Source organism: Saccostrea cucullata, unplaced genomic scaffold, assembly GCF_032062105.1.
Source record: "Saccostrea cucullata isolate Sc308-1 unplaced genomic scaffold, CSIRO_AGI_Scuc_v1 ctg469, whole genome shotgun sequence".
Lineage (NCBI taxonomy): Eukaryota > Metazoa > Mollusca > Bivalvia > Ostreida > Ostreidae > Saccostrea > Saccostrea cuccullata.
In genome coordinates this window covers 17,422-79,866 of record NW_026927600.1, presented here as the reverse complement: position 1 = coordinate 79,866, position 62,445 = coordinate 17,422, and the positions used below count along the sequence as shown (strand labels likewise).

Here is a 62,445-nt window from a genome sequence, read left to right as displayed (position 1 = left end):
GAGGGGACCAGCCACCCCTTTTTGTGTCCAAAACATGCTAATCTATCATTTACGTATATATTCATAATTATCAACTTCCTGGTATAAAATTGTGATTACAGAAAAAATTTCACAATTAGTGAAAAATTTCAAATAATATTTATTTTAAAACATTACATCTAGAAATAAAAAAAAAAATTACATACATATTGAGAAATTCTTCGTTGATGATCCACTATAACAGCTTACCTTCGGTGCTGACATCTAATTAAAATTACAGAATCTTCACTGAGGTGTGATAAAAAGGCTATAGATGTGTATTTAAAAAAAACAAAACCTTACAGAAAATATTCCAATCGTGTTAGAAAGTGTTAGAAATTTAAATAATTGTTTTTAGCTTGTTAAAATACAATGGGTTGTAAACAATTCTTTTCCTATTTCAAGGGGGGTCAGAAGTTTCGATTCATTAATCGTCAAAAGATCATAGCTTTTATTATGGGTTTCCTTATTGTTTTAGATATCGTTCAAGATATTCAAGCACAAGTGCTTAATTTATTCGGTTGATAATTTCACCCTTTTGTTTAAACTTTCTTAATTAAGCTTGACTGGCTATGGTTCATACCTGGTATCTAAATTTGATATTCGAGATCCTTAACAACAGAGACATATAAAGCAATTTGATCCTAAAAGGTATAACCTGTATCCATATGCAAATTGTCGATTTGAACGCTTTTGAAAATATCGAATCTACTCTGAGAATAAATTAATATTACTACATTTATCTATTTACAAATACATTTTTTAAAATAATCAGAGAAGAGTAGTCTTTTGAATTATTGTCTGGCATGCATGTAAATACACAGAATTACAGAATGTGGAAACATCCAAAATACATGAAACAGCTGTGTCCTTTTTTCATGTCACCCTAGTCACTATGGTGGCCTATGATAAAAGTGCTACTTTATACATATGGACATTTTAGTCAACGTTTAAGTTTCGAAATCGTTTTTTTCGCCCGAAATATAAGTGCACCCATGGGCGAAATCAAAGAAAACAGTATATTTTTCAAAAAAAATCACAATCCCTGCCCCGGGCCCCGACTACCCACACGTAACATGCAGGGTATCACTTTGAAATCAGAGGAAGATTCCAGCGAATTTTATCTATATCTATATGCCATTTTTAAACCATCTTTAAAGTCATGAAAGGGAGTATATGCCTGCAGATGAGAATATTTTCCCCCTTATTTCATGGATATATTTTAATAAGTAAAGACTGAGAAATTTGTTAAATAGTATGTTGGGGAAGGGGACTCACTTTTTTTTCTGAGAATAATCTTTTGCTGTAGTTTTGATACGTAAGTTTTGATTTGGATTGAGTTCTCCGCTCCCAAACACTTTTTTATTGTTGGGAGGTCAAAAAAGCCAAATGCAAGCATTCGAAAGAAAAATGTTCCGCCAGGTTAGACCCCCCCCCCCAATAGAATATGAGAATTTTAGCATAGAATTTATTAAAGTGTGGTGCACAGGTTGCTTGTTTGTGTGTTTGTTTTGTTTGTTTGCTTTGGGGGGGGGGGGGTCGTGCTCTTTTTGGAGGGTTGTCCCCTTTGAATACCGTTGCAAGTCTTGCAAAGGGTTTGATGTGCCTGTGTGTGATTCTATGCATGAGTATTGGGTGCTAGCAACGGAGAACGTCCCAACGCTCCTTATATACCACAGACGCGGCGCCAAGTCAAAAGTATCTCTATCTTGAGTAGAGTATTTGGGGCACCGAAACTGGAAACCCCCACCACCTTTCAAAAATTGCTGGATCCGCCCCTGCAGAGTGACGCTATTTCGTTTATCCCAAAGTTCCCTTTTCTCTAGTTTTTTGAGCAACATATCTTTTATTTATCTGTTTAAAGTCATTATTTTAATCTTAATATAACATGGCAAATGAAAATTATTATTTGAATGATACTTTATATTACCTATATTAGTTTTAGGCAACTTTCTTTTTTTTTTTTCCTTAGAATTTCCTTCCAAATGGTTTTTTTTTTGGTTCCGTTTTCGTTATTATTAATTTTTTTTAAATTTTGAATCAAATTTTGATAAAATTAAAAATAAATACTTGCAAAGACAATAATGGTTTTTTTTTCTCTTAAAAGCCAAAAGGTTATCAAAGCGAGATAACTCTATTGTTTTGTGTGTCGTGTGCAAAAAGGTGACAGCCGATTTGGCGGAAGTATTTAATTATACGCGGTAAAGTGATTTAAACAACACAGAGAAGGCATAAACAGCAAATAAAAGGTATGTAATAAAAACAACTACTGTCGGAGGGTGTACTTTCGGTTTTAAGAGCACGTGTATACATTTTCTTAACATAAGGACGCTGATTATGGGATTATTATTGTATACAAGTTTGGAATGTTTTGGAAATTCCTAAATCAGGACGATATCAATACCGCTGATAAACGATTCATGTCAACATTTAAACAGCTGTTTCACGGTAGCTTAACATATTTCTACCTTATACGGCAAAATCCTAAGGCGGAATGTAAAGAATGAAAGGAATGTCATATTCCAGCATGAAAACAAGACACGATGTCGTCATTTTCATGAAATAAACAAGGGAATAAACAAGGATTTAAACGCACACCCGTGTTCTATTAATAATAACACTATACATGGTCTTTATAAATTGAAATAACTTCGATTCAGTAGCTTTAAATTTTGAATTCGATCTGATCAATACCTATTGATCTTGTAAACACGGTGCATAAATAGCAAGGTGGTTGTATTGTACATTGCAAGATACACTTGATAGATAAATTCAGGTAAGAGATATTTTGCATGTCTTTAGCGTCATCAAGGTAAAAATACAATAACAGGCTTGCAGGTATATTTTTTTTCAAGGTGATTCCATTCAGCATTGGGTGTTGTCTATAAATTATTATAATTCTGTACTCTGTAGACCAGAGGAACTGTTAGTTTATAATTCAGGAAAGAGAGCTTGTTTTCGTGTCATTTTGTACAGGTAATTATTTATAGATAACAGGTTTTAAGATGTGTAACTGTGTTTTAAGATTACTTTATAACAAGTAGACACCGTTCATGTTCATTTAGGTGAGAGTGTAAAACAGTTGGACAAAAATAGAGATTTTCAGAGGAAGTGAAATTTTACGTAAGGTATATGTTATCAAAATTGTTTTGTTTTAATATTAAGTTTTATATGTAAATGATAATTGTAAAATCAACAATTGTTCCTGACAATGTCACATATTGATCATACAATATATTTTACACCGTAAATAATAAGATGGATGACAAGAAAAAAAAAATCATGTCGATCTTTATGTGCATATATTACATCGCAGTAGTGGTAATCTTAAATAAGCCATAGTTACTAAAGTCAGTGAGTTATCATATGATTGTCCCACTTTAGTACATGTATCAGGCACTTCAGTTATTATGAGATGTTTTTTAAATTCATTCTGTGATGTATAATTTCACTGTAGGTATAAAATGGAAATTAAAAAATTAGATGACACATTATGTGACTTGACTTACTTATTCCTGTTCGCTCCTTGGGGAGCATTAAGGGTCGCAAGATGATACATAATGTGTATAGTTGTAAGCTGAATACATTCATGTCAGAAACTACTTGGGTTACTTAAAAAAAAAAGTAGCATTCACATGCAGTTATATGCAAATTTAAATTCAAGAAATGCAAGAAATTTGAGTCAAAGAATGTGGAAGTACTTTGTCATTCTACAGTAGATTAGTTTTCAGGTCAGGTACCCTTGGTTAGTGAAGATGAATGTCAGAGAACTCAATAATATCATTAAACATGTTATATGTATAGAAAGTAATAATAATAGACACACAAATAAGAAATTCTGAAACTTTGAATCTGGAATTAAAAATTGAGTCCATTTATACCATGTTATATAATGCATTTAAAGAAATATAAAAGCAACCTAATTAAAATACTAAAAATAGGACTTTGCAAATACAAATGTACTACAAAATCATTGTGAAGTGCATGTCTATCATTTATCACAAAACCATGGCATATAGAGCAGATATAATATATTCTGATCATGCCAAAAATCCCATTAATGACTTTCCTGCTATTGATACAAAATTCAGTGATTTATATTGTGTGCAATTTTCCATTCCAATGAAGAATGACCCTACATCCAGGATGGAAGGTGATAAGAATTTTCTAAATAATCTGAAAGTTTTCTCTTCTCTGCTGATAGAAGTCAGAATGTGCAAGCCATGCAGTTTTCCATTTCATTGGTTATAGCATTGCAAAAGATAAAGCATTTTCAAATTTATTCACTGATTTTTTTATCATTGACAGTTTATAAATAGGCCTATTCTTAATTTAACCCAAAATATGAAGTCATGTTTATTCCTGACTCAAAAGTATTGCCAAAAATTAATCTTTTGCATTAATCCAATTTTCCTGCATGCAGAAGGTGTTAAAATCAATGTAACCATTTTCATATAAAATAACTTGCTGTCAATAATTAATGAATGGTAAAAATCTGACACTGTAATTAAAAACCCAAATTAAAGTTAATTAGCACTCCTGGGAATATTTTTCTTACATCTAATTACCAGGAGTCTTTTTTCTAAAATAAGCAGCAACAGTAAAATCAACAAAGTTTGGGAAATGTTGAACCATTTCTGACTCATGCCACAACGTAAAACCAGACACCTTGAGTAATGCAGAAGAGGGTTGGATGAAACATCCTCTTTGTGCCGTTTTTACTTTGAAGACTTGATAGGGATAAAATTTGACAGTTTATAGGAGTGAGCGAACTCCTTCGAGAGAGGCTGAACAAAGAAGGAGGGATTACCGATTTTTCCCCATTTCTTCATCTTTCCATTTAGTTCCAGTGTCTCTTTGGGTATTAGTGGAAGAAAAAATTAAGTTTTTAACAAGATGTTGACCGATTGGTATTATTATCCTAGGCGGCCTTCGTTTGACAACAGGACCATGGCAGAACGATGTCCACGATGCCAGAACATGGTGTACTTCGCTGAGGAAGTGAAAGCCCTGGGAAAGAAATGGCACAAGCTCTGTTTTAAGTGTGGTGAGTATATCCAGGAATTTTAATTTAGAATTACATTTATCTGATTTAAATTGGCTGAAGTAATGTGATTAAGAGAGAAAAAGAAAATTAATTCTCTCAGAAGGAAATTGAAGTGAGCTTGAGGAATTTTCTGAAATTAAGCTCTGTAAGTGTTATAGGGTACATACATGTATCTAATAATTTTTTAGATTTACCTGTAAATCATTTTCTTTTGATCTTAATCATAATTCTTTTTATAAGAATTTACTATTGGAAAACATTAATATCTTTCAAAGTGATAAATGCTATCAATTCATATTATGTAACACGAGAGAAAGAGAAACCAGATGTCAAAGAGAAAAAAAAATTATCTTATGAAACAAGAAGCTGTTTTAAAAATCTGGAGTGCAGTATCGTAAAAATCATTGTCTCTTGTAAGATCTTTGGAACCACAGGCAGTATCCATTAGAAAGTCTCTGGCAATGGGGAGTAAACATTTACTAACAAAGGCCTGTGGGCAATATGCAATGCAAATGAAGATAAGCGATGGGAGATCTTGTGAATTATACTCTGTTAAATATAAGATTTCTCTATCCCTGACAGGTGCAATCATACATAGCGGCAAAAATATAACATGTCTGTTTAACCACAGAACAAGGAACTAAAATATCGTAATTCACATTGGTACTATTTTTGAATATATATGTTGAAATTTTCATTCTTAATTACATCTTTATACATTAAAGTGAAAAATATTTTTTAAAGAGTAGTTTAAAGTTCTTTCCATGCAGAGATCACTTTCAAGATAAATAATTTATGTTCATGACTGACTGATTTTACAACCAAGTTATAGCCTCATTATCACTTTATTTATCATCTCTTTGTGCCCTTGTTTTCTGAAAAACCTGATAGCTATTTAACAAGGAGCCTCTTGACTTTTTTTTTTTTAAAATCCTTGACATAAGTTTATCTAATTTCTTGATACCTCTAATGACTCGGAATAAAATGAGCTTGCCTTTATTATTTTATCAGGAAACTGCAACAAACTGTTGGACAGCACAACATGCACAGAACACAATGGCGATGCGTTTTGTAAATCTTGCTATGGAAAACTTTATGGACCCAAGGGGTACGGATTTGCAGGGGGATCTTCAGGCTTATCTATGGACACTGGAAACCCTCATCAGCAAACTCGAAGGTGATGAATCACTTCCTGATAAAAATCTTACACCTGTGCATCATTTTATATCATCATTGATTCATATCTCAATATATCGGCTCTCCTCATCTTAGCCTGCAATTTAAATTTTTCAATTTTTGTAAGGAGGGGGTTAAAATATTTCTGATTGTGTAACATGTGTATGGAGGAAGTGGTCTTTTTTTTTAAAATTTAAATTGAACTGTTTCTAGATGTAGATGCCATGTTCGATATGCTGGCATTGAGCCAATGTACAAAACATGGGCTAATCTTTAGCTTTGATTGACAGGTCATCTGATCTTAAAAATGATTAGTGTATATCACATCTTCAAAGAAATTCCTTTAATGTCAGTCATTCTTTACAACTGCAACAGCTAGCAGATTCATAGATACCTGTCCAGGTACAGTGTACCTGTAATTTAATGTCTCTACTTTATCTTGATGAAGGGCCCTCATACATTAATTTGTAGCTTCATCCTGCAGGAAATTTTTTTTGTATATATTAACTAGGTAAAAACTTAACATCACATAAACATGATAAATAGAAATTTATGTGTCAGTCTTAACATGTAAAAAAAAAAAAATTAAATCACACAAAAAGATATTTATGTGTCAGTCTTTACATTTAAAAACTTTTTATCACATTAAAAAAAATTTATGCATCAGTTTTTACATAAGATGACAGCTACTCTTGGTTTATACATCTACTCTTGATTACATAAGTAGTTATAGCTTGACCTCTTCATATAACACACTTTTATAGAGAATCAAATGAAATTATAAAGAAATAATCCTGATCTTTTACACAGCTAAGAAAAACAAAGTTCTTCAAATCATCTTCAAGGAAAAAATAAATCTTCTAAATTTTCAGACTTCTGTTGGCATAAGTTCCAATTAAACAAAATTGAGCTTATCTTTAATGTCAGAGTTGTCTAAAAATAAATCTGTGGGCTAATAGACAAAGTGATGACAGCAAAGCAGCTCACGAAATGCCTCTCTGTATTACACATTTCAAGGCCTCCGTGCTGCACATTTTTAAGATAAGAAATCTTCATTTCAAACCATGTTTACCTAACACAACTTTTTTTAATCCCTCAGAATAACATTAACTTTGTGGATGCTGCTGGTATATATCCTATTTATATTAGAAGACATTTCTTTTGATTTTTTTTACAGCAATGTTTCTCATTACTCTGAGGCACAAGGTGCCCCTTTGGTGAATCAAGGGAAGCCGAAGTGGGGAGGGACGGATGGATGCCCCAGGTGTGGAAAGCCGGTGTATTTTGCTGAAGAGATGAGAGCTTTAGGGAAGAAATTTCACAAATTGTGTTTAGCTTGTGGTAAGAGTTCATTCACAAGCTCAGTTTGGTTTTATCATGTTAATAATAAAGTTAAATTTGGAATTTTAATGTAGCAGTCAATCATTTATATAGGGTACATGATAAAAGACAGGAAATAATCAGTGAGGAAAGATTAAGCTAATTAATTTCCTGTTTTAGAAATGTGCCTTTGTTTCTGATAATAATTCAAATCTCAGAACTCATGGACTCTCAAGTTAGATAACTCTGAACATGTATATAAATGTGAGTAAACTTTCTGTAAACAATTGACTGTTTACCACCATACAGATAAATGATTTTCTCTGATTGAACATGTTGTACAACAGATATTCAGTATGCATAGGTGGTCTGATTCTACTTAATGCTTTAATTTCTGTATCAGATAGAGTTTGAAGCTCTAGTTTGATTATAATAAGATTTGGACATACCTAATACACAATAAAAACAAGATTATCATCTGATCTACCATGGTACTTTTTCATCCAAACAAAACATTGGCTGTAAAATTATATTTTCAATATTTATATTCATTTTTGTGCCTTTCATAATGTGGATATTGCAATAATTCATAGCTATTCCCAAAAATTAATTTACAGTATACGTGTGCGAACAGTATTACTTAAGTACTGCATCTTGTAGAAGTTATCTCCCTTTGTAGTAAAAGAGTGAATAATATATAACGTAAGAAAAAGAAAGAAGCTGCAAATATTTTCAAGATTTTTTTTGTGAGAAAATATTGACAAATTTGATGTTAACTGACATATATCAATCCTCAGAACATCTACATGATCTAGTATGTCATTGCTCCACTTTGTTTTTGACAGCGAAGTGCAACAAACTGCTAGATAGTACAACCTGTAATGACCACGATGGAGAAATCTTCTGTAAAGCGTGCTATAGCAAGAGTTTTGGACCCAAAGGGTACGGGTTTGCTGGGGGAGCTTCAGGGCTATCTATGGATACAGGGCGCCGAAATGAAATCACCACTGGGTACGTGTGCAACTTTGGAACTTTAATTTATTTTTTTCTGAATTATGATAGATAAATGTATAATAATGTATTGTTAAATCATAATCTTTTTTCTTTGGGTCAAATTTTCATGATTTGAGGAAAAATATTGGTCCAATTCGATGTGATTTTGTGGTTGCAGAGAATTTTTTTTTCTAGTTTGACAATTTAAAGCACCATAGAAAAATTATTTCAGTAAAAATTGGTGATTTCACAGTATTAAATGAAAAACATCAACGAAATGAATGAAAATAGCTATCTTATCATCAATTGTAAAAAAAAAAATGAGACAATTTTCCAGTTCAACATAACTTCAAATACACAAATTTTAAATGTAACATCAGCAGATTTAATAGGTTTTTGACTAGTCAACACAGGTTATACAAAATAAACTTATTATTTTTCTATCCAATCAAAAGGTTTGTTAAGACCAAAATCAAATTAAACCACTGATCATAACTTGTTGGTATTGTGGTTATTTAGGTGGAAGCAATTGAAAAATATATCGATATTCAGTAAGAAACTGAGGTGAAGATATAACAATTTATTGACTCGTCTGTATATGAACAGTTTCATATAAATATACAAGGGCAGTTGGACTTATATATGGACACTCATATACCTTTTCTTATAGAAGTGTAATATGTCATAAGAATTTTTTTTTCATGACTAGACATAGAAATAAATGCACACTTCAGATATATACTGAGTGATATTGAATTTGTATTCAGAAATAGAAATATTCATAACATATTTTACTTGAGTATCAAAACGGAATAGAAGTAACAAAAATAAATTAATAATCATAATTTATTTTTAATTACATGATTTGTCATAACTACTTCCATTTTATGTTGTTATGTTACATAATTAAAGTAATAATAAGTCTTTTTAATCATATGTATGTATGTGGAATTTCATTAAAAAAAAAATCATTTCAAAATTTTTACAAATAATATTTATATTCAGCAGCGTATTTAATTATGCATACATGTACATGTTACCTATTTACTTTTCTTTATAATCTGTAATATACTTTAATTGTTGAAACTTAAGTGATCGATGAGTAAATGCATATTTTCCTTGTAAAAAAAAATGTTACAAAATAAATTTTTGGAATGTACTGAATTCAAACTTAAGTTGGTTTTTAAAGTAAAAATTCAAATTGTCCCCTTAATTTTTTTTCCTGAAGTATAATGCTTGGAGTATAATAAATATAGTAATTGAATGTATACATTACATATAAACATTTCTATGCATTTAAACTACCAATAGAATATTAAATCTGCATTAAATTGTTACTTACAGAAATGTCTCTCACCTGGCCCAAGCCCAAGCAGCCCCATTAATGAATGGTGGTGGATCTGGTCGTTTCGGTGGCGGAGACTGCTGCCCTAGGTGTGGGAAGCAGGTTTATTTTGCTGAGGAGGTCCGAGCCATGGGCAAGAAGTACCACAAACTGTGTCTAAGATGTGGTAAGAAAATATACCATGTTCTTAAGAGAACTTTTCATTTTGATAAATAAATGCTTTTAATAGGTTAAATGTTTAATTTCGTCAGAAAAGGCCAATATCAAAATAAGTCATTATTGTCTGTTAATCTTTTTAAGAGTCATTCTCTGTAAGAATTAAAGAATTTAGAAAAAAGTTGGAAATGGTACATCACAGATTTTGCTGATTTTTTGCATGCAATGTAGAAACACCATGTATAGAACATTTTTGGGGTTAATTTTTTATTTTGTTTGCCATGGTAACCAAAACCACCATTTTGAGGCCAAAAATACAGAGCAACCTACTGAAAGTATACCATCTTCGTCATAAATTTCTATTTTCTGTATATTATTTACAGATTTAATTGTTGTCTACTCTGGTAGACTATTTGTGGAAACTACCACAACTGATGAAATTATTCTGTAGTATAAAAGAGTTGTGTTCCAGTGAAAAGTGTGAATTTTTCAAAATTTTACAAATTTGAAAAAAATGCCAATATTTGGCATTTTCTAAGCATTGTAGCAAGAAAACGCGGGCAATCCATAACAAACAACTATCATCACTGAAAAGGTCATTCCTAACTCAACAAAATATAAAATTTCTAGAGAGGTATTATTTCTTAAAATAAAATAAAACGAAAATGAAAATGGTTGCTATGGAGATTTTGGATTAATTTGTATATACATCATTACATTAAAAAAGGTCAAAAGTAAACCAAATCACACTACTAAACATCATAATTTTAAAATATTATGATAAATAAGTAAGTTTATAAATTAAACAAAAAAAAATCTGTTACTATAGCAACCAAAAAGTCAGGAAAAATCATGTAGCTATTGACGTTATCATTATGCAAATCTGTGGCCTTGGTGCATGATTTAATTTCTTCAAATAATAGACAACACTTATTATATTTGTTATTTCACTTAATGTACATTTTAAAGAAAAATAAATAAAAATTCAAGCATCTAAAATCACGTTGCTATGGTAACCAGATAGTTTTTGAACACTTCCTTATATTGGTTGCTTTCACAAATTTTGTTATACTGACAAGTTTAATATCATAGTTCATTCATTATTTTTTTCTCCTTTTCAGTAAAATGAATTGAATTTAATTGTTTTTCACTAAATATCAAAATAGTTATTCATAATTTATTTTTTAAAATGGTTGCTATGGCAGCCAATAGTTCAGGAAAATCCCTTTTCATTGATATGTTTATATACAAAATCTACTGCTTTATTGCACGATTATGTGTCTTCTTCAATAAAATAAATTCCATAAACCTTGTCATTTCACTTACATGAAAAAAGATTATAAATTCATAATTTAATAAAAAAAACAACAGTTTCTATGGTAACCAAATATTCAGGAATGATCCAAATAAGTATTGATGTACCAGTACACAAAACTCATAGCGCTGCCACCAATGTTTGTTTCTACTTCTAATTAATTTATTTACGGGGACAAAAAACAGATGAACTCAAACTTAAACTGACATATATCTGAATTACTGCAGCGGTATTTTTTTCCATGGAAACAATAAATAATGAAATAAAATCATGACCGATCTTTTGGAAGCAACTTGCTTTATTGATTGAAACATATATAATAAGTTTTAACGTGTACATGCACTTCTTAGTTTAAGTAGGACAAGCACATAGTCATAAAAAATATGATCTTTCACTGTTCCTTTTGTAAGGATTATTATACCACCACTATGAATATACTTACCTTTGTGTGTCAGTCTGTTCGTCTGTCTGTCTGGCTGCCTGTATGTCTGAACGTAGCAAATATTTAATTGCAGTTTTCTCCGCAATTACACAAGTATCACTATTCATTGAAAATGCTTGAAATTTTAGTACCGTATTTGCTAAGGCATGTATCATGTGTATTGTGGCATAGTTGGGTAACATTTGAGTTTCTTAAATCTGATGTCCATTTCCTCTTTATTCGTGTGTCTGTCCTACCGTACATAAACAAAGATTTGTTGAAGATTCCCCAAGGGGGGGGGTAATTTATTTGTATTAGTTTTTTTTTCAAGTTAAAATATTAACTTATTTTTATCAAACACTTTTTGGAAAGCTTATTAGAAATATTTTTCAAAACATAAAGTCTGTAATAAATGGAATACTGAGATGTCCTTATAAAATATGACAAAATCAAATATTATTTTTTTTTCTGGTATAATTTGGGCACATAAATCCATTATTTCAACAACAACCACCTTACATATCCCAAATTTCTGCATGCACGTAAAATGAACGCCTTTCCACTGAAAAATCCGTATTTCCCTAAAAACTTAAATGTATAAATGAAACTAATTTTTTAAAAAATTGATGAAATACCTTACATGCATGGCAATAACTTCCCCCCCCCCTTTTTTTCAAGCACAGAATTCAAAAGCTGTTATGAGGTATTTAGCTTTTATCATATATACAGAATTAATTTAGTCTAATTAGGTTTACATATATGATTTTTATCAACAGATGGTTTATATAATTTTTATCAACATCTGATTTTAATAAGATTGAGAAGAATGTCTAATTGTCTATACTATAAATTATTGATATAATTAGAATCATGTCATTATTTATGCTTCGGTTACTTTAATGTTTTTTTTAAGTAAATAGGCCTACCCTATTATCCATAAACTCTTACAAAATATGTGCAACTTTCAATGTACGAGGTAAATATTTCATTGGTACTTGCCTAGTGATCTTCTGAATGCCATTTCTTCATCACAACCTTATTATCCCACCTTAATAGGTCTGAAGTCTATTTAACTGATGTTACTTTGTTTTCAATTAATTTTTTTCCATGAAGCACTTGTTGTCACAGACTGACAGAGGCAAGAATTTCATAAGATGCTTATCGCATCTTAAGTTAAACACAAACATGTATCTCTCAGTCACAGTAAAGCCTAAACAATCATTTAAAAGTTTAACTATGGGTAATGTTAAATACTTCACAACTTTGATTAAAACCCCTAAAAATATTCAAAACAGACAGTATTTACTCCTCAAAGTCGTTTTCTGCTGTTTACTTTCACTTTCATTTTCATTGATTTAAGCAAAAGATTTCCGAAAGGGGAAATAACTCTTGTCAAAAATATGTGTAAATTTAGAGATTTTTACAAACTTTACAATCAATTTATTTTCTTAAATTGAATAATACCTCTCCAGTTTTTTCATATGTTCTTCATAAATGTATAAGGTGTAATTCAGAGTATAAAAATATTCCACCAGTGCCTGCGTTTTTTGTACACATTGTTATGGTTAACCCCCCTTTTTTAAAGCAATTTTTTATGTTATTTGGCATATAACAGCAAGTCCAAAAAATTTTTTTTCATTTTTTTAAAATAGAAAATACAAATAACAAATTATCTCAAAGGAAAAAATAAGAATAATCACCTTTATTTAATTAAATGTACATGAATGGGAAGAAATATCAATTTAGGTATTTACCACTATGTGAAAAAACAGGTAACCTGGTTGCCATGGAAACAAGACCAAATGATCCCTTTTAATAATATTTTTGTAAATTGGGCCTATAATGTAACTATTTCACAAAGTTTCAGCAAAATCCGTGATTTTCAATTTCCAGCCCATTTTGATGCTTACAGAGAATGACTCTTAATCTTTGTAATCATGTAAGTAGCAGAGAGCCATGCTTGTTGTTCAGTTTATGAAATATAAACATTCAAAGAAACAGTCATAATTTTATATGTGTTTAGGACTTTAGGTTAGGTTTTAAATTCTTTGGATTGTTTGGTTTATTTCCGTTTTGAGCTTTACTGGAACATAAACCTGAAGGTGCTATTTTATTTAATTTTATTAGCTAATTGTAACAAGGGACTAGACAGTACGAATTGTACGGACCATAACGATGAGGTATTTTGTAAGACCTGCCACGGAAAACTTTTTGGACCAAAAGGATACGGATTTGCTGCTGGGGCTTCAGGACTTTCTATGGATACTGGGAACCCGCACCAAGTGACCAAAGAGTGAGTCCATTTCCACATGAAAATACTGTATACAGGGTTATTTTCGCCCCGTGTTATTTTCGCCCTTTTGCACTTGCGAACATTTTCCCCCGTTACAAATTCGCCCAGTCATATTTTTGTTTAAGAAATTATGCTGTGTAATTTGAATTTGCACCATTTTAAATTCGCCCAATCAGGATAAGGGCGAAAGAGGCGAAAATAAAGTGGGGGCAAAAATTTCCATGTATACAGTACTCAGACATACTTGTAAATTGACTTCATCTCTGATTTATGTGTACTTTTTTTTAATCTATTCAGGAAATCGGTGGCAAATTTTTTCTCTTGCATCTAGAAAATAAATATTCCCTTGTTAAAATGTTACAATGAATGTTCAAAATTCCAAGATAAAATTTTTTCCCCCGAAATTGATTGAATTTTATTGTCAAATATTTGTTTTTAAATTAATTTTTTAGTGTTCATTAATGCAGTATTGTTCTTTGTCACTAGGAATGTCTCGTCTTATGCTGTGGCCCAGGCAGCGCCATTACTGGAGAATGAGAACAGGAAGTCAGGGGGTTATGGGTCATCAGACATTTGTGGAAGGTGCAACCAGGCCGTGTATTTTGCTGAGAAAATCATGGCAGGGGGTGGCGTAAGTATTCTGTAAAATTACCCTGGTAGTTGAATAAGGGATATGTTTGGATGTTAGTCTATAGCTGATAATAAGCTGTGTATTACTTATCAATTTTGTCAATTTTTTTTAAGTGTGTATTTTACTTGATAAATTATGTTATCAACAGAACAATGCCATGTCAGTATGTTTTGTAGATGTTGTGTATGTTCTTTTTATTTTAGATCTATCACAAAGCCTGTTTTAATTGCACAGCCTGCAGTAAGAAACTAGACTCCACCACAGTAACTCAGGCAGAGGGAGACATTTTCTGTAAATGTGAGTATCCACTCATCTGATTGTACTTTAAAATAAAAAAAAGTATTTATTAAACCTGAAGGTATGGTCACAAAACTTAATTGTCTATGATTGGGTCATTGAAAAGGCCCTGTCCAAATAAAAAAAAAAGTTTTTTTGGGGGGAGGGGGATGTATAAACATTTCTACCAAAAATGAAAGAACATTATGTTGAATATACAGAATGTATAATATTCCCATGTAATTAATATTCCTTTCTATTTGATAATAGATATCTAGCAACCAACAAATGCCAAGTATTCAAATTGTTTAAGCATAAAATGATTATTTCCCCAAATTAACCCCATAGGTCACTATTTTCCCCAATTCTTATCGTCCTGGCCTCAGTCATCTACAGAATATTTATCTTTATAATGTTATCTTGTAGCTTGTTATGGAAAACATTTTGGACCAAAAGGTTTTGGATTTGGACAAACTTTACAACACACAGGCTGAGTGATGTACAGAGATGGATCTAAGTGTTACACAGGTGGATCCAGGTTTTTAGTCAGACTGACCTTTATCGGAGAATGCCTAGCGACTTTAGGCATTATTTTCTGTGTTAAGGTTAATATGTTGTTGGTTACTGGTGTTGACGTCAACATTTCCAATTACATACATGTATATGTATTGTAACATCAAAAAGGTGATCATTCTTTGTTAGTTATTTGTTTACTGTATACAGGGTTATTTTCGCCCCGTGTTATTTTCGCCCTTTTGCACTTGCAAACACTTGCCCCGTTTTAAATTCGCCCTGCCAAAGTTCTGTTAAAGAAATTATGCTGTATAATTTATGGCATGAATGAGGACCTTTCTGAGTATAGTTGACGCCATTAATTAGGTTTTCTAAGTTTAATGCAGAAAAGTCTCAGAATGTCTCATTTCTGTGCTAGTTCTCCTTTAGAAAATAGTGTCTGTCACCGTCGCCCAGTTCAATTTTTGGATATATTATGTAAACTTTTTTGAAAAATCACATATTTCAAAATCTTTCCCGGGACGGTGGCAAATGTTTTCTTGAAGAAAATTCCACTGAAAATTGATGTCTTCTGCAACTTTTTAAGAAAGTACGAAAATTTAATGACGTCACAATTAGCATTAAGGAGGTCATATGAGAAAAACTTTTTGTATATTCTTGTATTTCTAATTAAGAAAATATGAATTTTGAACATTTGGTTTTGCTGTATAATTTGAATTCTTTTTTCTTTTTTATACTGTATCTTTATTTGGTTTTGAATTTTTATTTTTATTATTTTTTAATTTTAATCAAATTAAGCAGAAAAAAACTAATTATTTAAATATTTGCAATATTGTTATTTTAAAGAACATTTTTTTCTTTTAAAATCTTTTATTTACTTTAAAAACACTTCTTCATTTACTTTTCCCAATTTACACTCCAATTTGACTTCCACATAACAACCATGGCTGAAGGCAAGAGGGGCATAAGTTAAATTTTTATTACATGCTTATTTATAATCTAATAAAAAAATGTTTCTTTTTAAGTTTTACTCCATATGTTTTTAATCTTTTTTAAAAATCACTAGTATGAAGTTTTACATAAACAAATGTAATTCAAAGTTTGTAAATGTCTGTTATCTTTTAGTTTATGTTTTAAGTATGTTGAGAGTGACTCTTTTTACTGAAACCAGAAATTTACAAGTTCCTTATTTTAATCAGTTTGTAATAGATTTAGAGATTTTAAGAAATAAATAGAGCAAAAAGATGATGTTATATCTAGACAATTTTTCATAGGAATGAATATTATTTTATGATTCCAAAAAACCCAAGTCTATCACCACTGCATTGTTTTTTGTTGTTAATTGAGATATGTACATAATGGCTGTAGTTATATTGACATTAACTCCTAGGTTGTGATGTCATTTACGAGTACCTCTTGTTAACCATTGTGCAGTATCAAACGCCATATGTGTTGTCAATTTATCATGTTTATACTGTTTATTGCATGATTATGTATACATCGAAATTGGACCATGTTAAGATTTAATTTTTTAGATGTTGGAATGGAAGACCGAAATGAATTCATTGTTGAACTAGGTTTGCAATATTCTTCAAAACGTGAATTTACTTCTTTCACAAAAACCTTTTTTCAAAAAAGTGCAACATAAAAAATTAAAAGAATTTTGGAAGGTTGAAGATAATTTCATAACACCAGTTTATTTTACAGTTTAATGCGCTTATTAAGAGATTGTTCCTTCTAGACAGAACTTAATTTTTTATTTAATCAATAGAACTGCTTTTTGCTTTGTTCATATTGATAAGTTATTGATTTATTTTACTCTGGTATGGAAATGTGTTAACTTTAAAGCAATTGTTGTTTCCATGTGCATGGAAAATATTTTTATACACTTTGTAAATGCATCTTATTTTATCAGATTTAGTTTATATGTTGTAAATCTCGAGAACCTCATAGATATCTTTTATCATTTAATTTGTATCTAGACATATATAAATATTGTCCATTTTTGTCAAACATTTAAGCATTTAAAAGATTATTTTATATTTAAGATGGTTTTCTTCTATAAAAAAAAACAAATTGTTTATTGAATCTCATTTATTAATTTTCCAGTCCTGTTGCATTTTTGCCCTCTCAGTTTTGAAAAGGGACCATAAGTTTTTAAGGAAATTTGTTTCAATCTCTTGTTTTGAAAAAAGAAATTACAAGGGACCATGAATGAAATATTTCTCATATTGTCCAACTTTTGTAGACTTAGGAGAGCATAGTACAAAGAATAACATTATCAGTGTTGTCACAAATAAACTGGAATTAAAACAAGTTAAATGTTATTCTTTATTGTGTAAATCCAGGAATTAAATGAGAACAAGAATAGTTTTCAAATATTTCCTTTTTGTGGATGTATTGTAAAGCATCCAATTTAAAGGTCCCCTGTTGACCAGTCTGACTTGCTTTGAGCCCAATGTATTTATCAGGTACAGGCTGTAGACAGAATTAAAAAAAATAAATGGTAGACAGAGCATCCAAAATAAGTATTAAAAAAGAATAAGGCCTGACAATTAGAACAAAACAGGTCAAAATGCAACCCAGTGATAAGCTGTATTTGCTAACAATGAAAACAACTTAAGAAGATACATTTTTTTACTCTCAACTATGTTGTTGAAAATGTAACGTCAACAAGCTGTCATTAGTCTGAATTGGTGTAATAAATAATGTAGTGCTTGAAGCATGTTCTTAAGTATTGAATAATGTGAAATGGGATCAGGTGCATAGGAGGAGTAAACATTCCCTGTCCACCAGACACACCTGTCATTAGCCCTATGTATTGATCAGGTAGATGGAACATTCCGCGGTCAAATTCAGTATAAAATCGTAAATATAACAATTGGCAAGTTAGTCACAATACGACCCTATGATATGTTATATTTATCAGTAAAGTCATTTTAACGACAATAAAATTTAAGAAATGTCGACTTCAAGCTAGGTTTGAAATTCCTGTAATATCAAATTATCTGTTAGAAGCTCATCTTGGTCCATACTTGCAGCATGCTCGATTTTGGAATGATTTGGGAGACAATCACTAATTTCAGATGATTAGCAAAATATTGCTACGGAAATATTAAAGTTGATGCTGGAAAAGCTTAACTCATCACAGCTGTTCAATTTTGTTGTTGGTTAGCTCTTATTGTCTAAAATCAACAAATTATCCAAATATGAAACAGTTGTGAGACGGTGTCTTTTTACTGGTGTCTTATTTCAGCCTCCTGAAGACTAAGCCCCACGTCCCCGTCGTAGGAGGTGGAAACGGGTAATGCCGGCTAACGGGGCTACGCCTGCAGCATAGGGCCAGTCACCCCTTCTGTGGTAAACACTGACTACAGAAACAGACGCACAGAGAAACGTTTCACCTGGTTCTTTAGTGGGTAACATTGGAAACGAAAGCATGACGTCTAGTCAGGAAAATCAGCAGAGAACTACTAGACTGAGAAGCTACCTTCTGAGACCAAACAAGAACATCAACATTTATATATATATATATATATATATATATATATATATATATATATATATATATATATATATATATATATATATATATTTATTTTGTCATATTTGTAATTATTGTCGTTATTGTATAAAACATTGTATATATGTTATAAAGAAGGCCCTGAGGAAGACTAGTGCTTGCACTAATCGGGTTACCTTCTATAAGTAAAGTATTATTATTATTATTAACATAGCAGCATGGAATGTGCGGACTATGTTTGAAATTAGCAGAGCAGCACAGACTGCTAAAAAGATGAGTCATTATTACATCAGCATTCTGGGTATAAAAGAAGCACGGTAGACAGGCTCTGGAAAAATGACTTGCAGTAGTGGTGAAACCATCATATACTCAGGGAAGGATCAAGATCACCAGAGTGGTGTTGCAATAATGATGAGCAAGGAAACAACTAAAGCATTGATAGAGTGGTACTACCCAGTGAATGCCCGAATATTATATGCTTGGATCGATTCGAAACACATCAAGCTCAGTGTGATTCAGTGTTACTCACCAACTAATGATGCAAATGATGAAGAGAAAGATATCTTTTACAACCAACTGCACAGTGTATTAAATCGAACTCCAAGACATTTGGACAACCAACATGGTACCAACAGAGTGGAAAAACGGACTAATTATAGAACTACCAAAAAAGGGGGAGATAAATCAGAATGCAACAACTGGCGTGGAATAACACTTTCACCCACAATAAGTAAAGTGTTTACCAGAGTGCTTTTAGACAGAGTAAAACAACAAGTCGATGCAAAACTGAGAGAGGAGCAAGCAGGGTTTAGACCAGGAAGATCATGTTGCGACCAAATTTTCGTATTACGAAATATCATAGATCGAGCAGTCAATAGAATGGCAGTATTCTTTATACCTTAATTTACTTTGTAGACTTTGAAAAGGCCTTTAATAGTGTATAACGGGAAAGTTTATGGAAGCTCTTGAGACTGTATGGCCTACCACCGAAGATCATTGATATCATCATGGTACTGCATGAAGGATTCCAGCGTAGTGTGATGGTTAAAATGCCAAAACAGAGTGGTTTCCAGTAACATCGGGACTGAAGCAGAGCTGTATGCTATCGCCTCTGCTCTTCTTAGAGGTTATAGACTGGGTCCTGAGAAAATCCACCAGAGATAAGAAAAACGGCATTAGATTGAGAATGGACAACAAACTGGATGATCTGGATTATGCCGACGGCCTATGTCTCATGCATCTCATCCACATATCAGCAAATCCAGGAGAAAACAACCAAACTCTATACAACATAGAGATGTCTAGGCTTAAACATAAATTTTAACAAACAACAGTCTAGAAAGCAAAGTTTTGCAAAGAAAATCGAAACCAAAATCATGAAACCACTACATGAAATTTCGTCATGACAGCGACCAAACCCACAGGCCACGAGGAGTAAAGTAGTTTTGGGGATAAACAGAAAGTTAATGTTTTGTCAAATCAACAATATTCGCCAGATCTTTCACACTTTCACTTTTTTTTCATTTTCCAAACTTGAAAAAAAAACACCTTTTAGAAAGAAGAAACAAGTCATGGAAATCATAAAATCTGCCACATACCAGTATACGAAGGACAGTGCTCAAAAATGTGTTTTAAAAACAATAAGAAATTGATAAAAATGTTACGGACATGTGTTTCAATTAAAAAAGAATATTGAAGTAAAATCACTAAGGCTAAATCCTTGAATAGCGTTTTTGTTGCTTTCTGAGCACCGAGGACATTATTTATTGAAAAACCCTCGTATTGAACGTTATCAGTATGTACTTACTTTACTATGTAAACACGCCGTCCACTCTTGTCCTTCACCTGGAAGGTAAATCAGATCAGCACTGACCATTCAGCTACATGAGCAGTACATAGATTTTAAGGAGTTAAATTTATTAATACTGGTATGTTGGAGTTCGTATTATTCTGGAGTCTGATATGTTTTTCCGTGTACTATACCGTGCAATGGACCATCCGTTCGTCGAGAAAAGTTTTACCTGGTCCCAAAGGCTGGCCTGCCGTTGGTGTACTTTTTGAGTTTGATCTTTCGACCTTACATTTTAAACTCTTTGAGTGGAGTGCAAAGTATGGGGACATTTTTCAATTTGAGGTGTTCAGAAAGAAATTTGTCAGTCTGAATTCCTCTGATATTCTGAGGGAGGCTTTTAGCAAAGAACCAAATGCAAGCATCACTTCTGCACGCCCACAAACCTTCGTCGGGGAATATATTTTTGATAATTATTCAGATATTGCATTTGCATCACCTGATTCAGCGTGGACCAAACGTAGAAAGCTGGCCTTTCAGCTGATCAGATCTTATGGAGACGGATTATCCTGCATTGAATATCAGATCAAGAAAAAGCTCCGAACGGTTTCGGAGGAAATTCGACACTTGGATAACAAAAATGTCGATCCATCTGACATGGTAGAAGAGTTCATACTATATACATTAGAAATTCTAGTAAGTAAAAAAATGAAAATGAAGTAATCATTAATGCTTAAATTAACTCCTGATATATGTAGTCTTTATATCTGAAATAGATCATTGGACAAAGTTCTGGAAAAAATGGAGAATTGCAAAAGGTGTTAAGAAAACTTGACTTTCTAATTAACGCCACAGCTAACCCAGGAATTGATGTTGTGTACAGTCTCTTCCCATTTCTGCGTTTTCTTCCTCTGAGAACGTCATTGATGTTCAAAGAGATCCAAAAGACAAAACAACGTATGCTGGACCTCATGGAATTATTGTCGGTAATATATCTTAACATGTTATCTTTTTGTGCCTATCATTGTTAAAAAAATTAATCTTAAAGGGACATGGACACAGTTTCAGCAGATTTTTTTAAAACCAATTTTTATGTTTACAATTCCTAACTAAGGTATCATCTAATGATCAGCAAAAATTAAAACATCATTTGATGATTAACAAACATGATACAGAACTTAAAGTTCTTTATAATGTAAACAAGGCTCGTGCCTTGTGCGTGTGTTTACATAAAGAAAACATCATATTTATAGCAAAATGAAATTCAACAATCACTAGAAACTGTCTCATCGTATTTAGAATTAATTCATTTACTGAAATTATCTGCTTTGAACGAACATATGTTAGTATATTAACCTATGTAAACAAAAACATAACACGGACCCTGTTTACATAATAAAGGTTTGGAGCTCTAAATCTGTCTTGTATCTCGACAACTGAAATTGAAATTTTCGATGATCATTAGAAAAATCTTTCATTTTACTTTTTTTCCCCATTATCTTTACTATGGTAAATGTTCATTGAAAGGATGGTTGGCCCCCCACATTTTGCCATAGTAATGATATCAAGAATTGTAAAAAAAATAAGTGATTAGTAACTTTTTGAACAAATTTTTTTTTTTTTTCTACCCCTCTGCTTGTCAACTTTTTTCAGGTAAGTAAAAAAAATTTTCTCTGGTTGGCCCCCCCACACTTTCAAAAACGATGCTACGTGCCAGCCTTTGTTAAATATTTGTCAAAATGGATAAATAAATTTGAACATTTTCAGCTGAAACTGTGTCCATGTCCGTTTAAGAGTTAATTCATATGATGACAAATATCACAAAAAACTTAATTAACTTTGAAAAAAAAAATTTGCAGAAAGCGGATACAACGGAAAAGGGAGTTTATCACACAGTTGTTGACGTCATGAATCAGAGAGATGAGCAAGGGAAGCAGTGGTTCACAAAAGACAATTTATCAAATCTTCTCATGAATCTTGTAGTTGCTGGTAAATATAGTAACAAAGAAGAAAAGTAGTACCTAGACCCAAAACATATATACATGTATACACTATATATCATCCATTATTATCATTATAATCATCAGATAAATCAAGTTCTTTGTTGTTTTATTTTTAGGTTTTCTGACAACAAGAGGGACTATTTTGTCCATGATTCAACTTCTAGCGAAGAGACCAGACCTCCAGAAGGCCTTACAACAAGAAATAGACAGAGTGATCGGTCCTGATAGAGAACCTTGTCTCGCCGACAGAGAGAAATGTCACCTAGCCGAGGCCGTTGTCATAGAAACACTTCGTTATATTTCCCATGTTCCACTGTCCTTACTCCATGCTACGTCACAGGCGACCACCATAGGGGGTTACAGTATTGACAAAAACACAGTCGTAAGTTAAAGTTTGATAAATTATATTTGATCTTTTTTGATAACTTTTTTGCTTCCAATTCAGATAAAAGATATATTGAAAGGTTTTTCCTGTATGATATGCACGAAGTTGTATTTGTATCTTATCTATATATGAGCTATCGTCTGTTCCATACAGATTGTACCAAACCTTTGGACAATTCACCATAGTGAAAAAGAGTGGGATGAACCATTCAAGTTTAAACCAGAACGTTTTCTGGACGCCGAGGGCTTATTGCTACCCTCCAATAACCCCATCAGAAAGAGGTATGATTTTCGAATGACTATGACTTAGCAGATTATGCAAATGAATATGTACTTTGGCTTTTCTTTAGCATCAATTAAAAATGTTCTTTTAGAGTCATTGCTTTTGGATTTGGCAAGAGAAGTTGTATCGGCGAAGTTTTTGCAAGATCACGCATATTTTTATTTCTGGCAACTATAATGCAACAAACAACGATTTTGGAGCCCGAAGGGAAATCTTTGGAGGATCTCTTACCGCGAGAAATGGTGCCCGGCGTTAGTCTTCAACCAAAAGATTATGAAATTCGATTTGTTCTCAGGTCTAACCTACGTCCTTCATAGATGTACAGTGTAGACCTCAATCTGAAATGTCCACGAAATTTTTCTAGGATTTGAACAAATTTTATTGTGAAACACCGAAGGATTGGTAGCAAGTTCTGACACATTACAAGTTCTCCAGTATAACTTTCCATGGTACCCCGAGCAGTAAATCTCCTCAGTAGAACGCATCTTAAGGACGATAAACTTTTTTACCATTAAAAATTGTGATTCAATATACACGTTTTTCATTGTAAAATTGCTTGATTTATATAATCGTTATCAATCAACAATCATCTCTAATTCTTTGGGATGATGAAAAATGTTTTAAAAAGAGCACTAGTAAAGAATGAACCGCTCTTCTCTTATTTTGATTTAGAAATACAAAGTATATAAGTTTTCATATATTAAAAAGCAACAACATATAATGAGAGAGAGAGAGAGAGAGAGAGAGAGAGAGAGAGAGAGAGAGAGATCATACAGTGCAAATGTATGTTCCTCTTTTGGACTTTTGGACCTTATCAGAATGCACTTTACTAATGACTATTTCATCTTATCAGGACTAGTGAGACTTCAGAAAAATGACCTGCCTGGTCTCGTATCTATCATTTGTATTGCTTTCTGTGTTTGTACACTTCATATACCCCGGTAAGTTTATATTTTTTAATTGAATTTTTGAAAAAGAGTTAAAATACTATGTAAGCAATGTATCCTTTTGGTAGTATATTAAGAGTCTCCCCAAAATCCCAATTATCAGAGCTAGATTTACTAGAGGAAGATTGAATTGAGAGATAAGCAATATTTACTCAGCACATAATATTGGATAAGGTGTGTATTAGTAGAAAAACTCCTTGATGTATAGAAAATGTTTTTAGTCTTAGAGAAACAGCTATACTTTGGATTTCCCTATGTTAAAGACATCTTTATTCCCACATGCTTATTTTTGAGTGCTTATTATAACTGTGCATAAAGTCCTTCCATAACACCCCTCTCTTTTGGAGACATTCCTTTTCAGTGCGGGGCGACTGTCGAGATGGATGGACGAAGTTTCAAGGCAGCTGTTATTTATTCGCCAGTGAAGCAGCGACTTGGGCGGAAGCTGTGGTAAGATATTTTGTTTTTTAAAAATCAACTAATTCATAACAAAGATGAATTAAAAGAAATAATCACGATGACAATATCTGTTATAGGCATATTGCATGAGTATGAACTCAAATCTTGTGGAAATAGGAAGCGCCACTGAGAATGCATTCCTAGAAGGCGAACTGAAGATCATCCATGGTCATGGTACGAAGTTTTTAATCTTCAAATTGATGTGCATGTATTTTCCTCAGACCCTTTTACAACGTGCATTAGTTTAATAGTTAGGTAGTTTTTTGATTGTCGTAAACATTTGAATAAGTAAACGCATCTCTATTCACAGATTCCCATTCTAAGAATCAAAATGAAGTGTCTTACTGGCTAGGAGGGAATGACATGGAAATTGAGGGAACCTTCACGTGGGCCAAAAGTGGTAACCCCGTGACCTTCACAGACTGGAATCCAGGGCAACCGGACGATTATGGCAATAGCGGGGAGGACTGTATAGAGCTTCAGGGGGCCATGGACTACCACTGGAATGATCTCCCCTGTATCGCTAGACATAGATTCATCTGCGAATCTTCGTAAGTATATACAATTAAATGGAGTGCCTGCTTCATTCCTTTTCAAAATGCCGAAGGTATTGGATATATTCTGTTTTTTTCTTTGTTTGTTTGTTTTTTTTAAAAAACTTTTTGACAGTTATTAGATTAGTTAACGATGATTGCAAAGTAATTCTGAATTAAAGGATGAAGCTAAAATTTAATTACCCAGCTTTTTTATGCAGTGATGTACATATATCATGCAATCAAGTTTGAAATATGTCATTTCTTACATATTCTTAAAAAAATTTTGTTTTTTTTTGAAATTAATGCAAAACAAGAGCACTTAGACTGCTTTTTGTTTGTTAGTTTGTTTTTTAAATGCAAGTTTGATATTTTACATGCTAGTTTTCCTGGCTCGGAAAATATCAAAATCATGAAAAAAAAATTCTGCAAATAGATATTTTTTTCAAAATATCACAGAAACCTTTATATTATATGTTTTAAACTTAATTAATGTTTAAGGTCAAGATCTAGTAAATAAATTGAAACAGATTTTTTTGGTGCTAGATCCATTATGACGTCGTAATCAATTTCAACTTTCTTTTTCCCTATACTTTTACGTTTAGCAGAATTAGTTTATTTTCATGACATTCAATTTGAAATCATATGAAAAGTAAAATACCTATCAGATTTGAATTGATTTAAAGAAGAGGCCATGAAAAAAATACCTTTTTCTGCAGAACGTCATTTCCTTTGTCAGATATTTTCATGACTGGTTTTCTTAATTTTTCATTGAAAATGACTGTTTAAAATACAGTTTCTCATTTTGTTTGCCTAAAATTATGCGAAACACCTTATTTGACTAACCTAAAGTTGTAAAGCCTAAAGCATATAAGGGAATTTTTTCTCATTTGAAAATTGTATTATTTATAGATTTAAGAAGCCGTTAAATAATAAACTATTACCGTTGTTACCTTATTTTAACTTCTTTCAGTTGTCATAAAAAAAATGTTACTTGTATTTGTATATATTATTTTATTTTCGTTTCCTTTACAAAGTCTCTTAGACGATGGTGCTATATCTAGTGTGATTGGGTGACGGTGATTTGCTGTTAACACCAGGATTACTGCCTCATTTCCATTTGTGGATATTTAAAGAAATATCAAAACAACCGATTTCTGTTTTCTTTCTTGTCTCAATGAAGTTTTCTTATGTTTTAAATGTCTGTAACTTAAGTTTTGGTAACAAAGATAATTCATTATATATACTTGACATAAAGGGATCGCATGCATGGCGTTTGTCTTTGAACGGACCAAGAGCCTTGTCTGGTCCATTACATGCACTTGGTAATGAAAGAATGTAAAAGGTTCAGACTTTGCATATAAAAATATATAAAGTGCCAGGAAGTGTTAAGATGTTTTAACCCCCTGGTTACCTACAAACTTTGAAATACTGTGGCAAAAAAAAAAGTTTACTTTAACATTGTTTTGTTAAGGGTGAATTAAATTAGTCTACACATTACAATCACTAAAGACTTCCACTTCACATAACTGTAAATGTTCCGGAGAAGGGGAGGTAATCTGTAGACGTACGTAGCGCCCTCTACAGGTTTCTGCACACGTCATATTTATCTCCTGGTGAGACGTTCCAGGACCTTGGAAGAATCCACAAAAACACGGGAACGTTATGTTGTCTGTCCCCACCGTCACGTTTAAATCATGCAACCGCCATTCTAAAAATAAATAAAATACAATGCTTGTGGACTTTTAAAACCCCCTTCCGAATATAAATACAATAAATTTATGAAAAAAAAAGATTAATAAAAATATCTTTAGACATGAGATGTATATTCGAAAGGGGGATCCTGTACTCAAGCACTTGTGTAAAGAACATGTATATTTTAAAATAAGAAAAGTGAAGATAATGAACAATGGAAGATATTTATTAATTCGTAAACATTACAAATCTGTAAAAAGGCATAAAAACTGAACCCTGGAAGGATTTACCCGGGAGGATTTAGCATCCCCTATATTACATTGTTATACCTATAAAAAATTGTTCTTATAGTTTAAGGTATGTAACAAAACAAACTTTTTATGTTAGAAATCAGCAAAAAAAATTAAATTTGACCTGATTAATGTTTTCCAGATGTTGGACCGCTCGAAATTTTGAAAATTATATAGAAAGCCAAACAAACGTCTCATATCCAGCACCTAACGGAAAATTTTCATTCGTTGGTGTTAACAGTGACAGTTTGGTTTATTATTTATGTCATTTCACAAAATCATGTGCTTAAAATATATACCAATCCAAAATTTTTTGTGTTAAAAAAACTAAATTAAAGGTAAAACAAAATTATATAAAAAAATTAAATTTTAAAAGAAAGAGTATAATAAAATCAATAAAAGTTTTCCCCCCCCCAATTCAAAAAAAGAAACTTTTTAAAAATAGAAAAATACCTGACGTTTTTCTGTTTACAAAAACCACCCGTCTGACAAAGAAGAAATCCAAAATATCAATTGTCAGCCAAGGTTTTGTTTCAAGGTGAGTACATGAGCACTCTGTGTCGTCAGGCCGCACTTCTCCATTTACTGCGAGACTACCGTTGCCAAGGCGCTGGTAAGCGTATAAAGGATCGTCATATACAGAACTCATAAACACAGGTTTGTGTAAGGCGAGATTATCTAAAACAAAGCAAGATATATATGAGGAAAATAAACATTATTTATATCCTGAGACTATTGATATGGTTTGAATGAGTGTTTATTCTCATCTAAAGAATTCTCAGTGGCATCTAAATTTGCTGGCAATTCCGCTCTATTTGTATCTTTTGAAAAAAAATCTTGTTTCTTATAAGACATGAAATTATTTCTCATACAAATGATAAGATAATTTCGATTCATTTACTACTATTATTTTCTTTTGGTCCATTCATACATTTGAATAACACAAACATCAGGCGATAAACCATAAATTAGGAATTAGTACAATTCTCTGTCATCCTTGGACTTTCACTGAGGCGTGGCATTCTAGACGCTACATAATTAACGTCTCACAAATGGCGAATATATTCTCATTGGTTAAGAAATAAATAACAATAGCAACTTTAAATTGTTGTTGACAACGATGAGACGACTTAAACCCCACCTCCCTCTTTGCCGTTCGAAACTCTGTTATTGGATCATTTCTACACTTGTTGACATTCGACTGAATTTCTATCCCATGTATATTTCAACTGTGAATGAAAGCTGGTGTAAATTTAAGATGCTAACTATGTAACGTCGAGAATGCCACGCCTTACTGAAAGTTCAAGGATAACAGAAAATTGAAATATTACATATCACATGTTGTCATGTTGAACTCACAAACATGTTTATTTTTTAAGATATGAAGTTCTAAAGGTAAGAATCCCTTTGGAAAATACATGGTAGGATTTTAAAAGTCCTAACAACTCTCTCCTACCTTTCTTCCTTGAGAGAAAAGGTGTCATATGGGATATTTTCTCCATTGGGATTTTTGCTCCCACAAATTTGTTCAAATGAGATAAATCCCCCGGATATTGACAATGTTTTTCTTTATCCCATTTGACAATGATCTCTCACTTATCATAAAAGCAATAGTTGTTAACCGCTGGTAAAATAAAATAGGAATCAAGAAATAAACATGTAAATATACATGTATATAACTTTTGTGATATTAAATTTCTCTTCGCTTGATTAAATATTGTTTAAATACAATAGTATACGAATAAGCATATTTAGAGAATAGGCTGACGATTTAATTTAATGATACAGGTATTCTATTTTCATAGCACCAAATTTTATCAATTAAAAAAAAATAACAACAACAAAGAAAGAAAGTACAAAGTCATAGAAATGAGTTAAAGTACTTACTGTTCATACAAACGCCTTTAGATCGCCAAAAGAATCCACCAGGGCAGACAAAATCCTTCAATTAAAATGAAGGAAATCGTTTTATATCAGTGTTAATTTTTTCTACAATCAATTCATGCAATATTTTCTACAGGCATAAAAAATTGTCCTTCACTATATCAAAGGATATATATATATATATATATATATATATATATATATATATATATATATATATATATATATATATATATATATATATATATATATATATATATACAGTATAATTTGTCCAAACCGGCTACCGCCGGTTCCAATTCCTTATAATTTGGCCACTACAGGAAAAATGCAGGAAAATATTAATTTTGAAAATTTTCGTTGTTTATTTACAAGAACTTCATATACATAATATAAATACAGTTAAATGATGAAATCAATCAATATTTTGGAGTCTTTATAAAATATTCTCGCATGACTTACATATATTTTTTGTTTGTTCCCAAGTTTGAAAGTCGGTTGAAATGCTATTTATAAAATCAAAACCTACAGGCACGCATAATATAGGCTTACTATATATCAAGCACAGTACAGTAATGCACAATTATTTACGATGTGCTTATTATTCGATTGAACTTTTAATTTTTATGTGAAAAATGGTTACTGTGTTATGGCGCCATTTTGAAATGCGTCATTTTCTATTTATATTTTGATTTGTAAATCGCATACATCTATATTTTGTGTTTATATAATGGCAAAGTTATACCAAATTGTAATTTAATAATATAGCTGAAGTGGGCTGTGTCAACCACATTTCAACATTTCAATGAGTTCGTCTCATGGCACTAATCATTTTAATGTAAACACGGATTATCATATCCACCACGAAAGGTGTTAATTGCTTGAAGTTACTCAGGTTATTAGTTTCCGGATTAAAATAATTACCGTTATTTATGAGCAGTTGAGTATGGAGTTTGGAATACAGAATAGACAGTATCCGGACTACACAGAATTTTTTTCTAATGAATTTGTTAAAGAAGTGTATGGGACTAAAATTATTAGACGGAATAGACGTACAGACGGACGGAATTAACAAATTTTACTGTATATATATATATATATATATATATATATATATATATATATATATATATATATATATATATATATATATATATATATATATATATATATATATATATATATATATATGTATCTATGTAAAAATAAAACAGTGAGCAGTTAATATTTCATATTGTTGCAAGCATTTCAAAGAGTTAGTTATGCTTTTTTTAATCTTTGTCAACATATAAACATGAGAAAGTACCAAAAGGATAACAGTAATACAATATGATGTAAATACAGATCTATACATAGATCTATACGATAAGTTTATACATTCCAACACTGCAAACTATTTTTTTAAATATTAGATATAAGCTTAGTTTTTAATATATGTACATTCTCTTACTGCTTCGTGGAATTTTATTTAAAACTACTGAAATATTCACTGTCGTATTTTTATTTGTGAATTTTCCGGGTGCCATTAAATGCAAAGTTAACATTTTGTCATATTGTCAATGAAAAAGATGAAAATAACGTACAGACTTTATGTAGATCTCATAAAAACTATTTAGAAATACAATTCTGTGAATAGGGCATAAATACAGAACCCCAGAAATACCAGAGGAGTGCCTAGTAGTAGCATTTTCTGTAGACCGCTCCATTATTACAATAAACCTAATAAAACTTAAATTTTCTGGATTGACATTGATTACTGAAATAAATGTCCACACCCGAGACAAGTTTACATATGTAATATAAATGTAATATTAAGGGTATGAAATATTCATATATTTATTCAATCATATCAACTATATTTATTCCGTGATTGTAAATATTTAGAGATTTTTTCAGAATTTTGGGAAAAAAAAAACATTCCCTAAGTGTATGAACAAATAAACCAGAAAATAATTCCGAAGCAAAGTTGAAACGGCATATTTAAGTCAGACTTAATTATTGAGGAGATTTGCTTCCGACTGTTTTTATACTCATGTACATCTGTAATTTAACAGTGTTAAAAATTTTCCTATCGAAATAAAATATCATTAAGATCAAAACAAAATATATTTAATGATTTTAAAGATAAAAAAAATTGCTGCAAGGTTATCATATCTTTGTGCTTAGGTTAATTCTAACAATGAAATATATAGAGATAACGAACAGTATTCAAACTCAAAAAATCTATTGCCAACCCAAATTTGGAGCAGAGCAATCTCGGACCTCCAAAATATCAGAGGTGGGATCCGGTGCCATCGAGGAGTGAGCATCCACTGCCGACCGGTCACATCCACCGGGTGCTCCTTGTCATATGATAGGGAAATAACGAAAAAATCCGTCGTCTATTCAGTGTGTAAATAATGGACTAACAGTGTGAAAAACGTCAGCATTTGACTCAATGATTAATTGTATTTGCTGACAAGGTCATTGTATCGACCATAGAACTCACGAAATGACGATTTAAAACGAGACTGCTGATATTCTTGTTTCATCAACTTTTTTGTCAATAATTTACCTCGATTTAGAAATTGTACATTTCTTGCGTATCAAATCAACTGAGAGAGATAATCGCTGTATGCAGGTGATGATGGTATATTGCTGCATAAGTAAGGGAAGTTGACGATTGAAAAGTAAATTCTTCACGTTTATCATAAAGCTTGGTTGTTAGAGTACCATTAGTGTCTTTTTCAAGTAAAATTTCCAAGTACGAAACAGATGTATCAGACTCTGTGGTATCTTTTATCTCAAGATCACCAGGATATATCGTATCAACATAGGAATGGAAATTACCATTGTTAATTGACAATACGTCGTCGATATATCTAAATGTCGAGTTGAAAGCCACAGCAAGTGTTTTCTTCTTTTCACGCACAAGATTTTGCACAAATTCTACTTCATATGAATACAAAAATAGGTCTGCAATTGGTGCCCATGGGAATTCCAATAGATTATTGGAAGACCTGGTATTAAAAAACCACATAAACTTAGATATTGTCAATCAGAAACTCAAGCATCTTTGATGTCAACTTCAGTGTACTTGTGTGTGCAATCAAAATCTCTTTTAACATAATAATTTTGCAAATGACCAATGACGAGGTAAGTAAATTTACGAGTTCCATTTTTATTGAAAAAGCTGCTGTCAATGAAATCGAAAAGCCTGGGCTTTAAAAAAAGTTTTTAAGCTGTTAATTTTGGTAATTGAACATTACTGGAATCCGCAATGTATCTTTCTATGTAAGGATTCTTATAAAGTTTTGGAATCCAATACCGGGTATATATATGGTAGTTCAAATTCATTTCGGTTCTTTGGGATATTAAAAATATTCAAAACTGACAGGGTATATTTTTACCTGGGCACGTGATCCCAACTCTGGTGTTTTCAGGGGGTCCTGCTGGTGTTTAGCCCTGTTTACCACTCATATTCTACACTGAATAAATGAGATTGATCACAGTTCTTTATCTTCATCTTTTACAATTAATTAATTTTGAGATTCATCATTAACTGAAAGAATCATTGACCTCCCGCACTGTTGGGTCTAATCTGAGTCTTCCTTTAAGATTTTTCGTTTCCCATCTACTTACTAGTAACTTCTTTATATGTCACGAATTTTTTTTTAAGAATGGTTCCAATATAATTAAGGTCTTTTGATCTGCAATTGATTGAATATTCCCTTTTCATGGTGTTCACAAGTAAGCCGATCAAGGAATATAATTTAAATTAGATTAACCGATTTTCAATTCTATTCCCCTTGTATAATGATTCTTTGGATTATGTGGAGGTAGTCTAAAAGGAATTTCATAAGTATTATTAGTTTCAGAATATGACGAATGCTGACTCTGTGGAAGGAGAGCTATGTATTCATGTTTGTGTGGACTCTGGTTGCTATTGTTTTCATGCAGCATGCCGCCTTCACCTTTATGTTAGATATATGACTAACGTAATTCTATCTATACATTTTACAATAAATTTTCATAATATGTATGCGATTAACGAATTTCTCACGTTGAGCCTAATGAATGCTGACCATTTCGACAGAAGTGCCTGCTTGTCCTATTTTAAGTTCAATGCCAGGGTTAAATCTTTTATCATTTGTTTAATTCTACAAGTGGTAATCCAACTTATACCCATAGATCCCTTTCTATAAAAAATATTGTCAGTTTTGAATATTTTTAACATCCCTAACAACCAAAATGATTTTGAATGACCATATCTATACTGGATTCCGAAACTTTATAAACTCCCTACAAACGATGATACATAGCGGGCTCCAGTAAATGTTCAACCAAGCCCCTTTCTTTACTCCTCACTGAGATATTAATACATGTAGTAGTGAAGGAGAAACTTCAAGAATACTGTGCAAAAATATATCAAAAAGTGGTGTAAATCAGACGTGGATATTTAAAAGGAGCTTTTGGAAAATTTGGATTCCAAGGAGATTTTGGAAAATTTGAAACAAGATTTTTAACTTTATAAACAACCATGATAAATTTAAGTCCAGGCTTTTTGATATCATTGACAGCTGCTTTTTCAATAAAAATGGAACTCGTTAATTTACTAACCTGGTCATTGGTCATTTGCAAAATTATTTTGTAAAAACACATCCTGATTGCACGCACAAGTACCCGGAAGTTGACATAAAAAAGATGCTTGAATTTCTGATTAACAATATCTATGTGGTTTTTGAAGACCAGGTCTTCCAACAATCTATTGGAATTCCCATGGATACCAATTGCGCTCTGTTATTAGCAGACCTATTTTTGTATTCATATGAAGCAGAATTTGTGCAAAATCTTGTGCGTGAAAAGAAGAAAACACTTGCTGTGGCTTTCAACTCGACATTTAGATATATCAACGACGTATTGTCAAGTAACAATGGTAATTTCCATTCCTATGATATATCCTGGTGAGCTTGAGATAAAAGATACCACAGAGTCTGACATATGTTTCATACTTGAATATTTTACTTGAAAAAGATATGATAAACGTGATGACTTTAACTTTTTTTAAACTTCCCTTACTAATGCAACAATATACCTTCATCACCAACATACGGAGCTTATATCCCTCGGTTGATTCGACACGCAAGAGCATGCTCTACGTATGAACAATTTCTAAATCGAGGTAAATTATTGACAAACAAGTTGATAAAACAAGAATATCAGCAGTCTCGTTTAAAGTTATCATTGCTAAAGTTCTATGGTCGATACAATGACCTTGTCAGCTAATACTATCAATCATTGAGTGAAATGCCGAATGACGTTTCTCATACTAATTGTTATTGCATTATTTACACATTGATTTGAAGACGGATTTTCCGTTATTTCCCGATCATGACAAGGAGCACCCGGCGGGTGTAACCGGTCGGCAACGGATGCTCACTCCTCCATGACACCTGATCCAACCTCTGATGTTTAGGGGGTCCGTGTTTGCTCTGTCCCTACTTTGTATTGTTTTATGGACTTTGATATTGAATACTGTTCGTTATCTCCATATCCTTCATCCTGTCGATTGGTTAATCTCACAGCGAGCTCTCTACATTTAATGTATTACATGTATCTTGAAATGATTTTAACAGCACTTGATGTATACCTTAGTTAAGTTTAGTAAAAAAAAATACTGAATGGAGAATTATTCCAAATTAAAGTTTGAATGGTTACACCAACATTAATTCTGACCAGTATAAATTGAAAAAAAGAAAAATTATCTGCTAGGAATCGGGAAAGAAATTTTTAAAAAACTTAAAAGATTTTTTTTTCAATTACACACCTACTTTGCAAATAAAGTTCGGTCAAATTGTTTTTACAAAACCTTTTCCCAGAACTCATCATTTTTCACACTTAGCAATAGTTTGCTTGATGATTGCCGTGCAGATGTGCATTAAAGTGTCACCAACTCTTGGAGAAGTACCAAACATTAGCAGGGACACAAGGAACAACTTAAAATTTGCCGGATATACCAGAGGCATCAACGAAAGTTGGTAGATTGGATAATATACACAAGGTATAGCTGTATAAAAAAAAGAGTATTTTATGATTATGCAGATATGCATGATTTTTTAGATTACTTAATGAATGCCCATGCACCTTTTCTATATGCTCTTGAATGTAAGGCAATAAATGATAGCAGCTATACGAGGGTAATAGAAAAGTTCGCAGACACACTGACTTACAGAAAAGTAATGCGTACTGTGAAGTATGATCTATGTCTGATTAAATTCTTTTGTTTATAAATATGTAAAAAAAAAAATCAGGTTCATTTGCTAGTATTTTGATTTACAACGATTTACTATGCGGTCATAGGATTCACGGAGCAATCACTTGACGTTAAATGATGTGATAACTAGATTTCAAACCCGTTAAGCTTTTTTTCACAATAATACAAAATCTTTCTTTCTTTTTTTTTTTTATACTTTTCTTGTCTTTTTTATACTTAAAAATTAATTATCCATATCAAGACATGTTACTTTTCTTCTTTAATTCATTTTTACTGTTACGGATATTAGTGAGATCTTAAAATAAAATCGATCAGGTATGGAAACAATGCAAAATCCATAGACGCAACGTTCATGCGATACATGGGGTATTGAGGTATAGCAGGAGTTAATCCTTAAAGATTTTAATCCTTCCATTCCTTTATAGCTACTATCATCTGAATAATTTTGTCCTTTGTATGCAATTTCTAACAGCATCTAGAGGATTCTTGTCTCTTTAAAAAAATACAATTCCCCGTCTACACTGTTACAACACACTTTGAAAAATTACGCACTTTGAAAAAAATTTTCACAGAGCGTTAAATTTGCAACCGAGATAAAAAACTTTCGGGAAAAAATATATTTTTAAAGTGCGTTATTAAAGCACATTGAAAGAATGTGAACGACTTAAAGAAGTCAATATTGTAGCCAATTGTTGATATGATGATTAATTATTTGATTCTAGTTGGATAACTCTTCGCTAATGGCGTCACTTTAGGATCTGAGATATAGACGTTTTACATATAACCCTTAGGGGTACGGGAAATGCGACAGAATATTATAAACAACTTTATACAGTTTTTTTTAAGCATACAGTTTCTCATACAATCAACAACCAACACATGTTTGTTTCCAACAACTTTATGACTGAAGGTATAATAATTGATAACATTTGCACACAAATGGTGATCAAAGTTATACATAAGTATAATATAGTAAAAAATCATCGAAATTCTTCTCCCAAAGAAAACACAGACATGATAAGTGAAATTGATATGGAAGCATCCCATGGAGTGTAAATTTAATATTGTTTAATTTTGACCCTCAGAGAAAGGACAAGGCCATAATAAAAAAATGTGTAGGGGAAATCTTGAAAATCCCTCTAAAGTCATGGTTATTCAAAGAATTCTAAAGGCAATCAGTTAAAAAAATTTAAGTTTGTTCAAACCGTGACCCTGCCCATCCTTGGAGGGTATGTAGTTAAACTTTCTGTACTTTGCAAGCAAATGTGTTACGTGTGAGCGATGTGGCAAATATGCGTGCCTCGTGTATTTTGTACTTACTCTTTTTATATATTTTAGTTTCACGTAAATTACTTGAATCTGATTCGTCGAGAAACATTTGATAAAAATCACTGTTACCCGCTGAATAATGAAGCACGCCCTCCTGCGTAGCAACAGTCAACATTGCTTGACGACGGGTGGTATTCCAAAAGATAGCGACTGCGCAGAATGTGTGCGCGCACGGTTCACTGTTATATGTATTTGTATAAAATATTCTTTATAATATAATAAATATTGCATGTAGTTGAGTGTAACAATGATAATTTTCACCCCTCGAAAACCATTGTCAACCTCGGCTGCGCCTCGGTTGACAATGGTTTTCTTGGGGTGAAAATTTTCAATGTTACACTCAACTACATGCAATATTTATATAATATTGCTTTGTGTTTATTGTTAACTGTGATTGAATTTTAATAGAAACATAATTATGTCTTTGTTTATGCATAACTAAAACGTTTGAGATAGAATTAAAACATCAAAGAGTTTTTCTATTAGTAATAATCTTTCAGCAATAATTACTGTTCTGTCGAGTAATATTAATAGTTCACATAAATTTTTGATGGCAAACTCTTATGACAATTCACATTTTGTAGTGGAACAGAGAGGTCCATAGTGAAATCGCTTGCTTGCTAAAGATTTGACAAAGAAAAAAAGATTGTTTTAAAACGCACTACTCTCTTCAATATTGAAAAAGATACCTGACTGCAAATATTAAAATATAAATTCTTACAATTTACTTAATATCCCAAGAATTGTTACAAAATACAAAAGAACTAACGAAAAACCTCATACGTTTTTTCCGAGCAGTTTCCCTTTATTTAGAAATATATATAGATAACAAACAGTATTCAATTCTCATCGGTTAGAACGGTGCATTCGGGGTGGCGGTGGGGCGTGACTCGGGGTGGCGGTACCGAAGCGAGAAAAACACCATCAAGGTGTGTTTACCTGAATTTTTTTCATATGTTCAGACGTCTTAGATCAGAAAATTGTATGCTACGGAAGAGAACAAATATCAACATACCTCTGACTGTTTAAAGCAGCCTTTGAGAGTGCTCCGTTTTCTCAAACACTCCTCCTCACTTTTCGGTGTATCAACTTTTTCGACTTCTGACATGATATTCTGTTTCAAAATTGACCTCAAAGAGGTTTTTCCTTACATCATCAACAGTAATAAAGTTATACGATAGAATTTAACTTCAATCCTACTTTAAAAGTCAATATATGTTACTAATTAAGCCAATTTAGGCTTCAAACTCTATGCGACGATCGGGGTGGCGGTTTTTATGCCTTGCGGGGTGGCAGCATGTCCGACAAGTAAGGATTATTTTTTCATGCAGCCTTCTCCTGGCCCCCCTGCGAGCCAAAAAAGATTCAGATCTCCTATAGAAATTGAGATTATGGCATGGCATGATGTTATTTCGCTATAAATGTGGCTATGTCTGAGTATGTCAAACTTTAAGAAGTTTATTTTTATAATTTAAAGTCTGAACTGAACAAGGAATTGACACTTTATCATGATCAGTGCCTATTGCTTTATACATGCAGTTGCTACATTGAAGTTTTGAACAAAAGTCCAAGTTGAGCAGTATAAACCACTATACATGTACATTATGAGAGGTATTTTCGTGGAGCGATTGTTTTGGGATTTTTACGATTTTTACCTATTGCACACATGATGAATAAGTTTAAACAATTTAATTAATTATGAAGAAAGATTGAATATCGGGGGGGGGGGGGGGGGGGTCTATTCACAAGTATCAGTGGTTTCTACAGAGAACACATGTACGTTTGTTGGCTTAAATGAGGTGTTACAGTCAATAATTTTGCGTCAAATTTTATCAGTTTCATTTCTTCAAAAGAAAACTCGTATTTATGTATTCTAACAGGGATGATGCAGGGATGTCAATCTTGAAACATCACAAAGTCACTGTCCATTTCGGTTCTGGTTGTCCAGGATAAGATTTGATAGTAATGCATTGATTGGTGCACGATGTTTTTCCAGGAATATTTTCCAGCAAACATTGCTTCATTGAAAAATATCTGTAGAAAATTTAAAAGATTGTATTTTTTTTTAAAAATTGCCAAATTTCTTGTACAAAACTAGTGATCTGTTTATATTGTTGGAGTGCCCATTATCTGATCTGCTATTGGCAAAAAGATGAGACAAAAATAGTAAACTTCAAAGAATAATAAACACGGAAAGAAAATTGGTAAAAAAAACCGACTATGGTTTGTTATATCGATGTGTTGTTACACCACTAGGTTAGTGAAAACTTAAAAGTTGAATGGAAATCATGTTATTTCAAATCATATTTATCCCTCAACAATTTTCTTGTCCCTGGTTAAAGGGGGGGGGGGGTACTCAAGGACGTTTTTTACTCCATCACATACATAATTCTGTATGTTACCGGTCTTGTAGAGTAGGCTTTCCCCCCTAAAATCCCCCCCGGAAAACTAGCTCTTAAGTAGACTTTCCCGCGGAAAACTGACTCTAGAGTAGAATTTCCCTTATGGAAATCCCACACTAGAGTCAATTTTACGGGGGGGGGGATTCCTAATCTGTGTAGTAGTTATTTTCTACAATATTTAAATATGTTAAATTGTAAAATAAAAGTTAAATTTTTCATTAAAAGTTTCAAAAATGGGATTTAAGGAGATTTAATGTGACGAAAAAATTGTATAGATTAATAAGGATGGTTACAGAAAGGTTGAAATTTGAACATCATAATAAGTTTACAATTTTTAAATATTTTAGAAATTTTATTATTGTAATCATTTACAACCAAAATACATGTAGGTCCAAAAATATATACCAATCTAGACACCAATTTTTGTTTTCTTTCATTATATTTTGAGAATATTTACATTTCATTTGAAAGCAAAATATTTTGGTTTGAGATTATATGATTTGCCTTACAATATAAGTAATTAAACCCATTCATTTAACTTTTAAAAATCAGTTTGCCGTTTATCTTTTTTTCACAAAGATATTGCGGCTGTGGTTTATATTGACTCTATAACGAGGGTGGAAATCCTACTCTGAGAAAGAAAGAGGGGAAATTTTACTCTGGTATGAGTTTCCCCTCGGGGGAAAATCCCACTCTAGAGTACGATTTCTGGGGGGAAAACTGGCTATGGTGGAAATCTTACTCTACAACATCGGTATGCTCTCGTTGTCGTTTTTATGCTTTTTTATTTCAGTTCATTTTACGTTTGTTCCAATGGATTAGACCGAACATGGTCGGGGGGGGGGGGGCATTCTACAGTTTCTTTTATGGCATAGCCCCACCCACTTTTTGCAAAGATAGACATAATAAAGACAATGAACATTTTGGGGGTAGTTTTAGCCTCCACCCCACCCCTTTCTACACGCACAGGTTTTAGTGTATTCAAAGAAAGGTGCACGTGAGTTGTGCATGGGGTTTTGAAAAAAAAATGGTACTGAAAGAATTTTGATCGACACTAACACCTCCCCCAAGAAACAGGATTTAGCGTTTGAATAATTTACTTCTTTTGCTTGTCAATTTTTTTCCAGGTTTGAATTTTGTTCTCTTTCAATTAGCACCACCCCTTTTATTTTTCTTCTGAAGCTAATGTATGGTATAGTTTTTGTCCATTATTGAGGGCCGTATTGGGATTTGTTATAGTGAAATTATTTGTTGTTTTGCGTTTAGTGGATGGGATACCCCCCCTTCCCGCCCCAATTAAAAGATATAGGAATGGATAGCGATCATCTATGATAGATTTTAAAGTTTTTTGCCCATAATTAGTCAAATTAGTGGCTTTTTTAAAAATTGGCCAAACCTTCTGCACCTAATTAATGCATTTTACAAGTCAACTTCTTGTAAAAAGCATTAATTAGGTGCAGAAGGTTTGGCCAATTTTTAGCATTTAGTGTGATACACATAAATCGACAATTTCAGTTAATTTCACATCTTTTGGCTACGAACGTATGTCCCGAATAAACAGATCATCACAATTGATAATTTAACAACAGTCACTCAGTTGTTGTATTGTTAGTTTAGGGACAAGTACAAGGATATTTATATGTGTATAAAAATTTTGATTGAAGTTATCTTGATTATTCTGCTTAACATGGACTTTTGTTCAAAACTTCAATGTAGCAACTGTAAATAGCAATAGCACTACTACATTGTAAAGTGTCTATTCCTTGTTCAGTTCGGACTTTAAATTATAAAAATAAACTTCTTAAAGTTTGACATAGCCACATTTATAGCGAAATAACATCATGCCATGCCATAATCTAAATTTCTCTTTAGAGATCTGAATGTTTTTTTGGCTCGCAAGGGGCCAGGAGAACGCTGCATGAAAAAATAATCCTTATTTGTCGGACATGCTGCCACCCTGCAAGGCATAAAAACCACCACCCCGATCGTCGCATAGAGTTTGAAGCCTAAATTTATATTGACTTTTTAAAGTTTAGAGTTTGAAGCCTAAACATATATTGACTTTTAAAGTAGGATTGAAGTTAAATTCTATCGTATAACTTTATTACTGTTGATGATGTGAGGAAAAACCCCTTTGAGGTCAATTTTGAAACAGAATATCATGTCAGAAGTCGAAAACGTTGATACACCGAAAAGTGAGGAGGAGTGTTTGAGAAAACGGAGCACTCTCAAAGGCTGCTTTAAACAGTCAGAGGTACGTTGATATTTGTTCTCTTCCGTAGCATACAATTTTCTGATCTAAGACGTCTGAACATATAAAAAAAATTCAGGTAAACACACCTTGATGGTGTTTTTCTCGCTTCGGTGCCGCCACCCCGAGTCACGCCCCACCGCCACCCCGAATGCACCGTTCTAACAGGTGATTCTAAACTCCATTAAGTAATTCAAATTTGGAATAGAGCAAACATTGACCTCACAAAAAAAAAAAAAAAAAAAATCAGACATGGGATCAGGCCCTGGGATCATGAAACATCTTAAGCTTAAGTCAAAATCTCTATATTCTATTTAAAACTCGTAGAACTCAAGCACCCTTAAATCAAAATATTTCTCCACATTGTTTTCCGAAAGAGGTGTTATTTGCAAATTTGGAGATTTATTCAATAATTTATAAACGTTTTACAGGTGATTGAAAAATTGACTTAAGTCTAAGTCCGTTTCATGATCCTGGGACCAGCAGGAGTGAGCATCCCCTGTCAATCGATCACACGCACCGTGTGCTCCTTGATCGGGAAATAATTAGAAAATCCCTTGGCAATTCAATGTGTATATAATGGCCTAACAATAAGTACGAAAAACGTCATTTACGAGGGTCATTCAAAAAGTTCGTAGACTTTTGTCCTAACTTTTTTATTTAACGTCACATTATATCCAAATTTGGTACAAATGTTTTAACAACAGATTCAAATAATTTGAGTAAAAAAATTGGAATGTATCTTCATATTTATTAAAATTACGAAGGATTTAGAACAGCAAAAATGGGGTCACGGAGCAATGTCAAAATTGAGTAATTTTCTGATTTTCACTTTATAGTATTTACAGCTATACCTTTAATAATTGGAGCTGAAACAAAATAAAATTTACATGTTTAAATAAAGTATTGCTGTAATAATTTAAATGAAATCAGGTTATGTAATATCTCGCTCCATTTAAAAGATATCAGCTTCTAAATACATATGGACTTGATTAAAAATGGCAAAAAACCATGACGTTGGAGGACGTCATGGAGCAGCAAGTAGCAATAAAATAAGACTTTACAATCGGGAAACTTCTTCTACAAGCTTAAAAAATCCTTATAAACCAGGATCTGTATGAAAAATAATCTGTGTATTTGTATTAAATGGAAAATACAATTTTTGAGTGGTAGCGAGTTTGAATCGGACGATGGATCGACTGCAAATAAACAGGTTAAAGTTAAAAATATTGTCAAAAGAGTAAGGAACGTCATTGAACGTAATATGTGCTTCAATGTTGCAGAAATAATAGAGTTGCATGGTAAATTAAAGAATTTAAAAACAATAACATTCTAATTCAGGCTATATTTGTACAATTGTTAGCAAACTAGGTGTTAAGTGTTGTGGATATTTGTTTTGAATGGAGAAGACGCTGCAAACCGTGTTTGAAATATAAGAAAAAAGTATACTTTTGACAAACTTTCTCAGCGTTGATTTTGACGTTACAATATTGGTAAACCGTGCTCCGTGGTAACAAAACATGTTGCTTTAAATTTTGGCTAACATGAGTTCTATTTAATCAAATGGAATGAAACTTCACACATCGACAAAATAAATCTTTATGTTTACGAAAATGTGTTGATCTATAATCTTGTAATAATCATATGACGATGAGAAGCATTGTCTACGTATTTTTTGAATTACCCTCGTAGTATTTGACTGAATGATAAATGTTTTTGCTAACAAGATCATTGAATCGAGATAAGAAGAAATTATTCTAATCCTAATTTTTAAAAACTTGACTTTTAAGCTTAATAAACCAAAACCAAATTCTTTCATTTAAAAAAAATGAAGGATTTCATCAGAATGCTTTTTTTTTTAAATTACTCTCAGATTCAAAAAACGGTCTCCTAGCAATACGAGAAGAGCACAGGGGCTTCTTATCCACTCTGTTCTCTATTTCACATATAAAAATACGTGTATTTTTATATGTGAAATAGAGAACAGAGTGGATAAGATGCCCCTGTGAGAAGAGCGAGTTAGACTGCTTGAACATCAAGACAAGTAAAATGAAAACTTTCTTTCGATGCCTATGAATTTTAGCGGCCACTCTACTACTTAGTCATTGAGAAATGGAAGTAATATATATTGAAAAAATATCGAAATAAAATGTTCAAAATTTCAAAAATTGAAATAAGAAGTCTAAAAATCTTACCGATACAATCTCAAAATGAATACAGCTGAGGGTAGAATTGGGAAGTGTTCTTGTTTGTCCATAACGAAGACGACAGGTAGGTTGTCCATCGCCGGAACATAAGTCAAACGAATTACAGAGAAGGTTCCTGGTACAAAGAGTAGCACAGAGAGGTCTGGATCTGTTAGTCAGAGGAAACGTGTCAATTACACATGCTTCGGATTTTTCCGGAAGGTATCCTTGAAAGAAATAACCTGCTGTTATGACTTTTGCATCCATACGTCTAAGTAGGGAGATATACATAAGCTGTGCTATGCAAGCTAATTTCATTCTTATTTTCCACCAGAATTTTTTTATTTATAACAGTAAATGCCCTCAGTAGTAAATATATTTCAAGGAAAATGTCCCTCGCTCAAAGTTATATCCTTCTTCGAAATACCATTGACACCAAATTATTTTCTTCTACACAAATTATTTAATAAAAAAATATTATAAGTTCGTTTCCTCACTGACGTGAAATGATATGGCCTTGCTTTAAAATAACAAACTAATTAATACATAAAGTTTTATTGATTACAAGAAGCGGCAAATAACTATAAAAATTTTTAAGGTAATTTCTGTCTATACCTTGCTTCTACCACGGGGAAAATCATTATGATATAGCGCACAGTGATCGATCTCAAAAAATTAACATAACAAGTAATTGAAAAGGGCATAAAACACGGAAGTCTGGAAATTTAAGTCATGAGGTAAGGTCAGTTGCCTAGGAGGAGTAAGCATCCCCTGTTGACCGGACACACCTGCTGTGAACCCTATCTATTAAGCAGGTAGACGTAACTTTCCTAGTCATATTCAGTATAAAAGCAATATTGCCTAACAATTGGTATGAAAAACATCAGCCAAATTAAGACACAATGAAGCCTGTCCTACATGTATTAGCTAACAAGGTGACCATAGAAATGTCGACTTTAAGCTAGGTTGTTGAAATCCCTGTAACATCAAACTATCAGTGAGTAAAATGCCTCGCTTTAAATTTATTTAAATTATTTTATGTTAAAAACTGATTATTATTATCAAAGACCAAATTACTACTAGTATTTTAACGTTTGCGTGCATGTGTTTGTACACTGGTTCTTTCCTGAAAGCGAATTTATAAAAATATCATCTGCTGATCTCCTTTTAGAGCAGTGAGTAAAGATAAGAGCTTGGTGGAGCATTTTCTTGACCAAACAAATCTTTTCTTGCAGAGATTTTTTGTTGATTGGTGTATTAAAAAGTTTTAAGCACTGAAATTTACTTTTGAAGAATTTCTCCCTTGGAAATTAAACTGTATGTGTTAAATATCCAGTGGTAGAATTAGAATTGGGTTAAATTTCTTTTTAATTTCTGAGTGCTACACATGGTATTAAGATATTGTTTGACAAATCACATTACAATTTTACGGCTGTTGAAGTTTCTATATAAACTCTCCTGTATTTTGGAAGTACAAAAAAGAGTGATTGGATAATTTACTAGAAAATGGTAACTTAACTAAATTACAAAAACTTGGCAAGTTATTGACAAACAAGTTGACAAAACAAGGATATTAAATGGCTCGTCTAAAGTCAACATTTTGCAACTTCTGTTGAAGATACAATGCGTGGTCAGCAAATAAAATCTTTCATTAATACTTTCTACATATTAAATATTGTAAGTCCATTATTTTAACAGTGAATTGTCTACATTTTTCGTTGTTACGATCGTGGCGAAGAACACAGGGCGGATGTGTGGGATCGACAGGGGAAGCTGACCTTTTCATGACAAATGATCCCACCTCTTATATTACACGATATTACAGCTGTACATCATTAACAAAAATACTAAGATTATAAATGGAAACATAATTTATTCATGAAACTGAGTTGAAAGTCATATGGTTATAAAACTGTAAATTTTAAACTAAAATATGACTTAAATTTGGAAAAAAAATTAAACAAGTAATATTATGATAAAGGTTTACTAGTACAAGAAGAAATATTTATCTTAAAAAAAAATACCCCAGTATATTTATTAAATTTCTAAAACTTTATACACTTGTATTACACACAAGCTGAATTATTTAAAGGAGAAATGTCTCGAACTGTTCATTCTGTGATGAGAGAAAAATCTAATCTCGGGTTGTAGGCCCGAGATTGTGCTTTCTCTCTCACAGAATGCACAGCCCGAGATTAGTTCTTTCTCTCACAGAATGGACAGTTTGAGGCCTTTCTCCTGCTTAGGCCAGACGATATGTTCCTCAGATATCTGTTTTGTATATTTTTAAAATGTATGAAATGAAACATATGGAGATAACGAACAGTATTCAAGCTCAAAAGTCAAAATTTTAATTACATTCTGATTTCTAAACCAGTTTCGAGACGTCTTTAAAAAAATGAAACACGAAAAGATTATATTGGAAAATTAAGTTTTTTCCATACGGATTAAAATAAAGTAATTTATAAATTTGTACAAAACTGATATCAGATATATTTGATACCACACGCAAAATGACAAGTTCATTGTTTACAGAATGGACAGTCATAGGTAAGCTAGAGTGCATAACAATTTGTTGATTATCTATTGATTTTGTTTTGTTGTTGTTTTTTTTTTCAGATAAAAATTTAAGAAAAAGTCTTTAAAGAATGGACAGTTACAGGTGAATTTTCTGGGATATTAGTAGGTGTTAATACAAGTATGCGATGCTTCAATATAATTTTGATAATTTTTGTTACAAGGACATACATGTTTACCTCTGATGGAGAGAGTACTAGTATTTACGACAGAATCAACATCAAAGGAACAAAAATATGCAAAATATCAATGATATCTGGATCTGGAAACAGTGAATAGTCAAAGAAAATATCAGCCAAACTTTGACCTAAAAGTGAACTTCGACAAAATATAGATACTCAATGACGAATGAAATTGGAAATGATTTATTTGAAGTTAGTTTTTGAGGATATATTTACTGTGAAAGCAGTGAAATGTATGGTAATATTATATTGTGTTCCTCGTGTTGAATTGACCAAACTTTAACCTGAAAATGTATTTAAAATCCAATTCATATTTTAATAAAAATATTTATTTTCTACAGGAAATATTAGCAGTGTAGTTTCATTGCTGAAACTGTTTTCTGGATGGTGGATTTAAAGTAGCCGTACTTCTATTAAAAGAAGGCTTTTTTTCTCCAACATGAAATTCAAGATTTGTAAAAATTAAGTTCTGAATATTGAAGTAATGTGCATTTTTCTTGGATTCATGGACAGCGGATCGATGTAATATAGACATCGTCTTCTTGACTAAATTAATTAGTGCTCCTTGTTCCTTTTTGTAAATATTTGCATTTCTAAATTAATGTTTTATGTTTTATGCATATTTTGTTTCGTTTCCCTATTGAACACATGTCAAAGACTACTTGTAACTCTCCAGTGTTTGTTTTTTTTTAAAACTGTCCATTCTTTTTAAAAAGGAAAACCTTCCAATTCTTTAAAAGAATGGATGATTTTCCAAAAAGAATGAATGGATATTTACAGGTAACTTAATGGATTGGTTGGGGGAGTTAACTCAACATTCAGCTATATAATGAACAACACAAACAAAAAGGTTTTCGCCAAAATCAATTTTTAAGCAGAAAAAAAATCTTATTCCAGTTAAGGTAGTCCGATACTCAGGTTTCTGAAAATCAGGTGTTGAGTATTTGAAAATGATCAAAAAGAAGTCTCTGAATATTCCCGAGGTAATGTGTATTCACACACTTTTCAAAATTTCCACAGATTTTTGTTCCAAAAAAGTTTGTCCGGAGCGAATGAGTATTAATTGTACGCTATATTAAAATATTCATGAGGCCGGGTTTGGTTTACGACGCTGGCTTTTGCAATGAAAGCAGTTTGTGATAACATATTTATTCTTGAAATAATCTGAAAATAAACCAAAAAAAAAAAAAAAAATGTCGCATTCTATAAATAAAAGAAACGTTGATGAAGTATAGGTAGTCATTAAGATGATATAGAATTTAAAGTTAAAAAAATCTTTGAAAAAAAGTTCAAAAAACCTATGATTCAAAGTTGACATTTAGTGTAAATTATATATTGTGCTAATAATAGTATTATTTTCCCAAGGGTGAGTTGAATTAGTCTACACATAGCATTTACTGTAGACCTCCACTTCACATAACTGTAAATGTTCCGGAGAAGGGGAGGTAATCTGAAGACGTACGTAGCGCCCTCTACAGTTTCCTGCACACGTCATATTGATCTCCTGGTGGGAAGTTCCAGGACCTTGGAAGAATCCACAAAAACACGGGAAGGTTATGTTGTCTTTCCCCACCGTCACGTTTAAATCATGCAAACGCCATTCTAAAGAAGTCAGAAATAATTGATACATGTACATAATTCTTATTAATAAAAATATAAGTGTTTTTCTTTTGCATGTTCACCAAAGAAGATAAAATTAAGTTTGCCTGAATTATATGTGTACGATATTAAGTAAATCAAGAAGTTATTTTGTCCTTAAGCTTTACTTGCGAAATATAAAATATCAAACATTTGTACAGATATATGTACCCTGGTATTTTTGATAAAGTAATTTACTAGTGACTTTATACAAATATCATCAGACAAGTCTTGTACAACTTTCAGAAGTAATCTCATTAAAAATAATAAGAACTATATTATTATTTGGAAGTGAAGAAAAATCTCAAAAAGAGGAAAGGTTTGATAAATATGTAGCAAAAGCAGACAATAAATCCGTAGTCTCAAATTACTAGTACCTGAGGTTTTTCGGTTCACAAAAACAACCCGTGTGACGTAGAATTGGTCCAATAAATCTATTATGAACCACGGCTGAAGATCAAGGTTAGTCAAAGCGCACTCTTCGTCGTCAGACTTGACCGACCCGTCTACCGCTAGACTCCCGTTACCGTGGCCCTGGTGGGCGTAGGCAGGGTGGTAGTACACGGAGCTCATCGTGACAGGACTATGTAAGGCTAGATTATCTGAAATAAATGAAAATTTAATTTATAAGATGTACATAGAATCTTATCGTTAAAAAAATATTGTTTGCACGTATTTAAAAAAGACGATCAAAACGACATCATTAATATTTAATCTACTAGTATTTAATTTATTTTTGTACAATATCTGAATATTTTCCTTGATATGAGATAGAAAAATTTCTCACAAAATTAAACTTGATTTATTTATTCAAAATGAAAATCCATTTACACCTACCGATGGTATATACGAAGGTTGCCCTTGAAAACGCGAAATGTTTTAATGTTTCTTTGGTTTCACTTAGATTACATCAGATCTGGACGATTTCCAAATATGGAAGTCAAGAACGATAACTGAAAGTTGCTATAAATATACATAATGTACACGTAATTATTTTTCTGTCCAATCAGACAACAGCATTTTTACACACTCCAAAAAATATTTTAAAAGAACAAAAAGAAAACACGTGCTTATGTTTTTTCCCCAAAAAGATTTTTTTGCCAAAAAATCTTCAGAAGCAAGATGAAATACCTTGAAGAATAAGTCTATTAATATTATCCTATAGTCTATATATAGTTTTGAAATATCACGGATTTCATGAGCGCCGAACAATAAGCTATGCAGAGTTTAAATGGGCGCAAGTAAAACCGTAAACGTGGAGAAAAGAGAATAATTATGCATGAATGTGTTTTCCCCAAAATCTTACCTCGCATGTAGACATACTAGAAATTGTTTTGTTAGAAACACTCAAAAAATAATTAATACTAGCTCTGTTATCCATTCGCTTGGATTTTTATGTCAGGCTCTAAAAACTGAAAATTTTCCGTATTTATATCAAAATTTTAACGTAAGTTAAAGTTCTGGGAATGCTACCTCTTAGTAACAGATTTTTAATCCCACTTAAAACGTTTTCTAAGCTTTCAAGTCATGTTTGATCACGGTAGAATTGTCATAAATATAATATTATTCATAAATGTGCATAAAGTTTACAAAATATTTGTTTCAAAAAAATCTTTTGAGCAAAAAACTATAAAACCACGTGTTTTATTTATTTTCACATGGGTATGTCTAAATGCTGTTATCTGATTGGTCAGAAGGACTAGCACCTTGTTTATTCTGTATATTTATAGCAATTCAGGGTTATCGCTCTTGACTTCCTTATTTGGAAATCGTCCAGACCTGTACATGCAGTGTTAATTTTGGAATGTACCAAATTGAATATTTTTCGAAATTAACATTAATTGTACATTTAGTGGGAATTTCTACAAAATATCTTTATAAATAATATTAAAGCCATTAAACAATACAAAATAGGAGTAGAGCAAACATGGACCTCCAAAATAGAAGAGGCAGAGGTGGGATCAGGTGCCATGGAGAAATGAGCATCTCTTGCCGACGGATCACACTCGCTGTGTGATCTTTGTCATGACTGGGAAGTAAAAAAAAACGTCGACAATTCAGTGTGTAAAAATGGCCTAACAATAAGTGTGAAAAACGTAAGTCAGCATTTGACCACAGGTACTTGGGTCTTGGTTTAATATGTATAATGTACCTTAGGCCTTATTGATATGTAAAAAAGTACATACATTGTATCATTAGGGTACATTATACATATTTATAAACCAAGACCCAAGTACCTGTGCATTTGACATGTTTGACTTAATGATAAATTGTATTTGCTGACAAAGTCATTGTAGCGACAATAGAACTTATACAATGGTGACTTTAAACGAGACTGTTGATATTATTGTTTCAGAACCTTGTTTGCCAATAACTTACCTCGTTTTAAAATTTTTCATACGCATGCACTTGCGCATCGAATCAACTGAGAGATAAAAATCTTGTTTGCAGTTGATGAAGGTATATTGCTGCTTAAGTAAGGAAACTTTAAAATTGAAAATTTAAAGTCATCCCGTTTGTAATAAATCTCGGTCATCGTTCTTTTCAAATAGAATATCTAAGAAACAGATGTTTCAGACTATTTGGTATCTTTTACTTCAAGTTCACCAGGATATATCGTATCGACATAGGAATGGAAATTACCATTGTTAATTGACAATACGTCGTCGATATATCTATATGTCTAGTTGAAGGCCACGGCAGGTGTTCAGGTTTTTTTCTTTTCATTTAAAAGATTTTGGACAAATTCTGAATACAAAAATAGGACTTCTAATAACGGGGCGCAATTGGCACCATTGGTAGACTGTTGGAAAACATGGTCTCCAAAAAACGCAATGATATAGTCAATCAAAAACTGAAGCATCTTCTTAATATCAACTTCAGAGTATTTGTGTGTACAATTTTTTTAAAACAAAATAATTTTGCAAATGACCAATGGAAAGGTGAGTTAATTTACAAGTTCCATTATTATTAAAAAAGCAGCTGTCAATGATATAAAAAGCCTGAACTTTAATTTATCGTGAGGAATGGTTGTATATAAAGTTGAAAAATCTTAGGTTTTAATGATTTTGATCTAGTAAAATTTTGTGACTTTAAATTTTCCAAAAGTTCCTTGGAATTTTTAAGTACTAGTAGCCACATCTGATTTACACTACTTGTCGAATATATTGTTGCACAGAAATCCTGAAGTTTCTCCTTCACAACTGTTAATATCCTGGTGAGGCGTAAAGAAAGAGGCTTGGTTGAATATTTACTGTAACCCGCTATGTATCTTTGTTTGTAAGGATTTTTATGAAGTTGAATCCAATATAGATAAAGCAATTCAAATTATGTGGTTGTTTAGAATGTTAAAAATATTCAAAACTGAAATATAACTTTGAAGAATGTCTTCCTTAGAAATAGAGCTATGAGTATAAGTACGATTGCAACTTGTAGAATTCCTCTATAATACATTTTTAATGAGCCTTACAGACAAAGACAATATTGTTATATGCTTTGTCGGCAGGGACCAGTACGCACTTATCGTGTAATTTTACTATTACAGCAGTAACTTTTTGGAAGAGATTTCTTGAAAAGCAAAAGTTGGTTTATCAAAACGTTTCTCAGTTCCCAAATTAAGCAAATCATGCCTTATTATGGAAGAATTAACAGAAGCGCTTTATTCTTTTGACTTTATCAAGAGACAAATTGCCATGCCCACTTGCCTACATATGTTCCTTTGTGGAATTATTCAACAAAGAATCTAAGGAGACTGTAGTAAGCTGACTGAGTGTAATCCAGGTAGTATAAAATGTCTGTCTCGGAAACATCACAAAAAACTTTACTAAAATTTAAATATTTCATTTAAGAATGAAAATTTTTAAAAAGTTATTTTGCATAACTTATCAAATATTTTTGTAAGTTTTTATTTTTAAAATTACTTTAAAATTGTCGTTTTTGCCATGATAACTTAATATATATATATATATATATATATATATATATATATATATATATATATATATATATATATATATATATATATATATATATATATATATATATATATATATATACTTCGCATATCATTTAATGCATTCAATCAATCTAACAATTATTTTAAAAAATCCCATTGCAATGGCATAAATATATAATCATCATATGCTTTAATTTTTACTTACTGTTCTTACAGACTCCTGCTGATCTTAGAAAGAATCCACCCGGGCAGTCAACTTCCTTAAATAAAAGTAATGAATTTTTAATTATTTTGCTTTAATTAAATACATTACGATAAGACAAGACCTCGATTCCAAAGAAAAAGGTGAAAAATGTTCAAAGGCTTCACTTTTGCGATGTATGGAGACTGTTTTTTTTCTGTAATGAATTTAAAAAAATAAATAAAAAGAAAAATTATAGTGCAAGGATCAAATTATCAATATGACGTCGCGCATAGTATTAGGGTTTGAAATTGCGTAACTTGTAACACTGTAAACGACGGGCGTTGGTATTTTTGGTCAATTTAAGGGTTTGGGTACATGGATTTTTCTGACAATGTGTACCAAGCTTCTATAACTTCCTATGATGATGTCACACAACATTCAATAATTAATTTCTAATTTACGGACTGTTCCGACTGTTCGTAAAATAGGAAGCGTTCCGTAACATGACGTAATCCTGACAAGTTACAAGAAAAGATAGAATGTTTGATAAAGATATTTTACTATATAAAGGGTTCTTTTTGTAAAACTAAGATGATAAATGAAATGTGCAAATCAAGAAGTAGTCAAATTTTTCTTTAAAAAAATTTAAGCAAGCAGTAGGAGAGATTAATAGAGCGATTTTGATGTCTAGTCGGTTTTGTTACTTCGACACAAATATGCGTATTATAATATTTAACCGGGCGTATAACACCAATATGAGCTGTATTCTTTATTTGCTGGAACTTTTAACAGATTAAATATTATTTTTGAACTGTGCAAGTGAATAAAATTTTGTATTTAAAGAAAAAATATTAAATAAGACATTTTTAAGAAAACGGGAGCAAAAATGAAATGTCTAGTCTGATTTGTTACGCCTTGAATTTTTGACGTTTTTACGCTTAAACGACATGTGCAATAACGTCAGAAAAGTATACTTTGACGTTACAAAATCTGCCCCAGTTCTGTGCGCGACGTCTAAACATGTGAAACATGTATAAATATATAAAGAAAAATTAATCGAATATGATCTTTTTTACGCAAAACTTTACTGTATTATAAAATCATTTGAATCGCTTGCTTAAGGTTTTTATGTCAGTTTTACGGAAGCGTATTAGTGCCACGGAATATTTTTTTTAAGTTGGTAATTCCAACTTTAAAGTTGGTAATTCCAACTGTAAAGTTGAAATTCTAATGCAATTGTTTTGTAAAACACATTTTGATTGGCTAATGCACTTGTGTTTGAAGCAGAAAAACGAGGATTAACGAGAGTGAAAGCTTTACATTGTGACGTAATAATAGAGCGACGCAAAAACAATGCCCCGTGACGTATTTTATATAACAATATTCGACAAAATAAGACGAAAACAACAAACAAAATGTATGGATTGCATTAGAATGGGAATAACTGGTCTTCTAATTTGGTATTTGCGACCTTTAATGCTGATTTATCGGTCGCAAACATCCGTTTTTTCTAATTCGTCCGAACTAATTACTTATTCGTCCGAACGAATATCTAATTCGTCCGAACAAATAACTTATTTGATCGAACAAATTTCTAATTATTCCGAACAAAAAAAAATAATATTTTTCTTGGCCCACCAGCGGCGCCGTACATATAAGTTCCAACTTTTAATTAGAAATCCGTATATTTTTTTTGGTCCTCTAATATAATTACGAGTTCAGTGTTTTTTTTTTTTTTTATTAATTAACTTAATTATAAATTTTTATTTATTAAAAATAAATGTATGTAATGGCTGCTGTAGGATCCTATTTTATGTTAATTTTTTCAAGTTATGTTAAACAATAAAATGCTTTCTTTGTTGATAGTACGGGAATTAATGTCGCAGCTGATGCAGGAAAGGTATGGGGGTTTAACGAACAGAATTCAATTTCAAAGTCCATAAACAATACAAAATAGGAGCAGAGCAAGCACGGACCTCCGAAATATCAGAGGTGGGATCAGGTGCCATGGAGGAGTGAGAATCCCCTGCTGACCGGTCACACCCGCCGTGTGCTCCTTGTCATGATCGGGAAATAACGGGAAAATCCGTCGTCAATTCAGTTAGCTGCAGAACTGAAGCGTTATGGTTTTATATATTAGTCTTTGACCATAACGCTACAGATCCCTTAATGCAAAAAGGGTGCAATTTACGATTGCACCTTTTTTGCGCACTTTTGGGGATAATTTCCTATTTTCCAGCATTGGTCAATCAACTACCTTTTACTCCCTTATTCTAGACACATTCTGTAACCAGTTTGCATATATTCATTCACCTCATTACCCTTTAAAGTCGTCTCTACGAGTGATATACTCGCTTCATTAAAATTATTTGTGGATTGCTTGAAATTCACTTCAAGCGAGTTTATCGCCTGTAGAGACGACTACGAGGGACGTTCAATAATTAATGTCATCGGGGCTCGGAAAGAAGCAAAAGACGCTTTTTAATGATTAAGTCTTCATGATTTTACTTATTAATCTCTTTTGATTAAAATAGCTGTCCGTTAAATTTTTTATTTAATTTCTGATTATATTTAGAACACTTTTTTGGGTATGACCCTTAATATACTGGAAAATAAGCAGATCCAATGATTTCCTGGACTTGTTTTTTTCTTTCTGAAAGGTGGTTTTTCAAGTTTGGAATTAGAAACAAGTCAAAAGGTAAAATATCTAGCGAATATTGTTAATGTGAAAAAATATTAACTTTCTTTTTATCCCGAAACCCCCTTTACTCTTCAGGGGTGCAGGGTTTGAACGCTGTAATGAAGAAATTTAATGTAGTGGATTCCTGATTCTAGGTCCTTCCTCTAGTAAACCTTTCGATTTTTTTTTTTGCAAAAAAATTGGTTTCTAGACTCCTCCAAAAATTAAACTGTCTCCCCGAATACGAAATTGAACAACAGTACCACTAATATTTAAGAACATTGCATGTAAATCTGTCTTTGTGTTCTTGCATACCTTTGCTCTTGTCGGACCATTGCTGTTTTTATCAAGTACATTTTATGGTAAATTTTAAATTGAGTGTTTTAAGCAATAGATTCATGTTCCATTATCTGTTTGAATATGAAACAAACTTGGATAACTGCAGTTACTGATATTTTAAAATAGTTGTTAAGACATTCCTACATGCTGTCTTTTCACTCATTTTTCAAAATATAGGGTGATCTTTGAGTTCCAAGCTTTTTTACCGTCAAACGTTTCTTAAAAACATTGTAAACTACTCCCGATATGATGTATATCAAATTTGCTATGTATCTTAAAGTCAGTCATACATCATCAGATATCATTTGTTGAAATTGGACAAATAGTACATAAGTTGTTATAATTTTTGTTGGCAAGGACGGTACCCATTTTTGATGCCCATTATATAATTTTTTTATTATTGAAATCCACCTGCTCATTTGTCTATAAAACAGGCATTGGTTGCTGTAAATGTCACATATTTCAGTGAAAAATAGTAATTATTGCAAAAAATTTCATTTATGTGACATGTTCTTGTTTTATTATGTTATTATATAACAGTGTCTGTATTGTATATAGCTTTACACTAAGCAGCTATTAGGTTCTTTTTATTGAACTAATTTTACCCCTTTTCCTACATCTAAATATGGGTTCAACCAATCAGCAAAGCTCTTATCCATCACGTGATCATTACTGATCCGTTTACCAAAAGAGAAAGCATGGTTTATTGAACTGCTGAATTTTTCGAACCTACCACCCACCCCATCTGCCACCAATGCTTGTTATTTCTTTCAGGTTGACAATTTTGTTGTTATGTTTTACCCATCTTTTTTGATAGTATTCGAATGGGTTTAAAAGAGATTTATAGTACTAATTTTCTGCGCACGTTCTAACTGAGCAAGTAAAATTTTTTGTACTTTGTAATAAATGGCAAATCCATGTATTAGGTTACTGAGAATGAGTCTGACATTTATTTTGTGTACCTCGCAATTTTGCTTCGGTCTGCAGGATTCCATATGATTTTTCAACATAAAGCAGTGTTGCTTTTTATACATGGTTTTTCCTCAGCGGTGAGAGAAACATAGCTGTGGTCAATTTAATGCCTACGCAATTGTTTTGCTTTGACTGTTTGTTATTTTGTTTTCCCACCTTTTTTGATGGCAGGCAGCAGTTTAGAGCATTTTGTTTATGTCTTCCAAACGTATGATGTTTATAAGGGGGTCAACTTAAAATGCATGTACATTGAACCTTGTGAAAGATTACAGGGTTTGAATTATTATTCTAGTCTGGTTGACCCCCCTTTTGCCTATGTACATCATGTTACAATGTCATTATGGTGCTGGGGGTCAGATTGTGTAATATTTTGACTAAGATGTGTAATACTCTATATTTCAGTCCTCCTTTTTCTGACCCCCATTTTGTTAACTGTGTTTTACTTTTCCGTCATTTACCTTAATAAATGACATATTTCACTTCAACATGATGTTATTTGTTTTTGCCTGTTTCATCAAAAAACAAGCTCAGTCGTTGTGGCAGGAAAACTAAGGAACATAAAATTCTTTGGGATTTTTCTTACCTATTATTATTCTTTTTTTTTCTTACCGATTTTGTGCACGCGATTTCTCGAAAACGGCTCGATGGATTTTAATGAAACTTTCAGGACTTATGTAACATTACGTGAACTTGATTCATTTTTTTCCGTTTTGAATACGTCACTTCCAGTCCGGAAATATTGTCGATTTTATGATTTTTGAAGTGTCAGGTTGTCCGCGAATGTTCTAAAAAATGGCTATAGATAGAAACGTGCAAATTTCAGGTATTATAGTCCTAAGTCTGTAGATGTGCAAAATGTATTTCATTTTTATCAAAAGTGCCGCACGTCGGCGCTCGCTATGGCCCGGAAATGCTCCTATCTCGAATTTCAAAATTTTTACCACCTTTTCTACGATATCTTTTTACCTGAAAATATTTTGTTAAAACATATAGAACAAAAGAAGTGTAGAATTCCAAGATCTTTCAAATGATATGTCAAAAAAAGGGTTGGCCCCTAAAATTAAGGGCCTAAAGGGGCCCAAAGTTTTTTCTTTATATCTCAAAACGTATTGAGAATTTCTAATACGTCAAAGAAGCAAAGTTGTTCAAAATGTTAGGTTTAATCTTTTGGCGTCGTCAAAATACGTCCTACGTCGTCACTTCCGGCCAAATCGGAAGTAATCGGAAAACGCGTATTGTTGTAGTTCTTGACAAGTTTTTAGATAACATATGTCTCTGAGAGCAAAAAAGTTAATTTTCCGTCCGTCGTCGTCACTTCCGGTCAAACCGGAAGTAGCAAAAAATGGCTAATTTTTGCATTTATTAACATAGCTTTAGATGATTCAAACCATTTTTGGGCGTTATTTCTCATTTTTGTTAAAAATGAAAGCTACTTCCGGTCAAACAGGACGGAAGACCTACTCGTTGCTTTGCAACGAGCTTTGCTCTAGTTTTCACTCTAGTTTACTGATTCTTTACCTTTCATTTATAATGCAGTGTCTCGAATAGCCCTTGTTTCCAAGCTTCTCACGATTAAACTATGTGATGAAAAGTGGTCACATAAACTGTTATTAATTCATTAAAGATTCAATAATGAGAGAAAGTCTAGCTTAATGTCATATGATTTCTATGTTGTATGTCATCGAGCTAATGACATTATTTATTGAACGTCCCTCGTATAAGGGATTGGGAGGTGGATAAAATATACAAACTTGTTACACTATGTGTCTAGAATTAGGGAGTGAAAGGTAGTTGAATGTCCAATGCTGGAAAGTGGAGAAATTCTCCCCAAAAGTGCAAAGAAATCTTGCGCCGTAAATTGCACCTTTTTTGCATTACGGGATTTGTAGCGTTATGGTCAAAGACTAATATAAAATCCATAACGCTACAGTTCTGCAGATACAATTCAGTGTATAAATAATGGACTAACAATTAGTATGAAAAACGTCAGTCAGCATTTGACTCAATGATAAATTGTATTTGCTGACAAGGTCATTGTATCGATCATAAAACTTACGAAATGATGACTTTAAACGAGACTGTTGATATTCTTGTTTAATCAACTTGCTTGTCAATAATTTACCTTGTTTTAGAAATTGATCATACGTAGAGCATGCTTTTGTGTATCGAATCATCTGAGATATATAGACTCCGTATGCAGATGATGAGGGTATATTGCTGCATAAGTAAGGGAAATTGACGATAGACAGGTTAAATCATCAGGTTTATCATATAGCTTGGTTGTTAGATTAACAATGACGTCTTTTTCAAGTAAAATATCCAAGTATGAAACAGATGTGTCAGACTCTGTGGTATCTTTTATCTCAAACTCATCAGGATATATCGTGGTATCTTTTATCTCAAACTCATCAGGATATATCGTAATGGAAATTACCATTGTTAATTGACAATACGTCGTCGATATATCTAAATGTCGAGTTGAAGGCCACAGCAAGTGTTTTCCTCTTTTCACGCATAAGATTTTGCACAAATTCTACTTCATATGAATATAAAAATAGGTCTGCTAATAACTGAGCGCAATTGGTACCCATGGGAATTCCAATAGATTGTTGGAATACCTGGTCTCCAAAATCCACATAGATATTATCAATCAGAAACTCAAGCATCTCTTTGATGTGAACTTCAGAGTACTTGTTTGTGCAATCTTAATGTGCAGGAAAAAATACATATATCCCTCGTATAAAGTGACTTTCAGTCAACTCCGTACATGATAGAATTTTATCCTAACATTTTTAAGAGTTCGGATATTTATTAAGCTTTAAAAATGAGACCGTATTAGGTATTTTAGATATAGGATTAATCAAACACTACATTACATGCCACAAACTCATCAGTACTAAATGTATCAATTCTGTATGTGGAACATATTATTTTCAGTTTGGGGCACTATCAACAACCAACTGTATGTCTGTAAATTATTGCATTATTGGGGGTGGCGCCCCAATGCAACTCCCTCCGGCTCCTATACGGTCATGCACAATAAAATAATTCCTTCTAAAATCATCGTTTCATAATAAGATTGTATCTTTCCATTTTAATTACATGTATAAAACGGTAACACGATTAAGCTACAAAGTATCTCAGACAATATAATACATAAAGCCGTAAAACCTGGAAAAGCCAAGATTACAGTTGGAATTACCAACTTTAAAGTTGGAAAAGCCAAGATTAAAGTTGGAATTACTAGTACCAACTTTAAAGAAATATTGCATGGCACTAATACGCTTCCTGAAAAGAATATATTTCTTTTCTACAGAGAATTTAAAGTTTTTAAATCACTAATTAGCAACCTTAATTTCTGTTGTCTCAAGTCAAATTCTCACAAGGTAAAGACTTTTTGATTTACTTTTTTAGATTTATCTATCTATTGATTTTTAATTTTTTTTTTAACCACTAGATTTTTAATTCATTGCAACTGTATTTTTGTTTTTGCCAAAACAAGACATTTTCAGCATAAGGTCTAATTTTTTTTTTAAAGTAACGTTAAATATTGCAATATTTTATGCACATTCAATGTAAAGCGCCTTAGGGTGATATTTTTTTTATTATAAAGGTCGCTATAGAAATTTATTATAATATTATTATAATATTAGACATGTAATAGTTCATATAGACATTGACGGATTTGATTGAATGCATGCATTCCACATTAATTAATGATGACCCCAGACCACTGATCAGAGTAGAATCTTGCGTCTAGCTTCTTTAGTCTAGCTTTGCATCTGCCTTGAAAAACAGATAAAGTAACAAATAAATTCGTCATTTTCTCAAAATAAGTACCCGGAAAAAATAATGAAATTAGTGATTCCAAAACAATCTATTAATTATTTTTCCAACAATTAATCCGTTGGAATTTCAGGGGTAAAAATTGCTCACCCGTTAATAGGGATATTTGTTGTGTATTTTAATGAAGCAAAATTTATTCTAAAAACTTTTATGTGGAATGAAATATTCTTCTATGGCCTTCAAATAAATTTAGGTATATCAATGACTTTTTATTAATTAATAAGATAAATTGATAAAATTCTTTTTTTTCTACGAACGTTTTTGCATAGAGATTTTAAAATTAAAAAAACATTATACTTTATTTTATTGACTGAGTTCGAGGACAAAATGTGTTTTGTCGGACCCAAGAACCGAAATGTCTACGTAGATTTTGGTCTATATTGATTACAAAAATATTTTACGTGTACCTGTTTTCATTGTTTAATAAGGATAAGATGAAATAGGAGAAAATAAACAGTATTCAAACTCATAAGTATATTCAAGCCAATCAGATCAGTAGCAGAGGACCTCTTTATCATCAGAGGAGGGATCAGGTGCCATGCAGTAGAAAGTACCACAGTCATCATGTGCTCCCTGACATGATCGCACGGCAAATGAAAAACCCGTAGACAATTCAGGGTGTAAATATTAGTCTTACAATTAGTGTGAAAAACGTCAGCAAGTATTTGACTTAATGATAGATTGTACTTGCTGACAAGTTCATTGTATTGACCATAGAATTTGTGAAATGATTGCTTTTAGAATTGAATATAATTTGCTTGTCAAATAGCTGGATACCTCGTTTTCGAAATTGTATCCAGGGAAAATATTCAATTTATTGAATCTTCTAGGAGACATAAAACCCATATGCAGACATTGTTTTAGAAGGGTGCATAGCCACGCAAATAGGGGTAGTTTCTCATATTATTCCGGCAAAAGTCATTTAAGCATCAATTCTTGGTAAAAGACGTTCTGAAAAATTCTGAATTTGAATGATTGATATAAGAAAAAAAATCCAGTGAAATCAGGTATCTCCATTTTTTAATAAACAAATTAAGTTGATGTTTGATAAGCAAACAATGTCCTCTTTTTTCTTAAATAAATACCAAAGTTCAATTTACCAAAAATTTAATTAAAACAAAAAACAACTATGAAGTCTTACCGATTGGATCTCATAGTGTGTACAACTTGGAGAAGCAGTGGAAAAATTGGTCACTTTTCCATAACGAAGGTGACAGGCAAGTTGACCATTGATGTAACATTCGTCAAATGCATTACAAAGAAAGTCCCTCCCACAATATAAAGCACATACAAATTCAGATCCACTAAGAGGATTTAATTTGTTAAAAACGCAAACATCATCTGCCTCTGAAATGAATCCTTGATAAGAAAAATAAGTTGTTATATATTCTGAATTCGTTGTTATCCAAAACAAAAGGACGGAAATGAATTGCGCTGTACAAATTCGTTTCATTTTATTTTCCAACACTATCCAAAAGTTTGTATTATTGAAGTTCACAGCATCTGGAATTATAGATGTTTCATCGAAACCAAATTTAAGCAATTGCTTCTAGACAAAGCCCTTTGTGATTATAACATAAAAATATCCTATGACTTGAAAAGGCGTGGCTTTACTTTAATCCACAGAGCTAAACACATTATCATAATTTAAAAGATGGGCATTTCTATCGATTAGTCTTACTGTTACATTGTACATTTCCATATCCAGCAGAGAAAAAAAATCTGATAAATTTGAAAAAAGGCATTTATTTTATTTTCTGTAAAAAGGAAAACACATTCTTTTTGTAGTAGAAAAACGATTCTAGTCTAAGAATTCAGAAGTATATGTACATGTACTTTGGAAAAGTCAACATTAAAATTAGACTAACAAACTTTCAAGTAGGACTTTCCAATTTTGAAAAAATTAAGTACACTAATACATGTACGCTTCCTTAGTAACGAGTATAACATGATTATAAAAAACAATTTTATATCTAGATTTTGTTTTTTATATAATTATGCAGAATTGTATTTGGCTATACAAATGGTGTCTGTTATGCCTAAAAAACGCAATATTTGTTTAAGAATTATATTTTAAAACAGCTTATTTTGAAAGTTAATAAGAATTCTATAATTATTACCGAAAAATTGTAATAATGACTTATGCGTCATGATAATAAACTTTAAATAAACTAGTTCACGTTCATTAGTAATGGTAAAATTAAATCTAAATATATAATTCATTTACAAGAATCGACCTTAACCCGCACTTAAATTTTCATCTTTAGCCAGTCGACTAGTGAAATATCCGCAAAGGTCAATTAAGATCCTCTACAATTCCTAATCTCAATGGAACTATAAGATAATTTATTTATAAT

At 32.0% G+C, this 62,445-nt stretch overlaps 4 protein-coding genes across 8 annotated transcripts; 3 read left to right on the top strand and 1 right to left on the bottom strand.

Moving 5' to 3' along the window:
* The first annotated feature begins 2,174 nt into the window (after positions 1-2,174).
* LOC134274917 (muscle LIM protein Mlp84B-like) lies at positions 2,175-15,786 on the top strand. 3 transcript variants are annotated; one of them, XM_062757158.1, is made up of 10 exons: positions 2,175-2,267; positions 4,944-5,065; positions 6,077-6,242; positions 7,419-7,582; positions 8,407-8,572; positions 9,899-10,065; positions 13,919-14,084; positions 14,571-14,715; positions 14,919-15,012; positions 15,418-15,786. In XM_062757158.1, the coding sequence occupies exons 2-10, from the start codon at positions 4,969-4,971 to the stop codon at positions 15,483-15,485; spliced, it is 1,233 nt and encodes a 410-aa protein (XP_062613142.1). In that variant the 5' UTR covers positions 2,175-2,267; positions 4,944-4,968; the 3' UTR covers positions 15,486-15,786. The 3 variants fall into 3 exon arrangements, with proteins under 3 accessions (XP_062613142.1, XP_062613143.1, XP_062613141.1); XM_062757159.1 differs by lacking the exon at positions 2,175-2,267 and adding an exon at positions 2,889-2,994; XM_062757157.1 differs by lacking the exon at positions 2,175-2,267 and having other exon boundaries at positions 4,651-5,065.
* A 5,084-nt stretch (positions 15,787-20,870) lies between these two features.
* On the top strand, positions 20,871-23,963 carry LOC134274910 (cytochrome P450 1A2-like). The gene is made up of 6 exons (XM_062757149.1): positions 20,871-21,512; positions 21,593-21,802; positions 22,676-22,805; positions 22,936-23,201; positions 23,358-23,485; positions 23,578-23,963. The coding sequence occupies exons 1-6, from the start codon at positions 20,958-20,960 to the stop codon at positions 23,801-23,803; spliced, it is 1,515 nt and encodes a 504-aa protein (XP_062613133.1). The 5' UTR covers positions 20,871-20,957; the 3' UTR covers positions 23,804-23,963.
* Positions 23,964-24,310: 347 nt separating this feature from the next.
* LOC134274908 (echinoidin-like) lies at positions 24,311-26,593 on the top strand. The gene is made up of 5 exons (XM_062757148.1): positions 24,311-24,427; positions 24,795-24,883; positions 24,970-25,066; positions 25,203-25,443; positions 26,463-26,593. Exons 1-5 carry the CDS (start codon positions 24,361-24,363, stop codon positions 26,500-26,502), a joined length of 534 nt encoding a protein of 177 aa, XP_062613132.1. The 5' UTR covers positions 24,311-24,360; the 3' UTR covers positions 26,503-26,593.
* Positions 26,594-26,679: 86 nt separating this feature from the next.
* On the bottom strand, positions 26,680-61,554 carry LOC134274907 (uncharacterized). 3 transcript variants are annotated; one of them, XM_062757146.1, is made up of 4 exons: positions 61,230-61,554; positions 52,273-52,327; positions 48,490-48,714; positions 26,680-27,136 (listed from the first exon to the last, which is right to left on the bottom strand). In XM_062757146.1, the coding sequence occupies exons 1-4, from the start codon at positions 61,539-61,541 to the stop codon at positions 26,916-26,918; spliced, it is 813 nt and encodes a 270-aa protein (XP_062613130.1). In that variant the 5' UTR covers positions 61,542-61,554; the 3' UTR covers positions 26,680-26,915. The 3 variants fall into 3 exon arrangements, with proteins under 3 accessions (XP_062613130.1, XP_062613131.1, XP_062613129.1); XM_062757147.1 differs by lacking the exons at positions 48,490-48,714; positions 52,273-52,327; positions 61,230-61,554 and adding exons at positions 27,864-28,088; positions 29,298-29,352; positions 43,725-44,013; XM_062757145.1 differs by lacking the exon at positions 26,680-27,136 and adding an exon at positions 47,775-48,076.
* Positions 61,555-62,445: the final 891 nt, after the last annotated feature.

Excerpts from the sequence above, each read along its gene's own strand:
- LOC134274917 (XM_062757157.1), top strand. The coding sequence starts at position 4,915 with ATGTTGACCGATTGGTATTATTATCCTAGGCGGCCTTCGTTTGACAAC. Across the intron at positions 14,085-14,570 it reads CCGCACCAAGTGACCAAAGA|GAATGTCTCGTCTTATGCTG; the intron begins GTGAGTCCATTT and ends CTTTGTCACTAG. Across the intron at positions 15,013-15,417 it reads GGGAGACATTTTCTGTAAAT|CTTGTTATGGAAAACATTTT; the intron begins GTGAGTATCCAC and ends GTTATCTTGTAG.
- LOC134274910 (XM_062757149.1), top strand. The coding sequence starts at position 20,958 with ATGTTGGAGTTCGTATTATTCTGGAGTCTGATATGTTTTTCCGTGTAC. Across the intron at positions 23,202-23,357 it reads GTATTGACAAAAACACAGTC|ATTGTACCAAACCTTTGGAC; the intron begins GTAAGTTAAAGT and ends TGTTCCATACAG. Across the intron at positions 23,486-23,577 it reads AATAACCCCATCAGAAAGAG|AGTCATTGCTTTTGGATTTG; the intron begins GTATGATTTTCG and ends ATGTTCTTTTAG.
- LOC134274908 (XM_062757148.1), top strand. The coding sequence starts at position 24,361 with ATGACCTGCCTGGTCTCGTATCTATCATTTGTATTGCTTTCTGTGTTT. Across the intron at positions 24,884-24,969 it reads CGACTTGGGCGGAAGCTGTG|GCATATTGCATGAGTATGAA; the intron begins GTAAGATATTTT and ends TATCTGTTATAG. Across the intron at positions 25,444-26,462 it reads AGATTCATCTGCGAATCTTC|TCTCTTAGACGATGGTGCTA; the intron begins GTAAGTATATAC and ends TCCTTTACAAAG.
- LOC134274907 (XM_062757146.1), bottom strand. The coding sequence starts at position 61,541 with ATGAAACGAATTTGTACAGCGCAATTCATTTCCGTCCTTTTGTTTTGG. Across the intron at positions 52,328-61,229 it reads CACACTATGAGATCCAATCG|GAAGTTGACTGCCCGGGTGG; the intron begins GTAAGACTTCAT and ends CTTTTATTTAAG. Across the intron at positions 27,137-48,489 it reads TGTGAACCGAAAAACCTCAG|AATGGCGGTTGCATGATTTA; the intron begins GTACTAGTAATT and ends ATTTATTTTTAG.